Raw genomic sequence first — 72,089 nt, forward strand, 5'->3', positions numbered from 1 at the left:
GGCTCTATACAAGGGCGACGTACTTGAGGACGATATCCAGGAAATGGAAGAGAATGTAGATGAAGACGAAATGGGAGATACAATACTGCGTGAAGAGTTTGACAGAGCACTGAAAGACCTGAGTCGAAACAAGGCCCCGGGAGTAGACAACATTCCATTACAACTACTGACGGCCTTGGGAGAGACAGTCCTGACAAAACTCTACCATCTGGTGAGCAAGATGTATGAGACAGGCGAAATACCCTCAGACTTCAAGAAGAATATAATAATTCCAATCCCAAAGAAATCAGGTGTTGACAGATGTGAAAATTACGAACAATCAGTTTAATAAGCCACAGCTGCAAAATACTAACTTGAATTCTTTACAGACGAATGGAAAAACTAGTAGAAGCCAACCTTGGGGAAGATCAGTTTGGATTCCGTAGAAATATTGGAACACGTGAGGCAATAGTGACCTTACGACTTATCTTAGAAGAAAGATTAAGGAAAGGCAAACCTACGTTTCTAGCATTTGTAGACTTAGAGAAAGCTTTTGACAATGTTGACTGGAATACTCTCTTTCAAATTCTAAAGGTGGCAGGGGTAAAATACAGGGAGCGAATTACAATTTGTACAGAAACCAGATGGCAGTTATAAGAGTCGAGGGGCATGAAACGGAAGCAATGGTTGGGAAGGGAGTGAGACAGGGTTGTAACCTCTCTCCGATGTTATTCAATCTGTGTATTGAGCAAGCAGTAAAGGAAACAAAAGAAAAATTCGGAGTAGGTATTAAAAACCATGGAGAAGAAATAAAAACTTTGAGGTTCACCGATGACACTGTAATTCTGTCAGAGACAGCAAAGCACTTGCAAGAGCAGTTGAATGGAATGGACAGTGTCTTGAAAGGAGGATATAAGATGAACATCAACAAAAGCAAAACGAGGATAATGGAATGTAGTAGAATTAAGTCGGGTGATGCTGAGGGAATTAGATTAGGAAATGAGACACTTAAAGTAGCGAAGGAGTTTTGCTATTTGGGGAGCAAAATAACTGATGATGGTCGAAGTAGAGAGGATATAAAATGTAGCCTGGCAGTGGCAAGAAAAGCGTTTCTGAAGAAGAGAAATTTGTTAATATCGAGTATAGATTTAAGTGTCAGGAAGTCGTTTCTGAAAGTATTTGTGTGGAGTGTCGCCATGTATGGAAACGAAACATGGACGATAAATAGTTTGGACAAGAAGAGAATAGAAGCTTTCGAAATGTGGTGCTACAGAAGAATGCTGACGATTAGATGGGTAGCTCACATAACTAATGAGGAGGTATTGAATGGAATTGTGGAGAAGAGGAATTTGTGGCACAACTTGACAAGAAGAAGGGACCGGAGGTAGGACATGTTCTGAGGCATCAAGGGATCACAAATTTAGCATTGGAGGGCAGTTTGGAGGGTAAAAATCATAGAGGGAGACCAAGAGATGAATACACTAAGCAGATTCAGAAGGACGTATGTTGCAGTAAGTACTGGGAGATGAAGGAGCTTGCACAGGATAGAGTAGCACGGAGAGCTGCATCAAACCAGTCTCAGGACTGAAGACCACAACAACAACAACAACAACAACAACAACAAAATGAAACCGACAAACCTCGTGGACTTGTAGATAGTGACTAGGGGGAAACAATATGGAAATGGGAGCACAAGTCTCGACACTTAATCCAACTACGGCGCAGTCCATCGAAGCTACGGGACTTAGGCAGCAGACTTGAGGTTTCACGCTGACGGATCGCAAGCGGAACTTCTCGGACTGAACTTGATTGTTTTTCACTAATTGTGATGGAGTTACACGACGGAGATAGCTGCAGCAGAGGCCCCTGCAATCCAACGTGCTGCAGCGGCGTTGAGTGATGAGTTCTGTAATATACTTTGTTCTATAACCGAGTTACCAGGGTAACCCAATGACTTAATAGTCGCACAGTCATGGCTGGCAAAACTCAGCTCTGGGTAAATACGAAATCGTTGCAACAAAGCTTTCCAATTGTTGTTGGCTACTGTTTCTATCGTTGCACAACCTTGTGAACTGTTCATTATTGTATAAGCTTTGCTACTGTCACCCGTAACTCCGGATTCTCATGGATGATAAACTGGAACTCTAAATCTGAATACAGCAGATTAAGCTACAAAGCTTAAGTGTTTGTGTCTGCTGTCGATACAGAAGAGGAAGGTGTTACATATTTCAGCGACGAAGATTCTACAGACGAATGGATACCGAATAACGAAGATGCTGTTGCTTCAGATACTGAAAATGCTATCGGTGCTTCTACTGACATTGAAGTTGAAAGAGAGACAAGTGATAATAGTAGCGATGAAAATGATAGAGCTGACGAAAACAGTGAAGCGATTGTGTCTTCTGCAGGCATTCTATGCGATAAAGACGGAACTGAATGGCATACGGAAACTTTTGGGACAAGAAAGTTGCTGAAGCATAATATTTTGCGGTAAAGTTCTGGCCCAATACGTACAACAAACTTCTTTCAATAAACGACACCTTCATGAGTATATTTAGAGAAGAAATGTATGATATAATAGTACGTGAAACCAACAGGAAAGCAAGTCAGGTATTTGCAAACAATAACCTCAGTTCAGAAGGAGCAGCGAAAGTGTGGAAGCTATTGACAACTGAAGAATTTGATGCATATCTTGGTACACTGAATACAGCTAATGTAAGATTCTCTAACACTGAGCACAAAAAGGAAATGTGGGAAACAATTGGTTTCCCATTGTATTGTGCAAGCTTATAGCTCAACAGGTTTTGGCATACAAGCAGATTTATAAGATTTGACGTTGTGAACACTAGGACTGAGCGTTTGAAAAGTGACAAAGCAGCTGCAATATCTGACATATTTGAAACGCTAAAGTCAAGTCTTCGTAAAAGGTCTGTGCTTTTGATTTACTCGCTGTTGATGAGCAGCTTTTTCCTCGTCAAAGAAAGACAAGATTTACTCAATACATGCACTCGAAGACAGCCAAATATCGCTTGAAGGTTTCGTGGGTTTGTGATTCGCGAAATTCTTGTCCTATAACTGGCCAAATTTATACAGGTAAATCTGCTTCTGGAAGAGAAACTTATCAAGGGGTGAGGGTAGTAAAAGATTTACGCTATCATTTCAACGGAACTGGCCAATATATGACCACTGACAATTTTGTCTCAACTCTCCCATTAGCAAGGCTGTTGCTGATTTGGGATTTCTCCATATTTGGTACCGTGAAAAGAACCAAGTCCCATTTACCGACAGAAATGCAGTCTACCATTTCACGCCAAGAACTACTGTCTGTATTTGGACTGAGTGAAGATAACGTTTCTCTGTGTTCATATGTTCCAAACAAGAAGGATGAAATTCTAATGTTATCGACAATACATCATGACGCAGCCACTTCTGGTCCTCCTTCAAAGCAAGATGTAAGCTTATAGCTCAACAGGTTTGGCATGGTCGTTGGTAATTTCGAAAAGTTATGTTCTCATTACAGTGTAAAAATAAGGACGAAGAGATGATCACTAGCCTTTTTTACAACATTCTGGATATTGCTTGCTTATCGGCATACATTATTTACACACAAAACAATCCTCAAGTAAAAAAATGTGACTCATAAAGCAGACTGTTTCTAGTGGATCTGGGAAAACATTTCACAATGTCTTGCATTATCTCTGGATCATCGAATCCTAATTGCTTGAGAAAATTTTCCTTGAAATAGGGTACTCAGTGCATGATAGGAGGACCTCTAATGTTGGTTCCTGAACAAGTGGAGGCTCAACCGAAACGAGATTCTTCTGGACGGCTGAAAATCGTTAGTGACTGCTTTGTATGCAAATCTCAACCAAACAAAAGGAAGAATAAAACAAGAAAAAGTTGCAAAACATATTGTAGGAAACTAGTATGTGATGAGCACTGCCATATAATAACAGTGTGTGAGTAATAATAATAATTCCAAGTTTATCTTTCCTCTGAAAGTTTGTAGATGTATAGTATTATGGATTGTATTCTGTCACAAATAGGACAACATTGATATATTTTGCACACATTTATGACTATATCTCTTATATTATTATTAGGTTGTCTAATAAATAATAAATCTACTAATATATTATAAAAATGAAGTATTTCATTAGTTAATTTCTCACCTGTTCTAATGGAGATATGTGGTTACCTGGGTAGCCTGAAATAGAATAGAAAGTGTATAATGTTCCTTCGCGTTTAAATGCTCTTCTTTGAGAGTATCCACTCAAAAGTCTCAAAATGTGTCGGTACGGAAGTTATAACAAACGGTGCCAGTAGCACCGAAAACTGAGAGCCAAAGTCTGTTTACGCAGCAGATTTCGCTATCTTCTCGACTGGAGATATCAGTCGCGTTCAGTAAATTACAAGACAGGTTTGAAAAATCAGTTACCTCAAAAAGAAAGGAAATGAAACTGCAAAAACAGAAGAAGAAACATAAGAGAATTCGCAGTGACTGAGAATACAAAACAAAATTTATGAACTTAATCGTAATATTTATTCTACAAGATGTTTCCAAAAGATTCATCCGATTTCACAAGAGTATGTTTTACATGAATGAAGACAACAACTTGGGGTGGATTTAATGTTACAGACGAAGGTCCTACAAACTCTAAAATTTCGAGAATAAGACCTGAATAAAGGCATCTAATGATTATGTCATAAACAAGAGTTGCTTGCACGATAGATGTTTCTGAATTTCCACAGTTGCAGTTTTATCCACACAACGTACTTCCCACATAGCTTAAGAACTCTAATCAACTAATCATTGTAACATATTTGGTACAGAGAACGAGTGATGAGCACTTGATTTAAGTTTTCCTGCCCATGTCGTGACTAATGTACGTCTCTTAAAGTTTTGGTTTTTGCATACTGTTGTTACTTGTGGACGTTAGACAGTTGACGCCTCGATGATGGCCCAATAATCTGGATACCCGTTCGGAATAAGTATGTTATGGAAAAAAATACAGTTTCCTTGTTCTTCAAGCTGTAATATGAAACTGCTCTACCAAGGATTGATGGGAGGATCCATTAATATGAAAGACAAAACCTGCACCTAACATTCATACTGTCTACATGCAAAATTTCTCGATGTACAAGTAAGATAACAAGACGCCTATGGCATCACATTTGCAATAAATTTCATAATGTGTTGAGGCTCGCCCATCCAAGCATTGCCGTCCATCGCACCTGTGCGGTTAGAGTTGTACACGGTGATCTGCGCGTTCAACTAAAGACGCACTGTTCCACTCGAAGTCACTGTTTTATCGGACGTCATCCCTTTGAGTGATGCGCTACGGATGATAACAGGCTCCTCTTTTATGAACTGACGATCCACGTGGATTGCCTGTGACAGTTTTGCTCAGGGCCTCAACAGTAACGATTCCAGTTTCCTGTCAATTGCTACATGCTATCCCGAGCTACTGCTGTGATCCTGATTTTTCCATAATTTGTGGAAGCCAGAGTGATGCGTGTAGAGGTTCAGCTTAGTTCTATGTGTTGTAATAACACACGTGGCCATAGAGGCACGTACATAAAACATAAAAGGAAAGTCATTAATGATAAAACGTACTATAATTGCTACACGCGTGGCCATAGAGGCATATATATTAAAATACGAAAGTCAATGATATGAGCTTCGTGCAACCGACTCTGAGGAGTTGTCATTGTGTGCTGAATTTACACGCTCCTGGCCTGCTCGACTGACTTTGCCGTTGTGGCCGTAGTTTCAGTTACCAATGGCGCCATCGCGGCTTGCATTAGTGGAAGCACCCAGTGTGGACCGTGCTTTGCTGAGCGTCTCAAGTGACAGCTCCGTACAAACACGCTACATTACCACGTGAATCATCTTTTAGGTGGTGTAATTTGCACATGTGTCTACATTTCACGACTTTTTGGAACATGATGTTAGCAAGAGCTTTAATTTTCTGAGTTGAGTTCATTTTGTAAAAGATGAATCACCTAAGTTATTAATCTCACATATTTTCTGAAACACTGAAAATAATGTAACCAACACTGCGTGTAGAAAATCCTTGCTGAACATCATGTAACCCATTGTCATTCAAGTATTAATTACAGAGGTTGTTTATTAACTTCGTTTTTTCAAATAGCACCCCAATGTAGAAGAAATGGATAACGACAAACTTCGAGAAATGATGGAACGTGTCTTGAGGAACACATTACGGATCGTAAGCATCGCCGGCCGGAGTGGCCGAGCGAATCTAGGCGCTACAGTCTGGAACCGCGCGACCGCTACGGTCGTAGTTTCGAATCCTGCCTCGGGCATGGATGTGTGTGATGTCCTTAGGTTAGTTAGGTTTAAGTATTTGTAAGTTCTAGGGGACTGATGACCTCAGCAGTTAAGTCCCATAGTGCTCAGAGCCATTTGAACCATTTCGTAAGCATCATTTTACGTCCTCGGAGAGCGTCAAAGTTATAGGGAAAAACGCCTGCCGCAAGGCTACCCGTTTAGCAGCAAACCTTTACGGGCAGGAAGCGGGAAACCTCGCACTGAGCCTGACAACATTCAGGATGTTACTCGTATAATTATGGTATCGATTACGTTCAGGATTGTCACATAAACTCTGAAGAGCGTAGAAAATCACTTGTGCTGTCAAAGGGTTGACCTAGCGCCCGGCGTTTCCCACTGTAACCTTCACTCTCTGCAGTTTCTCAAGATGTTCCCGGAACTTAACGAAGAAAGTAACTCATGGATGATGTGTCACTGTCAATTAAAATAGCCTAACGAAAATTGGTCCATGCATAGAATGAACTGCTACGGTACAATACATAAGGTAAATGAAGGAAATACGCCATGATACGAACAGAAGTTACACTTTCATTCATAGGCAATAATTCCATTGAAGTCAACGCGATACATTATGGTCCTCTGTACACTGCAAACAGCTTGACACGGTCCTTAATTGGATGTGAGGTCACCATGGTCGGTAATCCTTGTACTGATACGCGCTTCCATGCTGGGCCTAAGGTTTACAGAGAACTTCTTGTGGTAGTGCGTTCTATTCCTCCAGCGCGGTTGACAACTGCTAAATGGCCGTTGGTACATGCGATGGAGAAGCAAAGCGTCTCTCCAACCCATCCCACACGTGCTGGATGGAATTTCAGTGAGGGGAATGGGCAAGCCAATCCATATGCCAAATACACTTTCGTTCCAAGAGCTTCTCCACCTGCAAAGTTGGATGTGGTCGCGCATTTTCATCCATAAAAAAGCAAGTGGGGAAGGAGTACAGAGTCACAATAACGTTGACCGGTGAGTGTACCGAGTTCTAAGACTTGGAGGTCAGTACGCCTATGCAGCATTATGCCCCCACATCATAACACGTGGTCTTCTACAGTACAATACATAAGGTAAATGAAGGAAATACGCCATGATACGTTGGGCTATGTACCTGGTTATATTATGTGTTCCCAACTCACGTCATATGATAACTCCTCCAGAATTACTACTCTAGATTGAATCTGCTCTCAGCGGATCGAGCGCGGTGGTGCAGTGCTTAGCACATTGGACTCTCATTCAGGAAGACGATGGTCCAAACCCGCGTCCGGATATCCTAATTTAGGTTTCCCGTGACATCTCTAGATCGCTTCAGGCCAATGTTGGGATGGTTTCTTTGAAAGGGCATGGCCGATATCTTTCTCTATCGTTCCCTAAAATGGTTCAAATGGCTCTGAGCACTATGGGACTTAACAGCTATGGTCATCAGTCCCCTAGAACTTAGAACTACTTAAACCTAACTAACCTAAGGACATCACACAACACCCAGTCATCATGAGGCAGAGAAAATCCCTGACCCCGCCGGGAATCGAACCCGGGAACCCGGGCGTGGGAAGCGAGAACGCTAACGCACGACCACGAGCTGCGGACTCTATCGTTCTCTAATCCGAGTTTATGCTCCATCTCTAATGACTGTCAACGCTACCTTAAACACTAATCTCATCCTCCTCTGTCCCGCTCTCATCGGAGAAGAGCACACGACCCCGCTCCTCAGAGATCCTGTCCTTTTGCTCTTGGCAACATTGCCAACAGTATTGGAGGGCAGCGTGGAGGGTAAAAATCGTAGAGGGAGACAAAGAGATGAATACACTAAGCAGATTCAGAAGGATGTAGGTTGCAGTAGGTACTGGGAGATGAAGAAGGTTGCACAGGATAGAGTAGCATGGAGAGCTGCATCAAACCAGTCTCAGGACTGAAGACCACAACAACAACATGCTGAACTCATTCAGTAATTTTAAGGTGTTGACATACGAATGTAAATGTGATCTTTTGTGGATAGCAGTTTGATAAATACTATTGTTAAGGGACACGAATGGCTTCAATAGTTGGAGCAAGGGCAGCACGGAATGGAAACATGTCCGACAAAAAATTCAAATCTCAGCGTAGCCCAAAACAAAGGTACTGTTGTATTTCCACGTGTTTCGCAGAATTATTTAGTGCTGTATGCAGTTTTTGGCTACAAACTTTTCTTTGATCCATGTAAATATTTTGCAACAGAACTGGTTTACTGTCAAGTACAGTGACAGTACTCTCTATAGGAGCATAGCTACTGTTAGCTGTCAGTCGTAACACTTGCAGAGTTGGCAGCTTCCTCTGAACTTCCAATTATTCGTCTCTTCCTCAAAGCTATATAAACAGATCTTGAAATGTCGAAGGTCCATTTTCGGTCGGAATCCTATTAATTCTTTCGTCCGGCATTCTTTTATTGCTAACGGTGATGCCGTAAATGTTTCAGTTCTGAGCATTTCCAGAATCATATATTGTGTAGCATTTATGCAGACGACGTGCATTCCATCGAATCCAAATCATCTATGAGAGAAGTATAAGTAGGGCCAAAGTGAGAAGCTTTCGAAATGTGGTGCTACAGAAGAATACTGAAGATTAGATGGGTAGATCATATAACTAATGAGGAGGTATTGAAGAGAATTGGGGAGAAGAGGAGTTTCTGGCACAACTTGACAAGAAGAAGGGACCGGTTGGTAGGACGTGTTCTGAGGCATCAAGGGACCACAAATCTAGCATTGGAGGGCAGCGTGGAGGGTAAAAATCGTAGAGGGAGACCAAGAGATGAATACACTTAGCAGATTCAGAAGGATGTCGGTTGCAGTAAGTACTGGGAGATGAAGTAGCTTGCACAGGATAGAGAAGCATGGAGAGCTGCATCAAACCAGCCTCAGGACTGACGACCACAACAACAACAAAGTGAGAACGTCCTTGCTAACGTCCGGAGGGAAAATCTGCCATTGGAAATTTCGTTTGGCCCGTAAATTTCCAACAAGCTTTGATTAATCTTGAGAACAAATGTGTGGCCATGATAAAATTTTACTGCAACTTAGCCTTCCAGCACTAGTACGAGACAGACAAAATGCAATTCGCGTAAATCAAGACCAGAAAAAAGCATACCAAATTATCGTGGATCAGGCAGCGAAACAACAAGGTGGCATTATTTTTCTTGATCCTCCCGGAGCCACGGAGGAAACATTTTTAAGAAATTAAATTCTGCCCGTATCAGGGCTCGGGGAGAAGCTGTTCTCGCCATCGCTTCCTCGGAAATGCGACGACGTTAATGAAACGAGGGACGACGGTTCTTTCTTCTCTTATTTTGCCACTTCACTCTGCGAGACACGAAAATCTAGCATGCAACGCAAGTAAGGCAAGAGGTCGAGCCCATGTGCTCAAGATATGGAAATCAATCGTATGGGATGTATACGCCATGACTTCCAAGAAGGTTTCGGACCATTTGACGTAATTTTTCGAAATCTGAGATGAAGCAACAAACTGATGGGAGGAGCCCCGATACACTTCTGTGATGACTTCCGTCAAACTCTGTCCGTTATTGCAATATCAGCACCCAGTGATGATATCCAAGCATGTTTGAAACATTGTCTTGCCGAGACATGTGTGACAATTATCTTTGAAGAAAGGCATGAGACTACATCAAAGGGGTTAGAGTGCACAAATGTTCTCCAATAAACTACTATGAATTGGAGAAGGGGGAAAAGGAGGTCGATTCATCTAGCAAGATAAAATTTCATCCGGTTTTTGTTTGGTGTTTCCTTGGATACAAGTAAATGAATTTTTTTTTATATTACACTAACAACACAGTTCCTTTTTTTCCTTTCTAGTGAAAGACTGAAATAAATAAAAACCTGGACAACACCGGGTACTCAGCTATTAGCGAAATAAATTCATCATCATCGCATCATTTTGCTCAAATAGGATTTTGGTAGTCCGTTTAATGTAAATCGCGGTGCAGTATATTGGCGGGTTTCACATTCTTGTTCCCCCTACTTCTAGCTGTCGTTCGAAATGGTCAACTGAATATATTTGGTCCGAACATACCACACTGACACTGTGAGAAATTGCTTTGTGGTAAAATCGTAGCTACGCTGTTAATTTCGAAAAGTATATATGTTAATTAAAAATGTCAATACTACTCTGTCAAAATTCCGGGTACTGCCACACTCATCCTCGCAATAACAGCTAACGAGCCACTTGCATGAGAAGTAGCGGCACCAAGGCCTGGGAAGCCAACAGATGCCAGCAGTCCAGTACGCTGATTCCAAGCTAATCCATACTGCATCCGACTGACGCCATATGGCAGAGAACGGTACTCAAAAAAGGGAGAGAGGGTTGTGGTACTTTACGAAAGATCGGAAATTTATGAACTTGTTGATTGCTGTATGTAGGTGGTTTTTAGGACAAAATCCTAGTTTTGGTTCTCTAGGACCCTGTGCTGACTTTGGGGAAACGAAAATCCGCGAAATTTTGGTACTTTTTCAGTTTTGTTCAATAAATTTTTTGGCTTTACATTCTAAGACAGAAAGCTCTTACAAGGAAACCCTTGGATGCGAGGTCGCAAGTTCAATCTTTACTAAGGCTCATTCGAAAGTGTTATGTAAAAACTATAACAAGAAAAATATTAGCTGTTAATGACTCGCAATGTGCATCAGGAGGGCGACAGAAAATAATTGTCTTGAAGCTGCAGAGAGCAACCGTCTATGGGGTGTATGCATTACATTTCACAAAATGGACATCGTAGACATTCAAGAAATGTTCAAACAAACCATTGACTTGCACCGTGAACACCGAATGAAAACTGGCGCACCACAGTGATCACGAAGGTTCGCACCATCGAGATCGAAGGCGAACTCCTTTGGAGTTACAAATCGTGCAAGACGTCCAGATAGGTATCCACTCTTAACGGAGCGATGGGAACTGATGAAATGAGATGGCATACAACCGAATGCGAAACAGCCTGTCGTGGAACTTATCGTGGAACTGGCTATCCTTTAAGGCGTAGCTGCACACAGTCCGATGATATGTTTTACAGGCATGGACAAAACTAACACCCAGATGCTGTATTTGTCTAGTGGTTCCAGGTGGTATGAATTGCAATGTAGAACACTTTTCAGGACATGTCCGAAAGAACAGACACCACGCATTCATATAACTGATTGGCCTAGCTGGCAATGGATCCACCTTCTTTCTCCAGTGCGGTTGCGCAAATACGTCCGACCTCCTGTGGCAGTCTCAGAGAGGGAACATAGAGAAAATGGACAGGGACAGCGGATAGGTGGCGCTCGATGGGAATGTGGATCGGCCGTGACGAGATAGTCCGCGCAATTGCGATAACGCTGTGTTCCAGACGACGCAGTGGTTAGAGCACCTGCCTAATAGGCAGGAGATCCCGAGTTAGAATCCCGGACAGTTACACATTTTCCCTTGTCGCCGCTGATTCCGCGTGATGTCCTAATGCAGCCGACAGCCGTGATCCTCTAACTTTCCTTTCCTTTCTTCCGCTCTCCACCTTCAATTTACACAAAAAGTAGGTTATTTTGGCTAGCTGTTGGCAAAAAGCAGTGCCCATGCCAGAGTTGTAGTTCTCTTACGCCCATTTTCACATTCTTGTTTGCCGTGAGGTAAATATTCCATACTGCCCTTGCAAGATCATGCACACCACGAGAAAGAATCATAAGGAGCACCTCCAACTTCTCGCAACCCAATAAACAATTTCCCAGTCAATTTACCATCCTACTACCAATTAAAAAAATGGCTCTGAGCACTATGGAACTTAACTTCTCAGGTCATCAGTCCCCTAGAACTTAGAACTGCTTAAACCTAACTAACCTAAGGACATCACACACATCCACGCCCGAGGCAGGATTCGAACCTGCGACCGTAGCGGTCGCGCGGTTCCTGACTGTAGCGCCTAGAGCCGCTCGGCCACTCCGGCCGGCTCTACCAATTAAAAGTCGGCATAATTGTACACGTATGTGTTAAGGTAATGATATTAGTTGATCTTGATACTACTCTCTTGGTACCTCTAATTTCCAGGGTACCTTCATATCCATTTTCTCTTCAAATCTCGAATGGTCTGAGTTGAAAACAAATTCATTACTGAGTGATGGGATAAGTTTTTTTTTTACCTTATCTCCCTTCTGAATAGGATGTTCATTTTTGCTTGGGTTTAAGGGCTGGGTGGCAGTGGGTGGGCGGGATGGGGGTTTCCTCACGAGAGTCAAAGCAGTCAGTAAGCTTCACCTTCCCGCCGCCCACCATCCATCACTGTCTGCACTGTTGTTGAAAACGAGACTTCCTCACTTGTTATTGTGATTCGACTGCTGCGCTATGGGTTCAGTACTTCCACATGTATATCCTAATGAAACATTTCATTGAAGATGGACGGGAGTAACCCGCTCATCGAATGTGTCAAACAAAATTTTCCCTTCTTCAGTGTAGCAGGTCGCTTGCACCATTCTACAAGGAAATGATAAGCCAAAAAGTTATAACAATTCATCTGGAAATTTACAGCTGAATGCTACTTCAGTATTCGTCGTACTGAATCATTCTAGTCGAGCAACTGCTCAAACATGAACATACAGCATATTCTAACGACGGGGAGGAAGAGTTATGGAGGGCTGCCTCATGGTCACTGCATTATGGAGAATGTGCTCTCGTGATGGACTTTGGGTGTACTACATCTTCAGCATTTTTGTCAGCAATAAGAGATGTTCACTGAGAAACGTTCAGGAACATCAGAACAACCTTCTCGTCCAACTAGGATTCATTCAACAGAGGAGCAGTTGGTCACGAAGAAGTGAAATGTTATTTAGTTCGAGAAATCACCATAAACCGCTAGAAGAAAATGATGCGACAAAATTTTGAACATGTGAGTATGAAATGAAAGAGTAGGCTTGTTAATCTAGCCTCAGTTTCATATGACCAGGAAACTGAAGACAGAAAAGGTACAGTCAGTCCTCTTTTTTTATTCCTACGAGTTTCCATTGCCAAGCAGTCTTATCTTCTTCATGAACTTGTGTGGAGCAAGATTATAACAGCCCAGATAAAGCTATTGTGCAAGATCTTCGTGGATTACATGAACCATAAAAAAATACTTTGAATTTAATGTCATAGAAGTTTGTGAGGAGTATTTATTATGCTTATCCATTACGGATATTTTAGAAGCGTGACTGTATATTAATGTAAATAAATTATACACAACTGCAACCAGTCACTTTTTTCATTAATAATGCTTTATTACATTAACCGGTTTTCGAACCCTTTCAGGTTCATCTTCATATGATTTCGGGAGAATCCAGGAAGCTACATCATTATTGGTAGTAGCATAATGCTGGGTGCTGGTTCTATGGCAGAAAGATGGGTCACACTTTAATGTATCGCCATGACTATAGATTATCTGTCGATATGGGTGTGAATTTAGTTTTTACTTACTGCGACAGTATAGGCGGCTTTTTTCGTATCTGTCTGCATCCATTTTGAAGTCCAGAACACTTTCACACAAACTATATTAGTTCACACTTTAACAGTGACACTTCACCAGCATCCAGCATGCGCTTTACAACTGTTGCTTATAACAAAGATCTTGACAGAGAGATATGGCATAAGCCTACTTTGTACAGAGATGAAATTTGTTGTTCTTTACATGTGTTAAAGTCGATATAAGAGCAAGTTTTTTCATCAGAATGGTGATAACATGAGAGCACTAGAAAAACTAATAATAAATTACTACAAGAATAAATTTCGGTGATCTGTTATGTTATTTCTATTTGTATGTTACAGGCAGTTTTTGTGTTTTTTTTATATATATATTAAACATGAACAAAATTCTTTAGCTGTTGACTAATTTTATTCTAATATTAGAGTGATCTGGGATATTGGTAAAGGCAGCTTATATTAATACATATTAATTCTAGCTGGAACAAACATAAGCTGCCTTTACCAATATCCCAGATCACTCTAATATTAGAATAAAATTAGTCAACAGCTAAAGAATTTTGTTCATGTTTAATATATATATAAAAAAAAACACAAAAACTGCCTGTAACATACAAATAGAAATAACATAACAGATCACCGAAATTTATTCTTGTAGTAATTTATTATTAGTTTCTCTAATGCTCTCATGTTATCACCATTCTGATGAAAAAACTTGCCCTTATATCGACTTTAACACATGTAAAGAACAACAAATTTCATCTCTGTACAAAGTAGGCTTATGCCATATCTCTCTGTCAAGATCTTTGTTATAAGCAACAGTTGTAAAGCGCATGCTGGATGCTGGTGAAGTGTCACTGTTAAAGTGTGAACTAATATAGTATGTGTGAAAGTGTTCTGGACTTCAAAATGGATGCAGACAGATACGAAAAAAGCCGCCTATACTGTCGCAGTAAGTAAAAACTAAATTCACATCCATATCGACAGATAATCTATAGTCATGGCGATACATTAAAGTGTGACCCATCTTTCTGCCATAGAACCAGCACCCAGCATTATGCTACTACCAATAATGATGTAGCTTCCTGGATTCTCCCGAAATCATCTGAAGATGAACCTGAAAGGGTTCGAAAACCGGTTAATGTAATAAAGCATTATTAATGAAAAAAGTGACTGGTTGCAGTTGTGTATAATTTATTTACATATGTGAGGAGTATCCTATTGACGTCCGTTTCCAAAGGACGAAAGGGAGGTATTATTGCACTCATCCGCACTAATTAGTTTTCTCCACAACAGCGTCACGAGAATTAGTTATTATCAAATGACACCAGCAAAAGTAGCTTCATTTAAGTGCTAATGACTGATACGTCCGTAAAGGGCAAAATGGTTAAGCAGTAAGACAGCGTCGTTCGCGAGAAAATCCAATGGTATGAAATTTTCACTCTGCAGCGTTGTGTGCGCCGATATGAAACTTCCTGGAAGATTAAAATCGTGTGCCGGACTTAGACTCGAACTCCGGACCCACTATCTTTTAGAAGGAAGTGCTCAATTGACTTAGCTTCCCAAGCACGACTCAGAACCCCTTCTGTCAGCGTTATTTCCGTCAGTACCTGGTCTCCTACGTTCCAGACTTCACAGAAACACTCCTGCGAAACTGGCAAGACTAGCACTTCTGGGAGAAACGATACTGCAGACACATGGCTTAGCCTCAGCCTAGGGGATGTTTCCAGAATGAAATTTTCACTCTGCAGCGGAGTGTGAACTGATATGAAATTTTATGGCACATTAAAACTGTATACTGGACCGAGACTCGAACTCCAGGTCCCGAGTTAATGTCATGCCTACCAGGAAGTTTCAAAACCATTGATATTTTCAAGCAGCCATGTGTAACAGCGTTCCTTATTTATGAAGTAGGAAAAATGTTTCATGTGACAGTGTACCGTGGATACATGAACAGAGCTGGAGTGGATGCCCTTTGTCACTGACAGTTCTCTACAGCTGACTCAAAACCAAAATTGCAACTTACGGGACTGCCACCTATACCATTCTTTTCGTACCCACATACAATTACAGGCACGGCTGGGTAACGAAAAGATTCCATCGGTTTGGGATTGGGATCTAGTGCTCTGCAATTGGCAAACAGTGTTGAGGCCAAGTATGCGAGAATTTACCCGTTCCAGACGTCGATGAGGAGGACGATGACAGGAACAACGACGACGGGGAAATCTTAACTGACATTATAGTGCTAAGGCCTGTTCTTTTTACGGCTTTGATTCACTGAGAAATTTGTCGATCACATTAAACAAGTGCAAACAGTGGGAAATTTAACGCTCTCCAAGAAGAGGAGAAATGCGTTTTGTAGTAGGTTTCAGTGGAAGAAAAGTACAGAAAAAAAGAAAAATGTGACATAATTTCGAGACTTATCGGTTCCTTCAAATTTAATACCGGGTATGCGGGGTCGAAAATTTGGATCCTATTCCAAAGCCACTAGTAGCTCGCGGAGACATTTTCGGTAGCTAGTGTTATCCCCCATGTTGATTAATTTGAATCGCTCTACAAGTCTGAGACCGCGCTAAGGACAGCTGCTTATTTCTGCCGCACAACTGCCATTGACAGTCAAGAATGCTACATCCTCAACCTCACAGTTGATTGTATATGCTTGAGATTGTATACGTTACGTTTTTATTGCTAATGTGGATAGTTTAATCTACACATTGATACTAAGACTGGTGAAGACGTGTTCAAGCAAGCAGCCAAAATCTTGTAACTCTCATTTGAATTGGGAAGGCTCCTTTTTTATCCAGGTGAAGGACTAATGTGTGTGTTTTCTGTGCTCTGCAAGTATAATAGCCGGGAAGAAAGGGAACGTCGAACGTCACTTCAAAACATTCATTCAGGGACTGAAAAGGATTTGCCGATGGATACTACTATGAGAAAAGAAAAGGCAGGCAAGGCTGCAAAAATCCAAATTTTATCTCGACTTTCTTTAAAATCAGTAGGCAAGAGTAAAGCAGCACATATTTAGAATGGTTTATTGTTCCATTTACGTTTGAGGTACAGGAAGAACATAACTATAGCTTTGTCCTTTTGTATAGTATAGAAAACCATTCTCGCACTATACAGACAACCTATATCAGGATATGTTTTGTTAATCAGTTTTTATTGTAGGTGACCTGTCATAAAGCCTTTCCTTATTTCTTTGTGTGATACTTTTACAGTCCGCCGCGTGTAGCGTCATAGTACCTGATGTACTTTTATTTTCATATTTTATAACGTTTTAGCAGTGCAGACTCTTCACAACTTGTTAAAATTATATTTCACCAGAGATTCTGTAAACTGCATTTGTAATGCAGTAAAGAGCTCCAGTCTTTTGACGCATGCATTCACTCGCGGCCTCTCGGCCTAGCTTACATGGGCACTGGAGATACGCCTCAGTATCAGTTTACGTTTCGACATACAGCGATGTACGTAGGGTGACGCTACGTTGTATAGTAACACGTTTACATGTTCTGTGGCCTGTAATACACGTCTGGTTGTAACGCAAGGCTTATGTACGTGGTACATTATCTACCTTCGGACAGTATTAGAATTTTATGCGACTTCACTGTTTCAATACATAACATCTACTGTATTTAGTTCTTGGGGATGTTTAAGCAATGGGAGAGCAGTCCGAAACTAGTCATCAGTGGATAAATAAGACTTCCTACGCAACTTAAGACGGTTCCTTTAACCGTTATTATAAAAAAAAATTGTTGCACAGTTATTCTAATAACCTATAATAGAGAATGATGTCATGGCACCTACCAGGATAGCCGAGAACGCTAACGCGCTGGCCGGCCGCGGTGGTCTCGCGGTTAAGGCGCTCAGTCCGGAACCGCGCGACTGCTACGGTCGCAGGTTCGAATCCTGCCTCGGGCATGGATGTGTGTGATGTCCTTAGGTTAGTTAGGTTTAAGTATTCTAAGTTCTAGGGGACTGATGACCACAGAAGTTAAGTCCCATAGTGCTCAGAGCCGTTTGAACCATTTGCTAACGTGCTGCTTCCTGGACTCGCGTAGGCACGCCGGCCCCGGATCGAATCCGCCCGGCGGATTAACGACGAGGTCCGGTGTGACGGCCAGCCTGGATGTGGTTATTAGGCGGTTTTCCACATCCCACTAGGTGAATACTTGGCTGGTCCCCACGTTCCGCCTCAGTTACACGGCTCGCACATTCACACTATTTCATGGCTTACACTAGATACAGACAGTTGGGGTACACTAATTCCTTCCCGGGGTGCATGGGGTGGCGACAGGAAGGGCATCTGGCTACCCCTTAAAATTAACATGCCATATCTAGTCAACCAGCAGACCCCATAAGTCGGGATTAATGCTTGGAAAGAGAGATGTCATGGGGTACTTGGCTTTCATGGAAACATTTCTGCAGGGGAGTTGTACCTGATTGATTATCAAAATAATTTGTCTTTCAACAACATCTTCAAGCTCTGAAAATGTTTGGTCTCTTGTTCTTAAAGAAAAATAGTCACGTTTGGTCCAGGCTAGTCTAAAAGTGAAGACGATTTACAGCTCTAAATTTTTGTGTGAAGTTTCTTTTTCCAGTATCAAATCTATGTAAAAAAAGTAAGTACAGAAACAGACTGACCAATGAACACTTGGGCAGCTGTATCGAAAGGCAGCCACTACCTACTCTGTGTCAAAAAATAAAAAAATAAAAAAACTTATTGAGTTAAAAAGTCTGAAAAAATTATCTGTTCTTACATTTGTAATTTATTACCAACTACACTTAAATTTCTTTCTTATGAACAACTGGATTTCGGCTTCTTTTTTGTGTATAGTTCAATTAAATTCATTTTAGAAATGTAAGTTTATGGGCAATAAAAAATTTAAGATTTTTGTTAAAAAAATCAGCTACCTGGGCTATTCACTGCGTACTTTCGACGTGCCTCACACGCCTTCACATCAGATAGTTCAGTGCAGTTTCAGTGGCATGTGCATTTATGTTTTGTGTCACACGGAATTAACCGCAGATTTTTAATCAGTACCTCCTTACGGCCAATACCACACAAGAACATTAAAATCATTTCGCAGATTAACCGTGATGAAGAAAAACTGTCTCTTTATTAATCGGCTTGTAATCATCCAGCATCTAATTCCCGATTCCTGCTTCTGATTCGGCAACTTATGTTCATCTCTTGTCAGTGGGATATAAGGGCACGATTTAGGACTGCGAAGGTATTTTGGAAATTTACACTCCTTGACACATTTCTTAGTTCTAGAAATTCCACTGCAGAGCGTCTAGCTACCTGATAATTAGATTATTATGTTGCTTAATTGGCTAATGCTACAGATATGCTTGCAAGATTAATTTAGTGCTCTGTGATGATGTTCATAAGTAATAGCCCCAAACCGGTAATTACGCCATTAGTAAAGACGTTACTCGACATGTAAAAATGTTATTGATGTGTTGACAACGTTATTGATGACAGTAATAAGGAGCAATGTTTTTCATAGTCAAGAAAGTGTCTTGTGATTATAAAAATCTGATTATTTGGTCTACATAATGACGGATATATGAACGCCACGTATGGTTTCTTAACTGATTTTCTGTATGATCGTTTGGAGATGGATACAAAACGCATGATGAGGAGGGTGGAAAGGTGGATTAATACGTAATTTACTCCGGTTGCCGAGTGATACATGGACCGACAGATAATTCGAAAAGTGATAAATAAGTTTACCTGCAGACTTTATGTGGAACGCCCTTCCTCCTCACTAAAACTTAAGCGTACTATCAACGTGACATCTGAAGTGATATCCGTTCGGAAAATGTTGTGAGCAGACAAGAAAACACCAACTGAATTTAAAAGGACAACTGAACACCACTGGACGAAGTAAGTCAATGATGACACTTTCCGAAAATTTTCTGTGACGATGCAAAATCTCATTTAGATTTGCAACAGGAACAATGGGCTCCGTAGCCCGTCAGTTTCTCCAGCTCTCTCTGATGAGGAGTACAAGCAGTCCTGTAGCAATCTGATGATGGCAGCCGCCTACATGACCAAAGAACAGATACAAAAAGAGGAGATCATTGAGGATTACTGCCATTTCTGTTGCTAGAATATGAGGCCAAAGCGTAATTACGAGCAGCATTCAGCTATGCCGACTGTAACCAGAATAACACAAATTAAGAGCATGGGGATTTATTTTTGAGACCCTGTCCATTAGTTTCTCTCACAGTTTTTATTTTTGGTTTTTTGTCTCACTTAAGCCTATTGCAAAACATAAATTTTATTCACAAGATACAGTCGGCAGTTCAGGTCGTACGTTCATTTTTGTGCTTGGTAGTATTATACTGGTGCCCAATATTCTACATTAGTGTGCACTAGGAACAGTGAGGCATTTTCTGCTATACTGTCTCCACTCCTCATGTATACCGTGTCAATGTATGTTTTAGTTTTTTCCTATTAAGTTCATCGTATGGTACTGTATATCTCACATCGAGAGTTTAGTTATTGGCACTATCCGTGAACATAACAGTGACCTGTCGATATAACGTGGAGTGAGTTAGCTCAATAATTTTTGTCCACTTTATCAGTAAAGCTAATGCAACATGCTCATCATGTACGTGAGAGTATCTCTCTCTGTAAAACACACGCATGTATAATATTACAAATTACAAAATTTTATTGGTCTATAGAAAACAGTACTTCATGCTGATTTAAAAAACGTATAGTTTATGGGCCTTATCGTTTTCCGTTCTTTCGAAAATTGAGGTTGAACGAAATGTTGCACAGGGGCCACACCAATCTGTCAGTTTGAAGTGCGTCAGAATACGTGATGCATTATTTTGTTCATCCTTTTTTTCCGTCATTAGTTACAGATCTAGTTACAGATCGTTAATACAGGTGTATTCTAGAAGGCACTGACTCCAGGAACCAAAGGGAACCAAAGTACAGGCACATCTAGAAGGCTATGGTTCGAATGTAAACAAAGATCTGAGAATATATGATTTCGGAATTTCATAGTCGTGTGGTTTTGTAGTTATTGTGTGTTGTTTTGTTTCTGTGTCTGTGTTTCCTGTGCTAAAAATGCCGAGACTAAAGAAATTTAGTCCCAAACGAAAGTTTCGCGGCAACCAGTTCCAAACACAACCGAATAATACACATTAGTTGCTTCAACAGTCACCCGCGGAAACTGTGTTTACAGGCTGTACTTATAGTCGTAAACTTTCGCTTTCTGAATGTAATAAGAACAAGCCTAGTAGTATTGTGAGCAGCAATAACGACGGAAATGTTATCGTGAACCTAAATATACTGTCAAGACTTTTGAGGAGTGCTGTGAAATGTACTTACTGCAGCTATGAAGATAGTATTGACGTTTCTGAGAACATTTCAGCAGGAAAGAGTGTCTCAAGTCGTTTAGTCATTGCCTGTAACTCGTGTAAGATGCTCAGTGATACTATGACATCGGCAGTAACTGATAGTCGACGTTACAATGTAAATATTCAGCTTGCTTATGCAATGCGATGTATTGGAAGGGGAAGGAGAGCTGCTCAGACTTTTTGTGCTGTGGTGGATTTGTCTCTTCCTCCACTGAGGTTTGATAGATACAATAAATTAATACATAATGCTTTATGTGGTGTAAGCGAACATTCAATGAAAAGAGCAGCAGAAGAATACAGACATTGTAGCTGCATTTGATGGATCTTAGCAGAAGAGAGGTCATACTTCTCTGAATGGGGTTGTAACTGCCATGTTTATTGAAACTGGTAAGATACTAGATTATGAATGTCTAACAAAGCACTGCCAGGGTTGTTCAAATAAATTTATTGGCACCCATGTTTGTGTAAAGAACTTTGATGGCCCAAGTGGAAACATGGAAACCAAAGGAGTCGTAAACATTTTTAGAAGATCAGAGGTCATTCGTGGTGTGAGGTATGTAGGTTACCTTGGGGATGAAGACGGTAAAGGACATACTATTGTTGTTAATGACAGACCATATGGGGTCATTACAATTATGTAATGACTTCAGTGGAAAAAAAACTGTCAGACAGAAAACGCATAGGTGGTCCAGGTCGTCTTACAAAAAGTTAAATTGATTCTTTGACTCAATATTATGGACTAGCAATAAGGAGAAATGTAGGAGATTTGGAGAACATGAGACGAGCTGTTTCGGCAACATGGTTTTACAGAGTGTCAACAGATGAAACCCCATAGCATGGTTTGTGTCCAAAAGGGGAAGATTCGTGGTGCAAGTACTAGCAGAGCAACGCTACAGGCATAAAATACACCCATACGCATTCCTTACCACTTGCTGTAATGGAGGCAATCAGGCCAATTATAGGGATCTGGCAAATAAAAATCTACTTAGGAAATGTATGCATGGTCTCTCTTAGAAAACAAATGAAAGCTTCAACAGCTGTATATGGAGAGAATACCCAAAAATGTAATTTTTGGTCTGACAGTGCTGAAGATTGCTGTAATGGATGCAGTAATAACATTCAATGATAGTGCAATTTCAAGGATCAGTGTTATGAAGAAAATGAAAATTTAGATGGGAAGTAATATAGCTTCACCTTGTGAGGTAATGGGCGAGTTGTGGCGGTCTGAAAATATTCTAAGTTCGGAGTTGGTGTGCCACACGGGCCGCTCGGCAAGCCGGGGCTCATCAGCAACTGCATGGTGCCGAACGTTAGCTGGAGCAAGAGGGGTAGCCCCAGCACGTGGTCAAGGCCGACTGCGTGGCTGGGAATTCCATGCTGATGCTGTGTCGAGGACTGTGCCTTATGTCGATGAAGGAGATTTGTGTGCCATGCGTGCCAAAGATGGCGAACATCGTGAAACAATAATAGCAGATATTTCACAGTTCATGTAGAAATTAATAATAGCCAGAGGAATCATGATACCTTAAAAAGAAACATGTACATTACCATTATTTGCACAGCAATTCTGATGGTGTTATCATATTTTTAATATCTTTATTAGTTTAAACTTTAGTATCTGACTGTAAATTATACAAGTAGCACCCAGCAACGAATTTCCAAAATCTAAACGGTTCATCCGATTTTGTCGATCGACATGTCTTTAGAAAGCTATTAGTGTAAACCTGAATTGGTATGAACTACAGGCACTTAACTTGGATAGTACATGAGTTATTGGAGGACAGAGTGGCCAATAACTATTGATCGCAACAGGCCATAAGTACTACACAGTTATACGAAAAAACTGTAGCAGCATGCTTATAAATATATATTTATTCATCTGTGTCTTTGTTTATATCTGATATAAACTATTCATGAAGAAATTGGTCAAATATTTGTTGTGTTTTAGAAAGGACAGAGACATTAGGCTATTTGTCTACTTTTGCTTCTATATCTTTGATATATGTTTATTTAATTTGTATATGTATTTAATAATATGTGTTAGAGCGTGTTTATGGTCCTGCTGTAGGAATATTTATTTGATTTCAAGTTATTTAAATGCAAAACCAGTATTTCGAATGTGTTTCAATATGTTTGTGGGCGTGCGTTGGCTTGGAGACATGGCGGGAGTGGTTTAGCCAATCGCAGCGCTCAGTTACTACGGTAGGGGACTACCGAAGCCAATGGGGAGACTGTATGGAAGTGGGAGAGGAGCATCGGGTGGCACAGGAAACGGGGGAGCGCTGGACGGGAATGCGCGATCGATGGTCGCGTTAAAGATGTGGAGAGTGTTGAGCAGTTTCCACGTGGTCGCGGGAGACAGAAATATCTCATAGTGCCGACTTGTGCACTTGTGAGATTTCCATGGTTTCTGCAGTGAAGACGTAGTACGCGTTTAGAAGTGAATATCTTGCGAGCTATGTTGTTGCTCATAACTAATTAAGTGAAGTAGGAAGCTATTGTTTCCCTGTTATTCAACTTGTATTTTATTTAATTGCTGGACCATCCACACCAATAAGTGTTTTACAGTAGTAAATGGCGTTCTTAAAGATACTTCTGCTATCGTACTCATCATTTAAAGTCGTTAAACTACTACCTGCAGATTTTATTTAATAGCAATCTTTCATTTATAAACGTCTATGTTATATTCAAATTTCGCAATTGCCGAGTGATAGGAAGCTTCGACCATTCGATTCATGTGTATATTCATATTGTATACTGTAGACTTAGCAGTATTTGGCTTGTAATGCGGCAACTACGTATCCCAGCCCCTAGACAACGAAACCAGCCAAAACTTTTAATATTTCAGCTCTGAGTCTGAGGGTACGTAGTTGAGGGCCACATTTTTTATTAGAAAGCCCGCAAGCTCTAACAGCTATTGATAAGCAGCGGGTAACTGAAGCAGACAGCTGCAGAAGCTGCTACCAAGGAGTCAAGGATAAAGAAAAGAATGTAGAGAAAGAGCATGGAGGATATGGAAACTGGAGGACATCTGGAGTATGCAGCTGGAATGCTCTAAGCGAGCACAGTGGTAAGTTAATAAATCTGTAAATCTTCTTTTGCGATTTACCGAAAATTTGAATTTTCATCATTAAGGTATACTTTTCTCCTAGATGGCTGAAGTTAAACTCACAAAAATTGGTACAGATATTTAGAATGACCTACTCTACCTCCCTTTTTTACTATTTCCTGAAAAGTTTAAAACATGATGACGATTTCGGTGATATTTAAGCTATATTTTTAAATATTTTTCTTGTAGTAAAATAAATTAATTGTCTTTTTCGCAGATCGGCACTAGGGAAGGAAATTGGAGGCATAAAACACTTATGTGAATCTTGCCTCTACTCTGACCATTTTTCCAAGCTGTGCAGTCAGTGGTTCCAAAGAAAATAGTACTGCAGTGAAATAGTGTTTCGTTTTGTATACTATTATAAATATTGTTGTCAGTACCAAAACATAATAAGTTTCTCAATGATTGTTTGGGAAATGCTTTGAGTAATGACCCTAATTATGTGTAAGAATTTTGAGCTATCTCTCATTTATAGATCAGTTGTACTATGAGTGTGAAAATAATGGTAGAAATGCAGCCAGTTCAGGTGCGTGTCCCCTTAAACATACTTGCGTTGATTTTGCTGAACTATGATCAATATCTCTCTCTATAAAACCCACTGATTTACAATATTACAAATTCATTAATATTTTCATGGAGTAAAAGGAATTATGACACATATGCGAATTCAGTTTTGTTTGAAGTTCATGTTATTTCCTATTGGGGTATTTGGGTCACTGAGTAAGTGGTCAAAGATTTTTGTGGCTGACTAACTCATTCTCTTTTGCTCATCTCTAGGACTTAGTGGAGAATAGTGTAAATCATTTCTCTTTTCAGTGCTATATTCATCAATATTATTGTTGATTTTCAAATTGTTATTGATTGTTGGCACAGCTCTTTTACAAGAATAAAAATATTGTAAGGCTAATGTCAGTATACCAAATTGTTTAAAAGCTGTCCACGAGAGATTCTAGAGTGAACACCACTTGTTTCGAGTTTCAGTGCAACAAACACTTTCTTCCTCTTCGACGAATGTCCACAAAATATGTTGCCATAAGATATTAGAGAATGGAAATAGGAAAAATAAGACAACCCTTTTACACTTTCATCTCTTAAATCTGATAATCGGTAATGCCAAAGTTGCAGATGTCAGACATTTAAGAATAAGTCTAATATATAACTTCCATTTTATGTTTTATTTTATACAAAGTTCTCACATTTCTTTATTGATTTCTCAGTTTCTGTTTTAACTACTGTCCATATACATTTCATTTTGTTATCTACATTATTAACTTGAAACATTATACGTAGTACATTATTATGGAAATCAACTGACTAACAAATGACGGAAATCAGCTTAAAATCTCTTAGAATCCTGCATTATGCATAATACTTAAGGAAACCCTAATCTTGCAAAATGGAAAAACTACGCAGTTATCAAATTCTATTAACCATAAGCAACACACATTTATAAGAGTGTAAAATGTTACGACGTAAAACTGAAACTATGAAATGCACAGAAATTCAGGAACATGCCTGGGGTGACCTCTTTTTTGACATTGCAAATGATGACAACATAACTGATAACATCAAAATAGAAATGTATAAGTGATACATGTCTGTCACGGAGATATTTACTTTACAACAACAAAAAAAATGGTTCCAGTGGCTCTGAGCACTATGGGACTTAACATCTGAGGTCATCAGTCCCCTTGAACTTAGAACTACTTAAACCTAACTAACCGAAGGACATCACACACATCCATGCCCGAAGCAGGGTTCGAACCTGCGACGGTAGCGATCGCGTGGTTCCAGACTGAAGTGCCTAGAACCGCTCGGACACTCTGGCCGGCTTTACTTTACACTAAGCTACAGCCGCGCGGTCTTGAGCGCCTTTCCACGGTTCGCGGGGCTCCTCCAGTAGGAGGATCGAGTCCTCTCTCGGGCATGGGTGTATGTGTTGTCATTAGCGTACGTTAGCATTCTACATCATACATAACGAACTGTAATTATTTTTCGATTGGTTTAAGTGTACAAAATTCCGTTGCAATGTTGTTGTTGTTGTGGTCTTCAGTCCTGAGACTGGTTTGATGCAGCTCTCCATGCTACTCTATCCTGTGCAAGCTTCTTCATCTCCCAGTACCTACTGCAACCTACATCCTTCTGAATCTGCTTAGTATATTCATCTCTTGGTCTCCCCCTACGATTTTTACCCTCCACGATGCCCTCCAATACTAAATTGGTGATCCCTTGATGCCTCAGAACATGTCCTACCAACCGATCCCTTCTTCTGGTCAAGTTGTGCCACAAACTCCTCTTCTCCCCAATCCTATTCAGTACCTCCTCATTAGTTATGTGATCTACCCATCTAATCTTCAGCATTCTTCTGTAGCACCACACTTCGAAACCTTCTATTCTCTTCTTGTCCAAACTATTTACCGTCCATGTTTCACTTCCATACATGGCTACACTCCATACAAATACTTTCAGAAATGACTTCCTGACACTTAAATCTATACTCGATGTTAACAAACTTCTCTTCTTCAGAAACGCTTTCCTTGCCATTGCCAGTCTACATTTCATATCCTCTCTACTTCGACCATCATCGGTTATTTTGCTTCCCAAATAGCAAAACTCCTTTACTACTTTAAGTGTCTCATTTCCTAATCTAATACCCTCAACATCACCCGACTTAATTCGACTACATTCCATTATCCTCGTTTTGCTTTTGTTGATGTTCATCTTATATCCTCCCTTCAAGACACCATCCATTCCGTTCAACTGCTCTTCCAAGTCCTTTGCTGTCTCTGACAGAATTACAATGTCATCGGCGAACCTCAAAGTTTTTATTTCTTCTCCATGGATTTTAATACCTACTCCGAATTTTTCTTTTGTTTCCTTTACTGCTTGCTCAATATACAGATTGAATAACATCGGGGAGAGGCTACAACCCTGTCTTACTCCCTTCCCAACTGCTGCTTCCCTTTCATGTCCCTCGACTCTTATAACTGCCATCTGGTTTCTGTACAAATTGTAAATAGCCTTTCGCTCCCTGTATTTTACCCCTGCCACCTTTAGAATTTGAAAGAGAGTATTCCAGTCAACATTGTCAAAAGCTTTCTCTAAGTCTACAAATGCTAGAAACGTAGGTTTGCCTTTCCTTCATTTAATCATACAGTAAAGCTGCATGCCCTCGGGAAAAATTACGGCCGTAGTTTCCCCTTGCTTTTAGCCGTTCGCAGTACCAGCACAGCAAGGCCGTTTTGGTTATTGTTACAAGGCCAGATCAGTCAATCATCCAGACTGTTACCCTTGCAATGTGTTATAAGTAATATAGGATGAACCGTACTCAAGGATGAGAATGGTGCATGGAACAGAACCACACCAGCCTTCTTCAGCCAAAGAAGCCCGTGGAGGAAGAATCTTACATTTCCATTGCCCATTCCATGAAAAACACCATCTCCAGATACTTACACCTGTCTCATCTTCTTGGTATTCTGTGCTCTAAACGAGGACGACGGATCCCATTTAGACAATGGGAGACATAACGGAGACTTATTATTTTGTAGCTTCGGTCTCACAGGAGTTCCTGTTCAAAGTTTTCTTCGAGGCAGTCTCCCACCGAATTTAACGACAAACCGCATGACTCACAAACCTTGTGCATTTGCAGCGTCTGCCGAGTAACCCTGCAGAATGACTCTCTCACTCTGCAATGGACTGTGCACTGTTTTTAAACTTCAGCACTCACCTTTGTTGCATAGTGAAAGACTCATTCTGGATTGGATTGGATTGGATTGATTTGGAAGCAGAGACCAAACAGCGAGTCATCGGTCTCATTGGATTAGGGAAGGAAGTCTTCCGTGCCCTGTCAAAGGTATCCCGTCATTTACCTGTAGGGAAATCACAGAAAACCTAAATCTGGATGGCCGCACGTGGGATTGTACCGTCGTCCTCCTGAATGCGAGTCCAGTGTGCTAAACACTGCGCCACCTCGCTGCGTGCATTCTGGAAACAATCCCCTGTGCTATGATTAAGCATTTTCTGCACGATATGCTTTCCTCCAGAGTGCTAGGCCCACTAGGTACTTTGGAGAGCTGCTGTGAAGTTTGGAAGTAGGAGAAGGATACTGACAAAAGCGGGATGGTGGGTCGAGGGCAGCTTGGATCGCTTAATCGGCGTGGGTATAACTTCTAAGAACAAGATTCCGGGTTCGTGTTACGATCTGTCCAGTTTAAATCTGAAAGCATCGACTCTGTATCTGTTTACACTAGTTGCATGCAACTTTTTTTTTTTTTTTTTTTTTTTTTTTTTTGCGCTTAAGTTTTACGGAGACTCTCGCAGCTGTCGTTGGTAAACCACATTTCTCAAACTCCAAAGTATGCCCCGTTAGTATAAAAAATTTCACTACCGAATACAAAAAAAGTTTTAATGCCACTGGTGTTGTACGTAGCCTCTCTCCACTAGAGTACACCACACTTAACTATCATACAACCAATTCACACTGCCAGAAAAGTCTTTCTTCGGGATTTAGTTCAACACACGAGAGACATTGGGTTGAATGTTGATTGTGGTGCCAAAGCGTTCAAGCTTTATATGATTTTCTTCACTTGATCTTGATGTGATAGATTCGTGTTGACAACACTAAGTCTCGCATCGTCATCCTTCATGATTTTTCCGGAAAAGAATTTCCCGCGTTTTTCATTTCAGTCAAGACTTGGCAGGTGTATACACGTCGTTGTTTCTGTGTGGGATTCCAGGTGTACGAGAAAAACTTCACACACGCACACACTTTTCTCTTCTCCTAAACGTTCTGGATAATGTCTCGACAACTTCATTTAGAGATGTACCATAGGGGTTTGTTACACAACGTTCACACACTACGGCCCGCACGTCCACTATTTAACACTGTCTGCTCACAACTGACAGGTCGAACAGTAGCACAGTAACCAATTTCCCGAGTACACTAACAAATTTTCGAAGCTATTGCTTGAGACCGTCGGTAAACGAACGTAGTTAGCCTCAGACAGTGTGTCACAATCATAATCTAGAGCTCGTGAAGAGAGTCATTATCGGAAAAACAGGGGACCGCTTGAAACTCATTTGCACACAGCGAGCAGAGCCATAGCAGGGAACGCAAAGGGTGCAGTATGACAGCACCCAGAACGTCATTCCGCACACTCTACAATATGGAGTAATGACATGCAACACCCGAGCTCTGCCGCTCCAAGGTGTTCTAGTACAGATGAGAAATTCAGAGGCTGGGAAGACCGTCTGTATTTGAGACACCACGGTGCGGACAGAACCGCTGACACCTCTGGTTGAACGAGTGCTGATGGCTGCCTAATTTGCTGCAGTGCTATGGCTTTAAATTCCTATGTCTTAGTCATCTCGTCCTCAGTGTCTGGTCACTGCGTCTAAATCACCAAACTGGGCGGAATGACAGTCTCGCTAGTTACAGGTTAAACCTGCTGGAGAATCGTTTTATGCTGCTTGCTGCTGTTTGAAGAATCCAACTGCCGGCCGCTGGTGGCCGAGCGGTTCTGGCGCTACATTCTGGAACCGCGCGACCGCTACGGTCGCAGGTTCGAATCCTGCCTCGGGCATGGATGTATGTATTGTCCTTAGGTTAGTTAGGTTTAAGTAGTTCTAAGTTCTAGGGGACTGATGACCTCAGATGTTAAGTCCCATAGTGCTCAGAGCCATTTGAACCAAGCCAAGAATCCAACTGAGGGACTGTAAAGTACCGGATATGGTGAGACTTCACTGCCACACGTTGTTGCTAGCGACGGGTCACACTGTGTGAGAGAGAAGGTGCAGACATACTGAGCATTCCTCTGGTGCTGCCTTCCAGGCTGTACGTGTACCATCTCCTGGGCTGTACGTGCAACTCCTTTCTGGCTTTACGCTACATGTGCTGAGGGAATCCTGAGCATCCACCATGACAAAAGCCACCATCCGGAAGTGACGTTGGGTACAGGTCTAAACGCACGTCCATCTTTCAGGGTGGTAGGCCAACAGTACCCAAAGAAGTGCACTACACGCCTCCTTGCTGTCAGGCAGTGTACCTGACCTGCTGCAAGATATATGAGCTGCTGGCATCCTTCACCAACGCACCTCAGTGAGCAGCCCAGCTCGTAACCTGCACGCCGGAGAAGACAATATTCATTGGCTCTGAGTACTATGGGACTTAACATCTGAGGTCATCAGTCCCCTAGAACTTAGAACTACTTAAACCTAACTAACCTAAGGACATCACACACATCCATGCCCGAGGCAGGATTTGAACCTGCGACCGCAGCAGTCGCGCGGTTCCGGACTGAAGCGCCTAGAACCGCTCGGCCACCGAGGCCGGCGACAATATTCATTCAACATTTATGTATGCAGACTGAAGCGACGAATGAAAATCTCTACCGAGACCGGGATTCGAACCAGGGTCTCCTGTTCACTGGGCAGATGCACTAACTGCTTTGCCACCCTGGCACAGTGGCTTTGCAGAACTACAAGGAAAACCGTAGCACCCTTCCCTCCCCAGTCCAAATTCCCACATGGTACTCCCTCAAAACTCAAACAGAGGCTCTCCAACTGTATTGGAACAGCACGTCGGCATCGAACGAAATGGGGGATCCTGCTTAAAATCGAGGCAAAGGTGTTTTTATAAAATGGAACTGTATGGTTCCAGAGACCTTTTGAAGTCTCAAACATCTGAGAGGGAAAACCACGTGGGCTGAGGCTTGAATGGGAATTTGGATTGAGTAGGCAGACGAGCTAGGATAGTTCGTGCAGTTATGCACAACCACTGTGCCAGGGTGGCGTAGTGGTTGGCGCATGTGCCTAGTGAGCAGGAAACCCGGGCTCGAATGATGACTTGGAAAAACTTTTCAATCGTCGCTTCGGTCTTCATGTATGCATCTTAGACGTGTGAGACTAGAAAATGTCTCTGGATTCATATACACTCCTGGAAATGGAAGAAAGAACACATTGACACCGGTGTGTCAGACCCACCATACTTGCTCCGGACACTGCGAGAGGGCTGTACAAGCAATGATCACACGCACGGCACAGCGGACACACCAGGAACCGCGGTGTTGGCCGTCGAATGGCGCTAGCTGCGCAGCATTTGTGCACCGCCGCCGTCAGTGTCAGCCAGTTTGCCGTGGCGTACGGAGCTCCATCGCAGTCTTTAACACTGGTAGCATGCCGCGACAGCGTGGACGTGAACCGTATGTGCAGTTGACGGACTTTGAGCGAGGGCGTATAGTGGGCATGCGGGAGGCCGGGTGGACGTACCGCCGAATTGCTCAACACGTGGGGCGTGAGATCTCCACAGTACATCGATGTTGTCGCCAGTGGTCGGCGGAAGGTGCACGTGCCCGTCGACCTGGGACCGGACCGCAGCGACGCACGGATGCACGCCAAGACCGTAGGATCCTACGCAGTGCCGTAGGGGACCGCACCGCCACTTCCCAGCAAATTAGGGACACTGTTGCTCCTGGGGTATCGGCGAGGACCATTCGCAACCGTCCCCATGAAGCTGGGCTACGGTCCCGCACACCGTTAGGCCGTCTTCCGCTCACGCCCCAACATCGTGCAGCCCGCCTCCAGTGGTGTCGCGACAGGCGTGAATGGAGGGACGAATGGAGACGTGTCGTCTTCAGCGATGAGAGTCGCTTCTGCCTTGGTGCCAATGATGGTCGTATGCGTGTTTGGCGCCGTGCAGGTGAGCGCCACAATCAGGACTGCATACGACCGAGGCACACAGGGCCAACACCCGGCATCATGGTGTGGGGAGCGATCTCCTACACTGGCCGTACACCACTGGTGATCGTCGAGGGGACACTGAATAGTGCACGGTACATCCAAACCGTCATCGAACCCATCGTTCTACCATTCCTAGACCGGCAAGGGAACTTGCTGTTCCAACAGGACAATGCACGTCCGCATGTATCCCGTGCCAATCAACGTGCTCTAGAAGGTGTAAGTCAACTACCCTGGCCAGCAAGATCTCCGGATCTGTCCCCCATTGAGCATGTTTGGGACTGGATGAAGCGTCGTCTCACGCGGTCTGCACGTCCAGCACGAACGCTGGTCCAACTGAGGCGCCAGGTGGAAATGGCATGGCAAGCCGTTCCACAGGACTACATCCAGCATCTCTACGATCGTCTCCATGGGAGAATAGCAGCCTGCATTGCTGCGAAAGGTGGATATACACTGTACTAGTGCCGACATTGTGCATGCTCTGTTGCCTGTGTCTATGTGCCTGTGGTTCTGTCAGTGTGATCATGTGATGTATCTGACCCCAGGAATGTGTCAATAAAGTTTCCCCTTCCTGGGACAATGAATTCAGGGTGTTCTTATTTCAATTTCCAGGAGTGTAGTTTCATTTGACGATATCCATTGTAGCAGTCACGTTGATAAAATGCTACACATATTGCTGTTTCACTAATGCATTCGAGCGTAAGAGTGAAACACTTGCCAGCTCTTGCAGCTTGGCCTCCTACACTTGTAACGTCACCACCCCATCCATCCAACCTCGAAACCTACTGACCTCCTGACCTGAAGGATGACCATTACAGAACACGTAACTGTTGCTTACAGCTGTTATTTAAAGCTGCCCCGGTAGTTACTGCGCTAACGTAGCTTATAATCCAGGAACTTTCAGAATGGACTGTTTTAGTCTGGCTTTCTGTGTATCAGCGATTAGAGAGTACTACTCTAACAGCCAGATGTCGTTCATAGACTGGCACTGATAACGCCTAGAATATTTTGACTACTATGTCAGGAGAGGGTGTAATGACATTATATAGGTAGACCTCACAAAGAACGGAATATGAAACAGTTATTTATAAGTAACATACTGGATATTTTTGTGGATCATCAGCCATAGTAAATATTAAATTTGAAAATGTAATCGCAGAAGCACACACAGGATAATCAACAGATGCAATGCACAGATGACGCCCCTGGCGCGACCTGTGTGTCGACCGGAATGTCTCACTAATTGATTGATTGCGCACCCTGTAAGTGCGTCACCTCGGCGGATGCCGAGTAACCCCTCTCTCCATATCATCAGAGTGGTTTGTATTTCAGTCTCCCAATCGATGGCCAAAACTATACATAATACAGTTCTAGGAGACTATCTGCAGATAATGCAGCCGTGTTCAGGGAAGGGACCTAGTTATAAACCTGTTACGCATTGCAGAGATACTTGCTGATGATCAGTGCCTGGTCCAAAGATCGGCAGCGCACTCTGAACATAAATGTATGTAATGCGGCTTGCGTTAATAGGCGAAAAGATCAGATATAGCTTCACTATGGTAACAGCAATCAGTTACTGGAATAAGTCACAACCTTCAAACATCTGGGAGTGTCCGTCCAAAGTGATTTCAGATGTAATATCCTCTTAAATCTAGCCGTGGGGAAGATGGATACCAAACCTAGATTTAGTGGAACAACGTCAAGGATCTGTAAGCCACATACAATAGAGGTCGCTTGTAAATTTCATCGTTCGTCCAATTCTTAAGTATTGATCGTCATTCTGGGTTCCTTACCAAGTTGGATTAACGTAAGAAATTCAAAAAATTCAAAAACAAACCGCTCGATTCATTACAGATTGTTCAGCCAGTTTGAAACTGTTAAGTATTATTTACGACTGAAACAGGTTACTCCTTTCTGTCTCGGCGACTTAGAACAATGTGTTCCACTCGGAAACTCCTAAAACGAATCATTTCGTCACAAACCAAATTATCACAAAATATTATCTTTATTATCAAAAACTTTTGGTTATTACAACTCTAAACAGACTGACTTCATGAGACACATTAAACCAGCTACAAATATTGCAGGTAACTAACTGACTTACAATTTCAGAGATACCGTCACACCACAGATACATATTTGAATACTGAGATCGAAGTAAATGTTCTGTGTGTTTTAAAAGCTTGTCCATCAAATTTGTACTCATACGATGATGTGTTAGATTCAATTATTTCTACTTTACACAATGTATGAATTTATTTATTTTTATTTAACTGAACGCAAATTGTGTCAGAATGACCAGCTGTCTAGAGCGCACATATTGTTGCATAAAAAGCATACCGAATGTTCCCATTGTTATCAAAATGTATGAATAGATAATAACAACTGATAAATGGAATGATAAACCAAACTTCCCTGCAAAAACCACCAAACGCGCAAATACGAGCACAAATGGTATCGAATGATTAATAAATAAAGATACTTACATCGATTGATTCAGTATGCGAAACGAATAACAGCCTATGTTCGTCACAATGTCTAGAATTTAAACGGAGCGACTAGAGTGATAAACGTCCCTGCTCTTATGCTCCTTTCAGATAAACATGTACTCTCATCATTGAAGGCTCGCATATGTGTATCTATGAAACAGAAATTCATATCGGATTGCAAATCCTGAAAAGCATTATTAATTAAGGAAACGATGCATAACAAACAAGTAACTTTCACGATGCCTCTATGTGTCACTGAGAACCTACTATTAACATGCACCATAAAGAAAGATTATTTAATATTCTATAATTACGACAAAACTTAGATTATAATGCATAATGGACACCATGTGTTCCAAAGAAGCAACTAAATTATACAAGACCCTATCTTACAACTGCAATATTTTTTGTAAAAATTAGTTACTGTCTGATTGACACGTGCCGCCTGTTGCTTTCTGTCAATGAACCATGAAACAGCAGTACATCTAGCATCATTAACTTGCTTACACATGTTCCATGACTAATACTAGTGTTAATTTAGAGCTGTGTAACACGATACAAAATTTTCACATCACTTCACTTAACATATCTGTACGTATATACATACCTGTATATCGTTCAGTGCTCTTTTACATATTTTCACCTTCTATACTCTGAGGTGCATAAACGCGCAATAAACTATTAGGATCATTCAAACAGAAAGGGGCTGGAGCTTTAAAATGAAAACCGCTGAAGTGACCGAAATTCCATTGCCTGCGGAAAGACTATGGTCCCCATAAGAGAGCTAAGGCTCCAAACCCGCCGCTGGAGAGACATTATCGCATACCCACGTGACGGTAAAGCAGAAATTTGCACGCGTCGACGGTCCAATGTATCCAGTCGTGCTGCAACAGAGAAATGGAGGCTTCATAAAAACAACAAAGGGGTGCAGTACGTTCCTTGCAGTGGAAGGAGTGAGAGGAACGAAAATTCATTGAAGAATGGCACAAGTGTACCGAGACCACTGCATGTGCTATACATGTCTTGTTTGAAGCGAGTCTTAACTTTCCTCTCCGATCGACAAACATTAAACCTTTCACAGTCCTGGCATTTGGTATTGTGCACTACAGATACCAAATATTTGTTACTGTTTTTGCCAACTTTGTGGCGTTCGCTAGAACCAGTTTACGATATTGTAATGCCTATGTTATTCTGAATTACGATGCAAAGTTCCTTTGGACACGCATGTATGCATATCCGAAGGAACATGGCATCGTAATTCAGAATAACACAGGCACTTTAAATCTTTAAATAGTATTTATCCGCCGACTCCGGGCAAGCGACTTTCAAGTGGAACGTCTCAGATGTACAGGAATGTACATAATGGATGTACGAGTACAGGTTGTAGACCCGTGGTTGACAACATACGGATGTTTGGGTCTGGCGGTGAGTCGTGCACGGATAGCCAAATGGAAAGTCTGCTTTCCGTAGGGCTGCGGCGAGGACATCCTGTTTACGTCCCGTCCACGCGGTCGTCGGTGTGCGTAGTTGTTTACTACTTCGTCGTCGCTAGTTTAGAGTCCATCACTACCGACAAATGGTTCAAATGGCTCTGAGCACTATGGGACTCAACTGCTGTGGTCATAAGTCCCCTAGAACTTAGAACTACTTAAACCTAACTAACCTAAGGACAGCACACAACACCCAGCCATCACGAGGCAGAGAAAATCCCTGACCCCGCCGGGAATCGAACCCGGGAACCCGGGCGTGGGAAGCGAGAACGCTACCGCACGACCACGAGATGCGGGCTCACTACCGACGTAATATGGCACATTCGTACAGACAAACCACGATCAAGATCAGTTTTCAACCCGATCATGCACGGCCGCGAGCTTTCGAAGTGGAACGTTTTCTGCGTGACGACGTTAAAATTGATCCGCAGCATACAATTGGTATCCACCTCTTTCTCACGAACAGTGATGTCTACGTTAAGTTAGTAAGGGACGAGGTGTGTAACAGAATCGTGCGCGCACATGCGAACGATCATAAATTCAAACATTCTGATGGTCATATTGTGGCAGTTTCTATCGACCAGACGGGGCTTGGCCTCCGTACGATAAGAATCTTCGAACTCCCGTTCGAAGTACCACCAGACGAAGTCACCACGGCTTTTCAGCCTTACGGCAGAGTGGTCAGCCACATGGCCGAAAAATGGACCATCTTTACAACGTACCCAGATCAAAATTGAACTGACAAAACATGTACCATCCAATCTAGTCAAATGGTTCAAATGGCTCTGAGCACTATGGGACTCAACAGCACCTAACCTAAGGACATCACACACATCTATGCCCGAGGCAGGATTCGAACCTGCAACCGTAGCAGTCGCGCGGTTCCCGACTGTCCTATCCAGTCATCGGCGGATGTAGGGCGATTATTATGTATGACGGACAGCCACGCACTTGCTCCGGTTTTGGCCAAGAAGGACACGTCAGGTCGGATTGTCTCCGACGACGGCTTGCTCAAATCCCGCCAGGTGAAGCTATGACTCCTTCCACAGTGACGACCCTTCCTCTCAATTATACCGTGATTGCACGGGCGGCCACCCTTTCTGATGCCGACCACATTCGTCTGATAGCCGCCCCCGATAGCGAGGGCACGATGGGTTCTGCAGTGCCGGATCCAGCCACTACAAGGGCGCCACCTACTGAGGACAATCACCGACTCCCTTGCAAGAAAGTATGGATGACACAATAGACATTGACCAACGGTTTGTGCAGACAGTGGCTTTCCTTCCAGACACTGGAGCAGCTGAAGATATTCACCCACATTCGAGTACTGAAACACATGTCCGTAAACAGCGTTCCCCGTGGAAACACAAGAGACGGCGGCGTGCTCCATCGGACAAATGCTTGCAGCAAACATCTGACATGGACTGTGTACAATCCGACGACGGTACCGGCGGTACAGAGGCCGCAGTAACATCCCTTCGAACAGGTCGCCATGGCGACGGCTTCAGACCCTCCTACCCCACAGAACAACAAGATCACATGCAGACAGCCGCTGCCGATTACCAAACAGTAGTGCCGAAGGAGTCTGTGCCGAGTACCGCAGCAACCACCAACAGCCGATGGTATTTCATGGCAACTGGGCGGACGATGTTGAGGAAAACTCTTTGCCCATCGTGTCGGACGACACGCAGGGGAACTCACCCCACCAGTGTTAATCCATTTCCACTATCAGTGACAGTGATGAGTCAGCCTGATGTCCTGCGCACACACTCATTACAAGGGTATTGATGGTCAACATGTTTGCTATGGATAGACCTGAAACTTATCGTGTTGCGACTATGAACATCAACACTATACTGACACGCGCTAAGTTATCCTTGTTTCAGGATGTGTTTTATTCTGCTTCCATCGATACAGCCCTTCTCCAGTAGGTGTACGTCGACGACTTCCCAGGCATGTGGTTATGACGCATGCATCTCTCCAGCTTCCCCCACAGGCAGGAGCGTCACTGTAGTACTTCGGGAAGGGATAGTGGCGGACGATATCCTCTTTCTGCTTGGGGCACGAGGAATGGCACTCACAGTACTGGGTGTCCGCCTTATCAATACCTACGCACCTTCTGTGATGGACATACGCCCCAAACGTTCACGATTCTTTGCGGAAGACGTCACCCCGCACTTCCAAGGCCGCCACGATCAGCTGGTGTTTGGAGGTGACTACAATTGCGTACTGGCACCCAGAGAGCAACTCCCACGACATAATCCGTGCCCAGAACTCGAGACGCTAATCCGAGACCTGCAGATGGTGGACACTTGGGAACATCTTCACACCCACGGACCGGAATTCACACACTTCATTAGTCACTCTTCCAGTCGCATCGACCAGATATATGTCTCGTGCTCTCTTAGAACTGCGACACAGGATACGGAATTGTGGCCTGCAGTTTTCTCGGACCACTCAGCTTACATCTGTGCCATCACCCTACAGCGACAATAAGTGTGGTGAAGCCGCAGCCCATGGAAACTAAACGTCCCTCACCTGCCGTACCTTACTTCGTAAACGTTAATGACGCCAAACAGCGCTGATACACTTCATCGACACGGAGGACGATCGTTGCTTCACGCAACGAGATATAAGCACAGCGTTCTACGATCATTACTCCCAGCTCTATTCACCTCAGATCCATGATCCAACTGCACTGGAGGACGTCTCTTAGACGATTTACGGCACCGCCACCCCGGCAATGGAAGCGGCCTTGATGGAAGAAATTACAGAAGAAGAAGTGATCGACGCCATTAGAAAAGGAGCTGTAAACAAGTCTCCTGGTCTTGATAGCCTGCCCTTGGAATTTTACCGGACTTCTCAATATTCATTGGCCACCCGATAGATGGGAATCTATAGCGAACTACTATCCCCAGATGTGCCACTCCCTGCGGCTCCTGTAGATGGGCTGATTTTTCCTATTCACAAACCGTTCGGTGGTTCACGGATGCAGGACTACCGCCCACTGACGCTATTAAATTGCGACTTTAAAATCTTTTCTCGACTGTTGGCGGCGCGGATACAACAGACCTTACGACACGTCATCTCACTCTAGCAAACGTCATTATGAGGCGACAATAACATTCAATCAGCACTCAGTGAATATCGTGACTTGATCTCACTGGCGAGGGCATGTCGTCTGAAGGGTGCGCTGGCGGCAATCTATTTCAGTCAAGCTTTCGATCGCGTGGACCACGACTATTTGGAGGCGGTTCTCCAATATATGCGATACCGACAGCCAATTGCCGCTGTCGTCATGCGACTACTCCGTTGTGCGACATCCAAGGTGATCGTCAATGGCCGACCTACGCAGCACCTCATCATTTCTCGATCGACACGCCAAGGCTGCCCTCTGTCCACTTCACTTTACGCTGTTGCCATGGAACCACTCCTATGCGGCCTACGCCAACGACTAACGGGTATGACGTTACGAGGCCACACTTTCCGAAGTAAAGCATACGCATCAGTACCACCATTAACCGCTACTAAATCTTGCACCGGATGGGAAACAAACAAACTGCGAAGAACCTTTCACAGTGGGGACAAAAAGAGGAAAGGGGGAAAAGGCTGCTACGCAGTGCGAGGGGTCACGACGAATCTCTCCATCTGCTTTATCATCTAGGTACGACTTCTCGCAAAGACAAAGGTGTAGTGTTCTGTCATCATTGTTGTAATTTTAGCATCTCTTACATGTGATGTCGCAACGGCGACGACACTGCCATTGCACTGAATTGGATAGCTACATATAGCATGGCCACTGGCCGTCGTATCAACGTCGCAAAATCAGTGGCGATGAACATCGGAGTCACACCGCCCGAGGACAGCGTCAACGCGTTACAGCTCAGAAAGACTTTGAAATGCCTCGGCATTCATTTCACAGACGATATACGACGAACTGTTGCTCACAACTTCCGGCGACTTTTGCGAAATGTTCGGACTAGGGTAGCCAATAACCGCCTACGAACACTGGACATCGTCCAACGGACCCAGCATGTCAACACACATTTAGCGTCACGCATTCCGCACATCGCCCAGGTATTACCTATACTGGTGATGTCAGCTCGCCGTGTACTGGCGGCTTTTGGGTCCTTTGTGAGTTCAGGAATGCTTTTAATGATCAAATATGAGACTCGCACCCTTCCCCCGGATCGGGGAGGACTTGGCCTTTATCACGTTCATTACAGAGCGGTCGCCCTTTTGTGAGCACGTTAATCAAACTATGGCACCGCCGTCCGGACAGTCTGGCGAGTTTGTTATTAGAAGAACTAGCACCGCCCTCCCTCTCGCCACCTGTGCCAATACATCACGCCCCCTCGTCCCTCTTCTACATCGGTGTCGTTTACCTCAAACTCAGTTACGTTCGACTTGCCTTACCAGCGACTCTACTGGCGATGGCACGGGCGGTTTATCGTGTCATGCAGCGCTGGAGCGTGGACGAACCGATAACATCGTGGAGAGGAAGCACCCGAACGTCAATTGGCGAGTGGTGTTGAGCACGATTCACCACATAACACTAGACACTGCCATCACGGCGATGTGGTATATCACTGTCAACGGTAAGAAGCTGACCAGATCAATGCTACATGCATCCATATGGTGGACTCACCCACGTGCACGAGCTGTGGCGTTCAAGACAACGATGAACACTATCTTAGCTGTGGGGAGTCTACGGCAGTGTGGCACTTAGTGAAGCAAATGTCAGCGTTCTTGCTTCGAGTGATGCCGAATCATATCGATCCCAAGACTATATTATTCCCGGATGAGACGTATTACCCACGAACGAAAACTAATGCCGTGACGTGGCTTCGTGGACATGCGGTACATTATCTGTTTGAAGACGGCACTAAGGAGACTTTAGACTTTCGGAACTATTTGCAGGAACGACATTGCAAGATCCTCCGTAACCCAAAGGATCGACAGTATTTTTCTAATTATTTGTGGAGTGCGTTCTACGGCCCTCCACGCAGCTGCATCATCACGGGTAAGAAAGGCTAAAATTTCGAGGTGATGACAAAGCACTACACGGTACAACGTGGGATCTACCTTGGCCATTGCAAGAAGTCGTACCTGGATGATTAAAGCAGATGGAGAGATTCGTCGTGACTCCTCGCACTTGTAGCAGCCCTTGCCCCCTTTCCTCTTTTTGTCCCCACTGTGAAAGGTTCTTCACAGCTTTTTTGTTTCCCATCTGGTGCAAGATGTAGTACCGGTTAATAGTGGTACTGGTTCCACCATTAGGTTTTATTAACGGCTTCCTTAGCCTCACACTTTGCTCTCTTTCTTTCTAAAAAAAATGGTTCAAATGGCTCTGAGCACTATGGGACTCAACTGCTGAGGTTATTAGTCCCCTAGAACTTAGAACTAGTTAAACGTAACTAACCTAAGGACATCACAAACATCCATGCCCGAGGCAGGATTCGAACCTGCGACCGTAGCGGTCTTGCGGTTCCAGACTGCAGCGCCTTTAACCGCACGGCCACTTCGGCCGGCACTCTTTCTTTCTGCCCTGTGCAGCAACTATCAGTATATTTTCAGTTATGTGCGTCGACACGAGTGTGCTTATCAGTTTCAGTTACTTACTGCTTAAAAATAATAAAATACATAAAATAATAAAAAAAACAAGTAACCAAATAAGAAAAATTGTAAGGCGACCGCTCACGACAAACGGAAAATCCGGGTTCTAGTTCCGGTCCGGCACAAGTTTTCATTGCCGTCATTCCATTCAGCAGCTGAGGCTTTTCCATGTTCGCAATTGAGAATACATTTAATGGATTTCATAATGGTGGTAGTCGACGCAGTGCCTCTCCCTTTGTACATGCATGGATGTCCAGAGGAACTTTGCAACGTAATTCAGAACAACACAGGCACTGCAATATCGTATTTATCTGCCGACACCGGGCAAGCGACTTTCGAGTAAAATGTCTCACCTCTACAGCAATGTGCATAACTGACGTTTTGGAATTTTGTGGTAAAGCCTTATGGGACCAAACTGTGAGTTCATCGGTCCCTAAGCGTACACAGTACTTACTCTAACTTAAACTAACTTACGCTATGGAGAACACACACACCCATGCCCGAGGGAGGAGTCGAACCTGCGACGGGGGGAGCCGCGCGGACTGTAACAAGGCGCCTCAGACCACGCGGCTCGTAATTGATGTACAAGTACAGGTTGGAGACTGATGGTTGTCGGAATATGGATGTTTGGATCTGGCCGGGAGTCGTGCAAGGATAGCCGTAAAGCCGGCACGGTAGCTCGGCGTGTTCGGTCAGAGTGTTAAACGCCCTTCTGTAAACAAGTAAAAAAAAAAAAAAAAACTGAGTTAATGGAAAGACGATGAACTTGAACAAGCATCATAGGACGTCCACCACGAACAAATCGAACGAACAATCACGAACAAAATGAGATAAAAAAACAGTAAGGCGACCAATCGCGATAAGTGGGAAATCCGCGTTCTAATCCCGAGCCAGGACAAATTTTCATTGTTGCCATTTCATTCTACAGCTGATGGTCGTCCTTATTCACAATTGCGAATACATTTGATGTAGAACCAATTGTACCTTTGGTCTGAAATGAACCTTTAACTTTAGTTTTTATGGACGATGGCGCAACTGTTTTGGAAAGCGCACCACCATATGACATAATTACAAACCTCTATTCATTAATAAATGAAATACCTCTACAACTGAAACTTCCTGGCAGATTAAAACTGTGTGCCCGACCGAGACTCGAACTCGGGACCTTTGCCTTTCGCGGGCAAGTGCTCTACCACTGAGCTACCGAAGCACGACTCACGACCGGTACTCACAGCTTTACTTCTGCCAGTACCTCGTCTCCTACCTTCCAAACTTTACAGAAGCTCTCCTGCGAACCTTGCAGAACTAGCACTCCTGAAAGAAAGGATATTGCGGAGACATGGCTTAGCCACAGCCTGGGGGATGTTTCCAGAATAAGATTTTCACTCTGCAGCGGAGTGTGAGCTAATATGAAACTTCCTGGCAGATTAAAACTGTGTGCCCGACCGAGACTCGAACTCGGGACCTTTGCCTTTCGCGGGCAAGTGCTCTACCACTGAGCTCCCGAAGCACGACTCAGGACCGGTACTCACAGCTTTACTTCTGCCAGTACCTCGTCTCCTACCTTCCAAACTTTACAGAAGCTCTCCTGCGAACCTTGCGGAACTAGCACTCCTGAAAGAAAGGATATTGCGGAGACATGGCTTAGCCACAGCCTGGGGGATGTTTCCAGAATGAGATTTTCACTCTGCAGCGGAGTGTGCGCTGATATGAAACTTCCTGGCAGATTAAAACTGTGTGCCCGACCGAGACTCGAACTCGGGACCTTTGCCTTTCGCGGGCAAGTGCTCTACCACTGAGCTCCCGAAGCACGACTCAGGACCGGTACTCACAGCTTTACTTCTGCCAGTACCTCGTCTCCTACCTTCCAAACTTTCTACCTCTACAACTGCTGTTGAGGACTATTTGAGGTCACTGTCGGATTTGACCATTATATTAGGCCCTGTTCAAATGGTTCTGAAACATTATGCTGTAGAATTGCCTAATATGAAGGCCGAAACAGGCAGTGGACTCCTTAAAGTTCTCAACGGGAACTGGAGCGGTTTTACATCAATTAAACCAACAGTTTCGCAGTCAGCACATGGAGAAACTGACCTACTGAACCTGCTGCTTTCTTTCTGTCATACATCTCAGACCTTACTTCGTTACACAAGATCGTTATATCATGGTTCTTAGAACCTTTCGCTTTTGCTCCTCGTTTAATAATGTTCAATTCTTCTGCTTTGTTGATATCCTCAAGCGGCAGTTTTAACATCGTACCGATTATCGTTGGAAAATAGTGCTTTCATTCTCACTTTCACGCAATGTTCTTTTTTATTTACTTTGTCGTGCTACAAGGTTTTCTTTCAACAGACTATTTATTGCAGTTTACATTTTTCATTCAGACTTTAATTATGGATTTCATTTCTATACAGCGTGTATCATAATCAATGCCGTAACGTATACAGTGGAAATAACACGATGTTAGAAGCAAAAAATTACAGTGAACGTGGGCTCTAAAAGCCTATTTGAAGAGCTAAGAACATCTCTTAATCTTAGACACTGTGCAACAAATATCTTCCATTCCAAATTCTTTGCTTTCCATATTTTAGGAGGTGGTAGTATAGACAAAACACAAAGAAATTTTCGGGTAAACATGGGCTCTAAAGTACATACTGTGGGGCGGTGGGTAAAAATTGTTAATTACTGCCGTCTTATTCACGAGAGCCTGGCAACTAATCTTGTGGTCACCCATAAAGCGAAGGGAAACATACTGACCATAGTTTACAGTCTGCACGGCCACATTCTGGTCCAGCCCACTGAAAGAGAAGTTTCTATTCTCCTATGTCTTTGCGGGATCAGGACTATGATTTTACATAAAAGTATTATGTTCCATTCAATAATTATATTACGTAAAGTTTCTCAGATACAAAACTTGGAAGTTCACGATTTTCAATTGAAAGCAAGTCTTTCTATTCTAATGGCCCATTTAGCAGTTCAGAGGCGACCTCTACGTTACGTTCCTACCAGATTGTCTTTCGCCCTGACTAAAATTACTTAAATGAAAGTTTGCAATAAATGTTCAAAATTAATGCTCGCCAATAAAGTGGAAATAAAATTGCCACTTGCCACGGGGAATTCTAATTCACACGGACGGCACACTAACAGTTACTTTGGCGAATTCAAAGCTATCCAGAACGGTGTACAGTCCTCGCGAGTTCACTATCCGTTTTTATCACAAAATACGAGCTTTGACGCAGTTCGGCTCCGACGTCATCCGAGGCAGAGCGTGACCGTTTGACAGACGTGGATCTTACAGTGGCTGAGTGCGAAGTGAACCTCCTCACTGTCTCTCGGGCTGTATTTATATAGATGCCGGAGCGGACAGCCGAGGGAACATAATGTTGTCTATGGCTATCTGCATACTGCAGCAGCCTCCGAACCATCGCTTTCTCAGGCACCTAATCTTTAATAATATAGTTACAAATTACTTAAGATGCGTCTTAACTTTGAATTTGTATACTGTTCAGTTGTTTGAAATCACAGAAAAAGTTTCAGATGGCTAGAATGAAAACTTAGCCTTCTAGAATTTTTATAGTGGAACTAACGGTAGATCGTTACCTATGAACCATCGGCTATTATTAATACTAAAACTCTCAAATTTGGTACAGCCCTATTATTTGGCATGTTTTATTATCCACTTTAACCAAAATTCTCTATTATCAAAATCAAAGGTACTTAACCTACAACGATCAACGATTGAGTACGTTTTACTTAAAAATTGGTTTTTACTTAGTTACTCAAAAACTATAAGAGGTAGCTTAACGTGGTCTTACAGTTATTATTTTGCGGTGAACTGAAGCATAAAACAAAGTTTCAAGTTTCTAAGTCCATTATTTAGCGCCTCAGATTTTTCCTAAAATCTTGGATTCCGGTGTTAATTTTTGTTATATGGTTTCGGAAACCTGCACCACTTATTTATGAGCTCTAACTGCACCTTCTGACCAAATTCTGGCTTCCTAGCTTCAATATTTAGCGCCACTTATTTTTCTCTTAGAACGGCATTTTTACGCAAACTATTAAGTCTAGAATATAAAGAGTTTGTTTTTGGGGCTGTCCAGATACTTTTGATCACATAATGTATGTAGAAGGCTGCGTCCTGTTTGACTGACTTATCATCGCTCAGCCCAAACCGCTAAGGATATAGGATTTTTCAAATTTCCACCCCTAATGGGGTGAAGTGGGGCATGAAAGCTTTTTTGAAAATTTGTTGCTATTAAGGCAATTTTGATGCTGGACCTATGAAAATTGGTATTTGGTTTCTCGATCAGAAATAAAGGATTACAATATGTAATCAAAAGTATCGGGACACCCCCAGAAACATACGTTTTTCATATTAGATGCAATGTGCTGCCACCTACTGCCATGTACTCCGTATAGACATCGTGAGAGAGCAGAATTGAGCGCTCCACGGAACTCACGAACTTCGAATTTGGTCAAGTGACTGGGTGTCACTTGTGTCATAATTCTGTACGCAAGATTTCCACGCACCTAAACATTCCTAGGTCCACTGTTTCCCATGTAACAGTGAAGTGGAAACGTGAAGGGACACGTACAGCACAAAAGCGCACAGGCCGACCTCGTCTGTTGACTGATAGAGACCGCCAACAGTTCAAGAGAGTCGTAATGTGTAATAGGCAGACATCTATCCAGACCATCACTCACGAATTCCAAACTGCATCAGGATCCACTGCAAGTACTATGACAGTTAGGTGGGAGGTGAGAAAACTGGGATTTCATGATCGAGCGGTTGCTCATAAGCCACAGATCACGCCGGAAACTGCCAAACGACGTCTGGCTTGGTGTAAGTTGCGTAAACATTGGACGATTCAGCAGTGGAAAAACGTTGCTTGGAGTGATGAATCACGGTACACAATGTGGCGATCCGATAGCAGGGTGTGGGTATGGCGAATGCCCGGTGAACGTCATCTGACAGCGTGTGTAGTGCCAGCAGTAAAACTCGGAGGCGGTGGAGTTATGGTGCGGTCGTGTTTTTCATGGAGGGGGCTTGCACCCCTTGTTGTTTTGCGTGGCACTAAACAGCACAGGCCTACATTGATGTTTTAAGCACCTTCTTACTTCCCACTGTTGAAGAGCAATTCGGGGATGGCGACTGCACCTTTCAACTCGATAGAGCACCTGTTCATAGCGCACTGCCTGTGGCGGAGTGGTTTCATGACAATAACATCCCTTTAATGGACTGGCCTGCACAGAGTCCTGACCTGAATCCTATAGAACACCTCTGGGATGTTTTGGAACGCCGAATTCGTGCCAGGCCTCACCGACAGACATCGATACCTCTCCTCAGTAGAGGACTCCGTGAAGAATGGTCTTCCATTCTCCAAGTAACCTTTCAGCATCTAACTGAACGTATGCTTTCGAGAGTGGAAGCTGTTGTTAAGGTTAAGGGTGGGCCAACACCGTACTGAATACCAGCATTACTGACTGAGGACGCCACGAGCTTGTAAGTCATTTTCAACCAGGTGTCCGGAGACTTCTTATCACTAAGTGTACGGTACGTGTTTCAGAATTTTTGGAAATTTAGCCCCTATCGGGTGAAATAGTGGGTGAAAACTTCTTTAAAAATAAATCTTTGTTAAAGGACTACTAAAGTAATTTTAAATCTACATTTATGGAAACTGGTATTTGGCTTTTGGTTACAATAAAAAAATCATATTTCATTGCTTTCGAAAATTCAATACTTAAGGGAGTGAAATATGGGATGAAATTTTTTTATGAAAATATTCCATTGTGAAAGCATTTTAATGCTAAATCTATGAAAAATTTAATTACGCTTCTCACTTAAAATTTAAAAAATACACTTTCACTGTTTTAGTTAATTACACCCCTAAGGAGTTGAAATAGGGACAGACAGATTCACTTACTCATCATCGCACAGTCCAAATCGCTAAGGACAAAAACTGAAGTTTGGAAAGGGTGTGGGTCTTACACTGTAGGCACTGTTTAAGAACGGACTGTTAGAAACTACACTACCACTGGGTGAAATAGGGGATCAACGCCTTTTTGATAGTATATCGCTGTTAAGGAAATTTTGAAGCTAGAACTACGAAATCTGGTTTTTGTTTTCTCAGTCTGAAATAAAAAATTCGTGTTTCACTGTTTCTGAAAATTCAACCCCTAAGGAGAGAAATAGGGAATGAAAATGTTTAAGAAAATACTTTGTTACATAGGAATTTTTTTAAAGCTAAATCTATGGACATTGGTATTTGACTTCTCGGTTAGATATGGAGAAATACGTTTTAGGGGATGAAAGTTTCCATTCAAATTTCACCACAAGAACGCCAAAGACAAGATTAACACAAACCTTAGACTCCAACTGCAAGAATCACTTTTTGGTCAGGAGAAAAAAATTTCTATGTAGATCATACGGTCTACGCGAGCAAAGCAGCGGACCTTGGATTATGTATGAAGTGCCATACGTGGTCGCTGACTCGTTTACAGACGGTATGTCATCAACTGACTTCCTTCTTTTTTTGTAGAGTGTTCTTTTCCTTCACTGTCGTATACACAGAGGATCAGTGAGCGTCTCTTGTGCTGAACTACGCAAGAAGAGATTTGTATGTGGAATGTCACCTGGCTTTTATACGAAATTTTCCCTGTGATTTGACGATACATAGAATAATAAAAAATTTCGGATGACTAGATTCGCATCAGATAGAAAAAGTCTTGGAAACCAGGTGTTATGGCCGACAGTAAGCTATACTAGTTAGGGTGTGACTTGGGAAGAAGTCTAATGTACGACTAGCGGCTTCCACAGAACTGTGCAAACGCTGACCTTACAATCTAATGACAGTATATGGACTGACACTGTCACTCACTGTTGCTCAATGTCTGTGCAGTTACTGGCTATTGCAGTCTGGGGATTGAGTGTGAACACCAGTGTTTTTGGTTTGACCCAAGCTATAAGTACAGTGGGGTAAATGAGGTGCTGAGTAATGTTTACAGACGTTCCAAACCATGAATATGGTCACTAGGAAACTCCTGAGTGAGGGATTTCATGTGTTACAGAATTTTGACAAGGTAAACTGAATACAGAACAGTTAAGATAACGATGTTCAAACCGTTAGCTCACATCCCAGATAAGAAAACTTATGTGGCAGAATGTCTGTGTGTAAATGGGAGCACGGTATACCAAGTTCAGAAAGCTGAAAGAAGTTCTATTGTACCTAACGCGCCATGGTATGCCATTCAGAGTGGTAAATAAATTAAACGGTAGGTGCAGGTAGGTGGGCAGTAAGCTGGACCAGCACACGGGGCTTAGCCGGCAGGTACCGACGCATCTTTACGTGGAACTCTTGCCATGGGCGACTAGGACCAAGTTACACAAAATCATACTTACAGACATTTAATGTACACAGCATGGAAAACTAGATCATATTATTTTTTAAACTTTCATATCCTTATTTAATATCAAAATTTGCATATTATCTGTGTCTCAGGTAGGCAACAGAATATTCGTGTTAACAAAATATTTTATGAGAAACTGTTAATTTCAAATGTATAGTGATTGATGTATTTTTATTCCGTGTTTCACCATGATATACTATGAAAATATTTTTGTTAATGTTGACCGAATTATCTAAAACTTTTTTTTAATTTATTGGCTCTAGGAATGTGCTCATACAGTTCAGAATATACATTAGTTTAAATCGTATCCTGGTACGAAATTATCAAAGGACAGATTGCGACACAAAGGAAATTTTGCATCCACAGTAGATTGAAACTATTAATCAGGACGAAAATATAACACCCAAAACTTGTATTGAGCTGTAATGTAGTGCACGTCACTAGGATCATGTGTAATGATAGGGAGAAAATTATACATCAGCGAATATGAACCAATCTAAGAGAAGTAGTGAGGGTAATGCAGAGTAAGCGATTCTGGGTGTCAAAACCGGAGGAGAGCTTGTGTTTAGAATCAAAGGTTGTGGTAATTTGTCTCAAGGATTCTAGGTTGTAACATTCGTTTGATTATATTTCTAGGGAGCTACTGACCGCATAGTACAATTTTGGAACTGTTATTATTTGGCGAGTTCACTTCACTTTGTTACTTAGAGTTTTTCTGTAAGTGGGACCATAGAGGAACACTTAAGTTTTCGTAGAGAAGTATGTTGATACAAATTGTGGTATTGACTGTGTGTCCCTGAATTTCGAGGGACAGTTTTAGACTGCTTTTTGTGAACTTTGCTGCGTGCTAGAGTTGCTGAGCTAGCTATTGACACTACTACTCCGTTATGTCTTAACGAATAATCTGTTGAATTTCAAAGTTAATCTATGTGTCGTCTAGCTCATTTGATATAACAAACTCCAGGAACATTCATTCATTTATATTGCAGTTGACGAGCTTGCAAAGGATTCACGAACTTGTAATTTTTTTAAAAACTAACAACTGTTTTGCAACAGTGTGTGAAAAGTACCTAGCCAGGAATTGACGAGCCACAATCATTTCATTTAAATCAGGTCGTGCATTTATGTTCCCCTTCAAAGAGAAGTTTATCAAAACAGGACGGTTCCTAGCAAGGTTACAAATAGATTTATCCTTGTTGTAGCAATGTAGAAGTACTAGTGGTAGTACCTGTAGTTGTATACATCTGTGAACCATTTTTACATTGGACACTTGGTATTACGGCTAATGAACAAGAACCCTAATCGATATATACATACAAGCGTTTACATACTTACAGGTCTAATTTGACAAGAATGTGAAAACGCAAGGGCACATATTACCTATGCTTCTGTGACAGTACTGTGCACTGTTTTAGATGAAAAGGATAGTTGACTGGCCTACTTGTTGTTCCTATATAATCCATGTGACTTTTGTGTTTTAGGAGTACTGATAGGTAATACCTGTACACTAAAAGAGTTCTAACACGTCCCCGCTAGTATATTATGTGTACTTGGTACAAGCGTGATTTTTGAGAGTACTTTTCTACCTCTCAAATGTGGAGTTTCGAGGTAAGAGGACAGGGAGAGCTATCAGTATTCATGTACGCAACGGAAACTTTAAATTAACGCGATTTTGAAATCTGACCCTATCACTCATAATTACCCCATGTGATTACTGTAAGAGCACAAATTAAAACAATTATCATACCAGGAAAAGAAAGATCAAAGATAAACTATAATGCTACTCGAAGGACAAATGCTAGTGTTCACAATACAATTTATTTTTAATGAAAGCTCAGAAATTTACCAAATGAAATAAAGAAATCACATTTCTTGTGGACTCAAACAGTTGTGAAATAAATGGACTTTACTAATATTGGGAAACTTCTGCCTGCTTCTGCCCAAAGTGAATAATACGATCTGAGAAATGCTACACGATATGACTGTCTTCGTCTGTCGAACCAAAGACTAGGAGAAACTACTGGAATCGATTGATTGACGTGTAACCTCAGTGGAGTAACCTTTATATGTAATCCCAACAATTTAATCTCTCCCTGCCCTAAGAAGCTTGCTGGTGGAATGCAATGTTGATACTCGATGTAACTGCCGCTGGCGACAAAGCAGCAAACCCGCTACCTTAGACAGCAGAGTGCTATCTATAGCTGCTAAAACAAAGCTGAATCTTGTCACATCACTGGCAGCTACATATGTAAGACACGAACTCCCAGCAGAAGGAAAGTTCAGCAACGTCTTAAGCGCAAGTGAATAACAGCAAACCGCTTCCAAGAACTGTATGCCAGACGCAAGACGACGACTCCCAACCCAAGGCGGAGTACAGTATCGTCTTTTTTCGTACAGCAAACTAGTGTCCTAAGACAGAAGTTCTGCATCGCACTGATGCCAAAAAAGAATGCTTTTGTGCCCTTGGTGGTAAGGACAAGAAAATGATCCTGCACTTTTGAAAGCTGAGACAGGGTCTCCCGCTCCTTCCAGAGTCCAAACACGAATCCTGTAGCCGAAACTGCCAGCTCTCCAGCTCGATTCTCTGTACCTCCCCCCTACGTATGGGCGAGCAAATCATAGCTAAGAAATCACAGTGCATACTGCCTCTCTCCTCATACTAAATGTCTCCGGCCAGTCAGATTTCCAGAAGGCACCGCTCCTGCCAACGCTTTAAGCAAATCTGCCAATCCGGAACTTTCGACTTAAAATTTCACAGGAAAAAGTCTGGTGTACGTGCCCAAACAGCTATCTGGTCGAGGCGCCTGCCTGTCACCTGGCCGCTTCCAGTTCGCCAAGGTATTCAGAATTTGAAAGAGAGTATTCCAGTCAACATTGTCGAACGCTTTCTCTAAGTCTACAAATGCTACAAACATAAGTTTACCTTACCTTAATCTCTCTTATAATATAACTGGCAGGGTCAGTATTGCCTCGCGTGTTCCTACATTTCGAAGAAATCGAAACTGATCTTCACCGAGGTCGGCTTCTACCAGTTTTCCATTCGTCTGTAAGGAATTCATGTTAGTATTTCGCAACTGTGACTTATTAAACTAAGTCCAGTAATTTTCACATCTGCCAACACCTGCTTTCTATAGCTGCTAAAACAAAGCTGAATCTTGTCACATCACTGGCAGCTACATACGTAAGACACGAACTCCCAGCAGATTGGAATTATTATATTCTTCTTGAAGTCTGAGGGCATTTCGCCTGTATCATATATCTTGCTCACCCGATGGAAGAGTTTCGTCACGGCTGGCTCTCCCAAGGCTATCACTAGACCTAACGGAATGTTGTCTGCTTCCGAGGCCTTCTTTCGACTTAGGTCTTTCAGTGGTCTGTCAAATTATTCACGCAGTATCATATCTCCCATCTCATCTTCATCTACGTCCTCTTCCATTTCCATGATATTGCCCTCAAGTACATCACCCTTGTATAGACCCTTTAAATATTCCTTTCAACTTTTTTCTTTGCCATCTTTGCTTAGGACTGGTTTTCCCTCTGAGCTGTTGATATTCATACAGGTGGTTCTCTTTTCTCCAAGGCTATCTTTAATTTTCCTGTAGGCGACATCAGTCTTACACCTATTGATATATGCTTCTACATCCCTACATTTATCCTCTAGCCATTCCTGCTTAACCATTTTTTTCTTCCTGTCTATCTCATTTTTGAGATGAGTGTATTCTTTTTCGTTTGCTTCATTTACTGCATTTTTATATTTTCTCCTTTCATCAATAGATTTCAATATCTCTTGCGTTACGCAAGGTTTTCTGCTAGCCTTCGTCATTTTACCTACTTGATCCTTTGCTGCCTTCACTATTTCATCTCTCAGAGCTACCCACTCTTCTTCTACTGTATTCGTTTGCCCTGTTCTTTCAATCGTTCCCTAGCGCTCCATATGAAACTCTCTACAACTTCTGGTTCTTTCAGTTTATCCAGGTCCCATCTCTTTAAATCCTGACCTTTTTGCAGTTTCTTCAGTTTTAATCTACAGTTAATAACGAATGAAATGTAGTCAGAGACCACATCTGCACCTGGAAACATCTTACAATTTAAATCCTGGTTCCCAGTTCTCTGCCTTACTATTACATAATCAATCTGAAAAATTCCGATTTCTCCAGGTCCCTTCCACGTGTACAGCTTTCTTTCATTATTCTTAAACCAAGTGTTAGCTATGATTAAGTTATGCTCTGTCAAAATTGTACCAGGTGGCTTCCTTTTTCATTCCTTAATCGCAGTCCATATTCACCTACTTCTTTTCCTTCTCTTCCTTTTCCTACTATGGAATTCCAGCACCCATGGCAATTAAATTTTCACCTCCCTTAACCATCTGAATAATTTGTTTTATCTCATCACACTGTTCTTCAATCTCTTCTTCATCTGCGGAGCTAGTTGGCATATCAACTTGTGCTACTGTGATAGGCGTGGGCTTCCTGTCTGTTTTGGCTACAATAATGCGTTCGTAGTAGCTTGTCCGAGTTCATATTTTTCTTATTTTTTATTAAACCTACTCCTGCGTTACCCCTTTTTGATATTGCATTTATAGCCCTATATTCACGAGACCAGAAGTCCTGTTCCTCCTGCCACCGAACTTCACTAATACCCACAATATCTAACTTTAACCCACCCATTTCCATTTTTAAGTGTTCTAAATTACCTTCACGATTAAGAGCTAGTCCACGCTCCGATTCTCAGAACGCCAGTTTGGTTTCTCTTAATAACGACGTCCTCCTGAATAGTCCCCACCCGGAGATGCGAATGGGGGACTATTCTAGCTCCGGAATACTTTACTCAAGAGGACGCCATCATCATTTAACCATACAGTAAAGCTGTATGCCATCGAGAAAAATTCCGGTTGTAGTTTCCCCTATTTATGAGCTCCAAAATGTTTGTGGGTCAGGTGGATATACCAATCTGATTCTTAAATATTTCCTTCAGTATACATACAACTCACAATGATTCGTTCATACTCGCCCTGTAGAAAAAAATTCCATTTCTCACGAGTTAGTGTGCCCTTATCCTGGTTTCTCTTCAGTCCTTCCACCTTTCTTTCAATTTGAGCAAGGTGGGATCCTTATCCTGTATATTTCAAATGTTCTGCAATGTCAGTAGTATGAAATTACCAAATGCGACCTTTGCCACATAAAACAATGAAAGATGTTCCTCTTCTAACCCGTCTGTTGAATCCACATTTAATCCAGTTGGTAACTGAGAAAGCACGTCAGCTATGATGTTAGTCAGTCCAGGGACAAGTATAATGGTGAAGTTTTACTCCTGGAACAGTATGACCCACCGATAAAATCTCCCATGTTTCAGTTTTGCGGTTAGGGGGAACTACAGGACCTTGTGGTCTGTATACACCCTAATTTTGCGACCGAACAGGAACTATCAAAATTTTTTGAATCCCCATACTATTGACAGTGCTTCTGACTGAGTTACAGATTAATTCTTTGCCCTTTTCGACAATATACTGCTCCCAGATACTGTCGTTTTGTGTAGCCTTTGTCTGTACTTTTCATATTCTTGGAAGATCATAACTCCCAAACCAGATTTTGCACTATCAGTGGCCATACAGAAATCTTGTGATAGGTCCACGTGTGACAGAATGAGTGCAGATTTTATACCTTCAGTCTCGCGGTTCTTTCGAGGGTGGAACTGATACCTTCTGCTGATATGACATGCCCCATGAAGTTTACTCAGCTCGTCCAAAAACAAGATTTTGCGATGTTGGCAGTCACCTCGTATTCTTCCAACCTGCTCGAAACCTCTCCCAGTACAACATATTGTTTCTCACATGATCTTTGAGCAATCAGTATATCATCGACATAACACGTTACTTTCTATTTTAATTCGTCGTTCAGAATCCTTCCCAAACCTCTAAGAAACGCTGCTGACGATATTGTTAAAGCAAAAGGAAGTCTTCAGAACTGAAAGCACCTTTCGAATGCTATGAATGCAATGTATTTTCTACATTCCATATCGAGTTCAATCTGCCAAAAGCTCTGTCTCAAGTGTAGTGATGAGAATACTGAAACACCGTGGGACCTCTGTAACAGTTCCTCCAGTCTTTCTGGACGACCTGTCTCTGGCACGATGGTGGTATTTATCTGTCACGAGTCTAACACCAAGCGAATACTTCCATCCTTTTTGTGCGCCGTCATCAAGAGGCTGTTGTATATTTATGTAGCAGGCTCAATAACTCTGTCATCTAACATTTTACGAAGCTCTGGGAGGACCTTTTTCAAGTAAGACCAAGGGATGGTGTAGGACGTTACACAGAAGGGTCAGTGTTGCTTCGCTTCAAATTTGCACTGGTAATCTTTAATGGACCCATATTTTGGCAAGAAAACCTACACATTTTTCCTAAGTGCTAATTGTAGCCCTTCCCTATCTTCCATGTTTTCAATCTCCTCCATTGTCTTCCACATGATATTCATATTTTCCTTGTTTTGATAATCGTTACGTTTCGTGAACTGCAGCTTCAAGCAGCTAGCCCGAATCTGGGCCTTTAGTGCTTGTTCATAGGATCGAATTTGGATCTTATTTGTTTTCCCCAGAGTCAACTCCCTACGTCCAGAATGTGCTGCGGCTCTCTGCTCAGATAGAAAGTCCATTCCAATTATGGTGTCAGCAGTTAGTTTACAGACGATGAAGAGATTCGCAGACAGGTTCTCTCTCTGCCTCTTATCGGCCGTGATACTAGGTTTTCTCTTTCTTCAATCTCGACATGGTGTATGCTAACATGTCCATATTCTGTCGTCTGCTCACTGCTACTGCTGCCACTGGTAATGTGTCCAGCAGTTCGTAGCAAGTGGCTGCAATTATTTACTGCAGAGGCACTGTTGCAACACTACCCGCTCCTTCTTTGCACCGCATCCAGTTTGTGTGCAGACTCCCGGTCCATGCTACTCCCAAATATCCTGTGTTCTACTCGAACATTTTGTGGATGAAGCTGTTCTGATACTCTACTATCGGAGATCAGGATTCTGACAGTGGGAACAAGGCTCGGTTGCCGTGAATTGGCACTTGCTTCCTCAGTGTCCGCCGTCTGTACGTTACTTTCTATCTCTCTTTCGGTAGGAGTACTCTGCTTAGTCCTCCATTTGCCTCCTGACGATAGTTTCTTGATTTCAGTCTCTATTCACTCTTTAGAACTGGACAGTTCAGCCCTCAAAGCGTCATTATTTGCAGTTTTACTCTTTGGCAACTCAGTTTCCTCCATCCTCTTTAATCGCGTTTGTAATATTGGCAGTACACTCTTTCCTACCTCCGTGGTCTTGAGTATCTCTTCCCGCATATCGCGATCAATGCATTTAGCACCTCTTGCTATCAGTTTCGCCTCGTTCGCTGGTCTCTTTGTATCTGCAATATCTCCCTCGAGCTTCGTGCAGAGTGCCTTTACTACATCCTTCAATTTGTGTGTCTCACTTTGGGGGGTTGTACCTCCCCCTTTAGTTCGGTATTTGCCTTCTTGATCTCGTTTCGTGTTCAGTACTGACCTATTTGATTTCATTCCGTGTTTCTGTATTGACCTTTTCGATTTTGTTGTGTGTTTCGGTACTGACCTTAATCATCTTTGCATGTAGACCATCAAGATATTGGAGAATGCTCGACACCCCAGCGCCTAATCCCTGCCCTTAATTTTCTCGTCCTCCATGTGTATTTCCTGAGGATATCCTTCCCTCTCCCATTCGGAAATCTGTGCGCATAAAATTCATGTCTGCGTGTGTCTATCGGTGGTCCGCTGTGACTTCGAATAGTAGCTTTCTGTCCGATTTGGTTCCTGATATCATCATTTCGTTTGCTCTTCATCTTGGCTGGGAAATGACCGCCCAACGCTTGTCCAGACTGCTCGCCTTCACAAAGTTCTATCAGATTAATGTCCTCCTCACCGGTTCTAAGATCTGTTTGGAATTCTACCTCGCGGTCATTCCATAGAATTTCCTTACTGTCACGTGTGTCTTACATTTCGCTACCATTGCTACAACTTTTCTGCGGAGTCATTGTGAAACAACTCTCACCATTCATACAACGCCTGCACCCCTCGTAAATCTCGACGCCTCGACTCTCAGCCAAGTCGGTGACCTCATTCATACACTGCTCCACGTTTCGGCGACCGCCCAAGGCTAGCGTGTCTCCACGAACCACCTACTGCCACAGTCTTAGGAGACGAAATTCGGCTTGTTGTTTGAAGATTTTCGGGAATCGTTATTAGAAGAATGACTGACAATTTGTTAGAAGGTTTGTAAGATGACCTGTACCATACGTACAACTCGTCCGTTAGTGATATGCGGAAGCTCGATTCAGTTAACTTCAGACTCATATCAAAATATTCTGGAAAGTAATCAATCAGAAACACATTGAATTTATCCTTTATTAGTGTGTATCAATTGCATAATGACTACTGCAGACTACAGATAGAGAAATCTTGATTTAACCCACACGAAATATTACAAATCTTTTATGATTATTTTTACTAAAAATCATGAAGCTATGAATGTCACAAACAAGTGCCTAAACTTAGGTCCTTAATCCGCCTAATACGTAATGTTATAATGGGTCCCTTTTTCCGAATCAGATGATATAGTTGCTGACTGGTTCTAGAAAAATTTGAGTCTCATTTCATGTAGGTATCTGATTCATACGATTACTGTAGGTGGTGACTTCAACTTACTCTCGATAAATTGACGGAAACATGTGTTTAAAGTCGATGGTAGGAATAAAATATCGGCTGAAATCTTAAGAAAATCCTTTATCCGAAACTCATTTTTAACGATTAATTCAGCAGTCCACACGAATTGTAATAGTTTGTCATAACACACTATACTCCTTATGAATAAACAATTCAGAGAAAATAGACAGTGTCATGACGAGTACAGAGCTTAGTGACCACAAGATCGTTGTAGTAAGACTGTATACTGTAAGAGCAAAATCTACAAAAAATAAACGCCGAATACATGTATTTAAAGCATCAGATAAATTTTCGCTTGACGCCTCCCTAATAGAAATTCTCCTTCCCTTCCGTACTGACTACGTAATCCTCGCCCAAATGTTGCACGAAGTAAAAAAAAAATTGCGCTGGTGGCAGTTGAGAGTTTTACACTAAGTAAATTAATAAGAGATGGGACAAATTTCCCCAGTACACCAGACACATTAACCCACTGTTGATGAAGCAACGAGAAATCCTTGCCAGGTTTAAAAGAACGTGAAATCTCCAGGACTGGCAACGGTTTACAGATGATAAAAAATGAGTGTGAACTTTAAAGATTCTGCCAGTAAGTTAAGTATGCTAGTGATAAAACACAATCATTACCTTCATGTGTGATACCAAAGGTAATATTACCGACGTCAGCACCACTAAAGCGGAGCTACTAATAACAGCATTCCGATGTACACTCCTGGAAATTGAAATAAGAACACTGTGAATTCATTGTCCCAGGAAGGGGAAACTTTATTGACACATTCCTGGGGTCAGATACATCACATGATCACACTGACAGAACCACAGGCACATAGACACAGGCAACAGAACATGCACAATGCCGGCACTAGTACAGTGTATATCCACCTTTCGCAGCAATGCAGGCTGCTATTCTCCCATGGAGACGATCGTAGAGATGCTGGATGTAGTCCTGTGGAACGGCTTGCCATGCCATTTCCACCTGGCGCCTCAGTTGGACCAGCGTTCGTGCTGGACGTGCAGACCGCGTGAGACGACGCTTCATCCAGTCCCAAACATGCTCAATGGGGGACAGATCCGGAGATCTTGCTGGCCAGGGTAGTTGACTTACACCTTCTAGAGCACGTTGGGTGGCACGGGATACGTGCATTGTCCTGTTGGAACAGCAAGTTCCCTTGCCGGTCTAGGAATGGTAGAACGATGGGTTCGATGACGGTTTGGATGTACCGTGCACTATTCAGTGTCCCCTCGACGATCACCAGTGGTGTACGGCCAGTGTAGGAGATCGCTCCCCACACCATGATGCCGGGTGTTGGCCCTGTGTGCCTCGGTCGTATGCAGTCCTGATTGTGGCGCTCACCTGCACGGCGCCAAACACGCATACGACCATCATTGGCACCAAGGCAGAAGCGACTCTCATCGCTGAAGACGACACGTCTCCATTCGTCCCTCCATTCACGCCTGTCGCGGCACCACTGGAGGCGGGCTGCACGATGTTGGGGCGTGAGCGGAAGACGGCCTAACGGTGTGCGGGACCGTAACCCAGCTTCATGGAGACGGTTGCGAATGGTCCTCGCCGATACCCCAGGAGCAACAGTGTCACTAATTTGCTCGGAAGTGGCGGTGCGGTCCCCTACGGCACTGCGTAGGATCCTACGGTCTTGGCGTGCATCCGTGCGTCGCTGCGGTCCGGTCCCAGGTCGACGGGCACGTGCACCTTCCGCCGACCACTGGCGACAACATCGATGTACTGTGGAGACCTCACGCCCCACGTGTTGAGCAATTCGGCGGTACGTCCACCCGGCCTCCCGCATGCCCACTATACGCCCTCGCTCAAAGTTCGTCAACTGCACATACGGTTCACGTCCACGCTGTCGCGGCATGCTACCAGTGTAAAGACTGCGATGGAGCTCCGTATGCCACGGCAAACTGGCTGACACTGACGGCGGCGGTGCACAAATGCTGCGCAGCTAGCGCCATTCGACGGCCAACACCGCGGGTCCTGGTGTGTCCGCTGTGCCGTGCGTGTGATCATTGCTTGTACAGCCCTCTCGCAGTGTCCGGAGCAAGTATGGTGGGTCTGACACACCGGTGTCAATGTGTTCTTTTTACCATTTCCAGGAGTGTATTTACGCATAAGGAGTATACATTCAGAAAATACCAATCTTGTGATACACAACTGACTCTTTATTCGCGCGACGTAATGACGGGTATTTCAAGATGATTCTGTATTTCTAGATGTCCAGAAGCCTTTCGGCACCGTCCCTCATAAACTGGTCCCAATAGAATTTTGTTTCTGTGGAGAATCGTCTCGGCCACGAGACTGCGATCGTCATTTCCTATCACAGTTCATAGTTCATAGTAATTGACGAGTAGTCTTCAAATGAAACGGAAGTGGTGTCTGGTGTTCTAAAAGGAAGGAATTGTTGTGGGACCTCTGCTGTTCCTAATTTAGGAGACAATCTGAGCAGCCCTCTTAGACCATTTGCAGATGGTTCTCGCATTTATCGTATAGTAAAGTCATCAGAATATCAAAAAGAATTTCAGAATAATTTATACAACGTATCTGCATAGCGCAAAAGTGGCACTTTATCCTGAAGAAGGAAACGAAGTGTGAAGTTCACAATATGAGTAGTACAAAATTGTGTCAAATTTCGGCTACACAATAAATAACAAAAAAATTTAGAGGTTTTTGGTTCAACTAAATACCTAGGGATTACAATTACGAACAATTTAAATGTCATCTGTCACATATAAACTACTGTAGATAAGGCAAACCAAGGACTGAGTGTTACTGGTAGAACACTCAGAAGATGCAACAAACCTACTGTAATAATTTAGAGAGCTCCCCTTCAGTTGTACTAATTATTTATTCGAACTCGATCCCCTTAGGGATTTTTAAAAATCCGACGTTCGGGTGTATGAAAATATTAACACAATAATTTCATACATCTGAAAATGGGATTTAAAAATTCCGAAACCGGTCGTGGTTTGAATAAATAATTAGTACAACTTCGGCCCATATGTTGCCGACTTCTTGTTTCTTAAGTTAGTATTTTATTCTTAAAAAGATTTCTATCCTTTACTTCAGATTCACTGGTTTTCTTTCTTTCTAGTTGACTATATTTCTTTTTTCCTCCAGAAACACAGAAATATTTCTTGCGTTTAGCCAGTTGTCGTTCATTCGGTAAAGGTGTCCAAAAAAGATTAATCTTCGCTTAGCCATTACTTCTGATGTTTTATCTATATTTTTGTATGTCACCTCATTACTTCTCATTTGACAACTATCTTTAGTTTGTATTACACCTATTATTTTTTTAATAATCCGTCTTTGATGTACGTACGTTATCCCTAGCGTATATTTCATCGTTGGGCATTCTCATAAATACAAAACATGGCAGTGCAACTGTGGCATAGTGTTTTAGTTTTGTCTTCGGCGTATGTATCGCCTCTTGTAAAATTTTTTTGTCAAACTATATGATCTTTCCGTTTTGTTAAGTGTCACAGCTATTCCAAATTTTTCTAGTCAATTATTCTGTATAATTTCTCCTAGTTTTTTAAATTTCCTTACACCTATTTTTAGCTATTTGTGTTTCTATGAATTTTGACGTAATTTATAATATTTGTTTTTACAGGTAAAATTTTGGACCCTGTCTCTTCTGTTATTTTCTTCAGAAGATTTATTTGAATAACGTCTTCTGTCAGATTTTCTGAAAGCACTCCAAAATCGTGTGCTAAAGCCAAGTTGTTTACCTTGGTTCTACTTGTTTTCCTCCCAGAATTATTTATTCAAATTGGTGACATTTATCTCCAATTTTTTCTTGAACACAGTCGAACGCTAAAGATGACAAACCATCCCCTTGTCTAATACCAGTTTTATGTTTTTATATAAACTCTTATACTGTTATGTTAATTACTAAATAAGATCATAATGTTAGTTTTAGGTAAAGAAGTAAATACTATACTTTTATATTATTCTCAACTATGCAGAAAGCCACTGGGAGCGTTTCTTTGCGGGGACAGCGAGTGACGGAAGTGAAGTGAGAGAAGCAGGCAGAAGTTTTCCAGAGGTTGAGGCTCGCTACTATGTGTGTTTAAGATAGGGGCAGGTTTAGCAGCCAGCAGAGATTCTTCGGTGCGGTCCGGAGGAGGAGGACGTGGCATTGCGTTCCACTTGCCACTACCGTCGTAGACGACGCTGCTGCTGCCGGTTTGAAGACTTCACCCATGATTATTAGCTAACTCAGCTCGAAAAGACTAGACTGTGTGGATTATATGGCTACCAGCATCGAAAGGAAGATGGCAGCCATTTGCTGTGCCACAGAACATAATGGACGGCCACCATCTTGTGAAAGGCTCCTATAGTTTCAAAAACTTACTGGAAGAACATGTTATTCACTGAACTTAACACTGTAGCGATGGCTGGGAATTACATTTACATAAGCTACTAATTTTCCTGGGAATTCTTCATTTACAAAATATATGTGAGATCGTGATACTTCATTTCCCTAAATCGTTGCAAATTACTGACACTGCCTATCAGAAACTTCCTTGTAGAGGATTTAGAGGGGAACGATATCGGAGAAAGTAGGGGGCTGCTTGGCATCATCTCGCCAAAATCAGGGCTGTGAAAACATCGCAAGTGAGACTATATACAGCTGTGATGAGCATAATTGCAAACAGTACGCCCATCTTCCTTAAGTACCTTTGACTTGGTTAATTACACCACTGTTGTGGTTTGATGCTACAATATTGATTACTAATTTCATTCAGTAATATTTCAGTTGTAAAATTAATAAGGAAATTATTTCTCATTTCATCCGTGTATATGTGGCCTTGCCTTCTTCCATGAAATCGAGAGTAGCCTTTCAGCATTGTTGGCCAATTCATTGTGTTCAGAACTCAAGTTAACGTTGGGTAGTTAGACAAATGTAGTAAGTTTTTCTTTGTGACCACACATGAGCAAGAGTGGAGGAGGATAGAAAGAGTGCCATTGGAGGAGGTCGCGTTTACAATCTCACGCAGCGAGAAGAGAGGGTGCCAGCTGACCACATAGAATACACTTCTCTGTCATCAGTAACTTTTGCTTTGAACATGCAGATATTACTGTACTATATCTGACGATATATCACAACTAAAACTAAATCCAATAGCTAAACCATTGTTGCAAACTAAAGGAAAACACAGTTTACGCGACAACTAGTGATTGGTGCATTATAGGGCACGATTTAAATATCCAGAAACTTGTTGGACGTAATAATGTTGCTCTGACATTAAGAGACAACAGATTCAAAATCCTTAGAAAGAAGATTTTTCGAGGTTGTCTCAGATTATGTCGACTCCAGTGAGATGTCAAAATTAAACTCCATTACATTTCGCACGTGAAGCACATATAAAATAGTGCCTATAAATCAATCATAAATTCACTGTTGCATGATTTCTATGTCGTGTCAGTTATTCAGAAACTTTGCGAAGATGGCGGAAAGCACATGTGTCAAATTACAAAGAGTGAAGACCTGCTTAGGTAACTTAATGCAATAAATTCCTTGAACATGTTCCCGCCTAAAAATTATAGCACCTATCTACTACTGCTGCGAAAGAGAAACGATTTCATTAATATGTTACAGTATAGTAGAACTAAAATGGTTCAAATGGCTCTGAGCACTATGGGACTTAACATCTATGGTCATCAGTCCCCTAGAACTTAGAACTACTTAAACCTAACTAACCTAAGGACAGCACACAACACCCAGTCATCACGAGGCAGAGAAAATCCCTGACCCCGCCGGGAATCGAACCCGGGAACCCGGGCGTGGAAAGCGAGAACGCTACCGCACGACCACGAGCTGCGGACTAGTAGAACTATCTAGCATCGATCATACCTTGTCATTTGGAATAATATAAATTGTTAGTAGTCTTGTACACATCGAAATGTAGTGTTGATCGATTAACTGCCATCATATCTGTTTTCACTACATTAGAATGACGCCTGCAATGGCAACCATTAAGTGGCACAGGACATAACATCAAAATTTAAGTATGATTGTGCCATGACCTGTGACTACTAATCATTGTTGCATAAAAATGAACAACACAACACCATTATTGATAGTTCCAAGAGTAATATTGTTATTTATTTGAAGAAATGCCTTTCATTTGATTAGTTCTGTCATTGACATATATCTAAGGGCTCATCAGAGTATAGCACAGACTACACTGCCTTTATTACCCTGATTCAAACAATACAGGTCTTGTGAAATTTAGATTTCTTCCAGCGTATCAAATATTCAAACAGCTTGCAGGAATGCAGCTGTGCGATGTCTTCGACAACCACAAGTATTTTAGGTGGTGAACATTGCGTCATTTTCAAGGCACAAATGCAACGAGAGAGCGTTGCGCAAGAAAATATAAACCTTCGGTAGGCGAGGCTACGCCAACAAAGAATTACAATACCGCATATGCAGAAAGGCAACACACACACGCAACTAGCGCCACCACACAAGAAAAGGTGACCAACGTCAGAAGTTGTAGGTAGTGAATATTTATTAAAATGATCATACCATCGCGACCGTGGAGGAGCATAAACGTCACTCATCCTTACAACACCCGAGCAAATCTATTATTAACGAACATTGCCTTAATCATCATATACCATAGAATATAAAAACACAGAGATTCTGGCGTGCAGCTCTTGGTATTAGGGTAGTGCTGTTAAGGTTGCAGATGAGATTGAATTGGGAAGTGACCTTGTAAATAGAGGTAGAGGTTTTTGCTTGAATTATGCTTGGAATGCTGCGCTCTCCCAGGTCAAACAACAGAGTGAAAGAGTTATTGCTACTTGCTCATCTGTTCATAATTAATATTCACTATCGAGAATTTCGACATTGGTCATCTTTGGTTTTGTGATGGAGATAGTTGTTTATGGTGTGTGTGACATTTTCCTGCAAACGTCGCGTTCTGATAGTTGGCAAGAAATATCCAAAGCAATTAATAATGCTGCATACAAAACATTTGGTTCGATCAAAAAATAAAAGGAAAATGTGGTGGAATGAAGTATGCGAAGAAGCCATAGCATAGAGGGATAAACAATGGGAAGAATGGTATGCTCAAGGAAAATTGAAGACTATGTTCAATTTAAACAACAAAGAAAGGAAACAGCGAGGTTAAACAGAAATACCAAACTAGCCCTTGAAAAGGAAAAACTTTCGGAAATAGACAAAAACTTTGTGAAAAGTAATATCCGTGACTTTCATCAAAGTTTTAAGAACGAAGTGGTAACACCGGTTCCTGTCAGATCACCGAAGTTAAGCGCTGTCGGGCTCGGATAGCACTTTGATGGTTGACCATCCGGTGTGCCGAGCGCTGTTGGCAAGCGATGTGCACTCAACCCTTGTGAGGAAAACTGAGGAGCTACTTGATTGAGAAGTAGCAGCTCTGGTCCCGGAAACTGACATACCGCCCAGAGAGCGGTGTGCTGACCACATGCCCCTCCATATCCACTATCCGGTGACGCCTGTGGGCTGAAGATGACATTGCGGCCGGTCGGTACCATTGGGCCTTAGATTAAGAATGAATTAAAGGGGTACCAAACACCAAATGTCTGTTTCAAAAATGAAAACGGCGGAATTGATTTAAAAAAAGCCCAAAATTGTGAAACAGAAGGAAGATATTTTCATCAGCTTCTAAACTGTGCTGAACCAAGTCATAAATTGGAATTTTCAAATGTTAATGAAAATTTGCAGGAAGATTTACCAACAACTATAGAAGAAATTGAAGAAGTAATTAAAACCCTCAAAAACAGCAAAGCTAGTTAAGAAAATACTATTCCAACTGAAATCTGGAAAACAGAAAAAATTCCTGATCAATGGAAAGTTGCCTTGATACATCCACTTCATAAGAAAGGTAATAAACAGGATGTAATCAACGACAGAGGAATCTCTTTTCTGCCAGTAGCGTATAAAGTATTTCCCAATATTTTATTAAGCAGAATAAAAACAACACGAGACAGTCATTTAGGTGGATATCAAGGTGGTTATAGGAATAAAGGCCATGTTCAGAACAAATATTTAATTTCAAGTCAGTAATTCGCCACAGATTACTTAATTTAAAAGACGTTGTACTTAGGCTTGTTAATTACAAAAGGCTTTTGATTCTGTTGGTAGAGAAACTAAAGATAAAAAAATTGGAGAATTTGGCGTAAGGTCTAAACTGGTAAACCTAGTCAGCAAACACAGATACTGTCTGTAAATGAAATTTATGGGACATATTTCACAAACTTTCCAAACGAAAACAGGTGTTCGACATGGTGATGGCCTATCGCAATTCTTTTTAATAGTGTCTTCACGGCTCCGCCCGTCGGAGGTTCGAGTCCTCGCTCGAGCATGGGTGTGTGTGTTGTCCTTAGCGTAAGTCAGTTTAAGTTAGATTAGTAGTGTGTAAGCTAAAGAAATTGCAAAAAGGTGGGAAATTAAGGAGATGGGACCTGAATAAACTGACTAAACCAGAGGTTGTACAGAGTTTCGGGAAGAGCATAAGGTAACAATTGACAGGAATGGGGGAAAGAAATACAGTAGAAGACGAATGGGTAGCTGTGGGGGATGAAGTAGTGAAGGCACCAGAGGATCAAGTAGGTAGAAAGAAGAGGGCTAGTAGAAATCCTTGGGTAACAGAAGAAATATTGAATTTAATTGATGAAAGGAGAAAATATAAAAATGCAGTAAATGAAGCTGGCAAAAAGGAATACAAACGTCTCAAAAATGAGATCGACAGGAAGTGCAAAATGGCTAAGCAGGCAAGGCTAGAGGACAAATTTAAGGATGTGGAAGCTTATCTCACTAGGGGTAAGATAGATACAGCCGACAGGGAAATTAAAGAGACCTTTGGAGAAAAGAGAGCCACTTGTATGAATATGAAGAGGTCAGATGGAAACCCGGTTCTAAGCAAACAGGGGAAAGCAGAAAGGTGGAAGGAGTATATAGAGGGTCTATACAAGGGAGATGTACTTGAGGACAATATTATGGAGATGAAAGAGGATGTAGATGAAGATGAAATGGGAGATACGATACTGCGTGAAGTGTTTGACAGAGCACTGAAAGACCTGAGTCGAAACAAGGCCCCGGGAGTAGACAACATTCCATTAGAACTACTAACGGCCTTGGGAGAGTCAGTCCTGACGAAACTCTTCCATCTGGTGAGCAAGATGTACGAGACAGGCGAAATACCCTCAGACTTCAAGAAGAATATAATAATTCCAATCCCAAAGAAAGCAGGTGTTGACAGATGTGAAAATTACCGAACTATCAGTCTAATAAGTCACAGCTGCAAAATACTAACACGAATTATTTACAGACGAATGGAAAAACTGGTAGAAGCCGACCTCGGGGAAGATCAGTTTGGATTCCGTAGAAATGTTGGAACACGTGAGGCAATACTGACCTTACGACTTATCTTAGATTAAGGAAAGGCAAACCTACGTTTCTAGCATTTGTAGACTTAGAGAAAGCTTTTGACAATGTTGACTGGAATACTCTCTTTCAAATTCTAAAGGTGGCAGGGGTAAAATACAGGGAGCGAATTACAATTTGTACAGAAACCAGATGGCAGTTATAAGAGTCGAGGGGCATGAAAGGGAAGCAATGGTTGGGAAGGGAGTGAGACAGGGTTGTAGCCTCTCTCCGATGTTATTCAATCTGTGTATTGAGCAAGCAGTAAAGGAAACAAAAGAAAAAAATTTGGAGTAGGTATTAAAATCAGGGAGAAGAAATAAAAATTTTGAGGTTTGCCGATGACATTGTAATTCTGTCAGAGACAGCGAAGGACTTGGAAGAGCAGTTGAATGGAATGGACAGTGTCTTGAAAGGAGGATATAAGATGAACATCAACAAAAGCAAAACAAGGATAATGGAATGTAGTCGAATTAAGTCGGGTGATGCTGAGAGAATCAGATTAGGAAATGAGGCACTTAAAGTAGTAAAGGAGTTTTGCTATTTGGGGAGCAAAATAACTGATGATGGTCGAAGTAGAGAAGATATAAAATGTAGACTGGGAATGGCAAGAAGAGAAATTTGTTAACATCGAGTGAAGATTTAAGTGCCAGGAAGTCGTTTCTGAAAGTATTTGTATGGAGTGTAGCCATGTATGAAAGTGAAACATGGACAATAAATAGTTTGGACAAGAAGAGAATAGAAGCTTTCGAAATGTGGTGCTACAGAAGAATGTTGAAGATTAGATGGGTAGATCACGTAACTAATGAGGAGGTATTGAATAGGATTAGGGAGAAGAGAAGTTTGTGGCACAACTTGACTAGAAGAAGGGATCGGCTGGTAGGAAATGTCCTGAGGCATCAAGGGATCACAAATTTAGCATTGGAGGGCAGCGTGGAGGGTAAAAATCGTAGAGGGAGACCAAGAGATTAATATACTAAGCAGATTCAGAAGGATGTAAGTTGCAGTGGGTACTGGGAGATGAAGGAGCTTGCACAGGATAGATTAGCATGGAGAGCTGCATCAAACCAGTCTCAGGACTGAAGACCACAACAACAACAACAACAACAACAACAAGCTTAGAGACCGATGACCTCAGCAGTTTGGTCCGAAAAAAGGTAGTGTGTTGGAGAAAACAGTGAGAATTTGTAACGAAAACCTTATTGAACTGAACATTTCGCCACTAAGGTTAGGAAAAAGGAGGCAAAAAGATGAAAATAATCTGACTTGAATTTCCAGATGATTTTGCTATACTTTAGGAAAATGTGGCATCTGCTATAACAGAAAGAAATCTCCTGAAAGAAATAGCCGGCAGAACTGGCTTAAGAACTTCTGCAGAAAAAAAGAATTTCTTAGCAAACGTTAATGATGCTTCAAAATTCCTGGAAGCAGATATTGGCCAAATAGACAAAAAGAGTCAAATATCTAGGGGAGATAATCCAGGAGAATGCTATGGAAAAATCTGCAATAGAGGAAAGGTTGTATAAAATAGGGAGAGCATATAGTATCGCCAAAGACCATTACAATAAAAAGTGTATATCCAAAAATGCAAAAATAAGACATGACAACACAGTAGTGGAGTCAGAAGGCCTATATGCAAGCGAATGCCTAGCATTAAACTACAGTTTAGATAAATTAGAAGTGCTAGAGAGACGAATTACAAGGAAAATATTAGGGCGACAAAACACAGCAGAAGTTTGGAAATTACGAAGTAATGCTGAAATATATCAAAATGTAGAACATATTTTGAATGGACATTTATTTCGAGTACAAGACTGTAGATTAGCTAACAAGATTTTCAAATTTTTGTGGGGTAAGAAGTTCACAGCAAGCTGGGTCAACGAAGTAAAAAGGATTTAGAAAGAAACAATATAACAGAAGAGAAACAACAGGGAAGCCTTTTGGGAAAGGTACGGAAAATGGAAGCACTCCAAGGCAGGGTAGCTTAAAACACTGGTTTAAAATGATCTGAAGACAGAAAGAAAAAACAGATGAAAGCATACTTGAAGAAAAGAAGATAATAAAGTATGATGAACTGAAATTGGAAAGCGGTCCTAAGATGAGAAAAAAAAAATTGCAGCCTTGTCGAGGTATCGCAGTTGTTTAAAATTTTATCTGAGTGTATTCCTTCAAATGAAAGTGTTCTGATCCTTTACACAATGCGCTACATTACTACTTTAGGCACGAGCACTCAATGCATATTAATTTTTTTGTAACATTTACAAACGAGGTAAACAATTAATATTTAATCTGATGACAAAGATTTATCGTAACATTACAGTCGTTAAATATTATCTATATAATAGTGTCTAGCACTTATTACAGGAATCTAATTAGTGGTACGTTTGCTCCCACTTCTTGAAAGATAGCCTGGACATAACTATTTCGACTTACTCGGCACACAGTTTTGGGACTGATGATCTTACGTGTCGTCTGCACAAATGGATTTCATTCCGGCATAATTATCCGCAACGATGATGGGCGTAATTATTTGAAAATGCCAGCCACTCATTGTGTCGAAATGTTGGATTATCAATCAAAGAGCCACCGGCTGAAGAACCTGTAACAAACGTCTCTAGACAATGGCACCTAAATGTCCAGTAATCTTCCTAACTACCATGAATGACAATGTAGGATATCAGAATGGTCCCAACCCCATATACAACAATTACTTTTGTAGTGATCATCATCCACTGTGATTGTACTTCTTGAACTACTCGTTCACCACAAACGAGCTATTACACTGTTATTATTATTATCATATTATCTTTATCATTTTTATTCTTTATCATTTTACCATCCTGCTGTCATGTTTCTACATAACGTAATAGCGTACATGTAAATTATTACCGCTATTTTTAGAATGTCCCATTCCACTTCAAATTTACGAGGACAACTGGCTCTGCCATTGTAAAAGATTTAAGTAATTGACAATTTACTGCAGCGCACTCCTAAAACTGCAGCAGGCTATGAGTAGCCGCTCGTTATTTAAGTCTCAAAACGAGTAATGCGCTATGAGTATGCAGTGGCAGTGCGCTACGGGGACACTCTCCACGTAATTTGGTACAAGTCGCAATGGAAATTCTTTTCTTTCTCTTAGCTCCGTTTATATATTGTTCCATTACGTAAGCCGGTTTCCGGTATATTTTGCATAGAAACGAGCTGCAGACGCTGCAAGTGAAATTCGAGGAAGTTGTGTTTAAGGGGCAAGCAACTGGCCTGGTCGCATTTCGTCTCTTAAATACCCTGGCTACTTCCACCAAGCTTGTTTCCTTTACAACATCAAATTCATTTTGCATACGTAACATAGTTCTCTAATTCACTTGCGTTATTGGAGGATCTCTTCTAAGTTATACGCTAAAAAGTCAGTGCGAATGGGGAGAATGATACTTCTTTCTCTGTGAAAGAAAGAAATTCAGAATCACTACGAAGTAATTTGTGAATCACATTTTTATCTACATTCAGATATCTGTTATCTCATAACTAGAGCTGAGATGTTCCCTGTATCTTAATACTAAAAAGGCCTTCTAGTTGTGAGTTAACGAGCATTAACCTCACATTTAAATATATGGCCGAAAGAGTCAACCTACAGGAATTGTGAAACGAACCCTGTGGTCCAGGACCGCGTGCCACAAAGGGCGCAGATTCACCACGAGATGGGGAAACTCACAGGCGTCTATTGTCTGTTTAGGCCTAAGCGCTGTAGTGTGCGTGTGAGACATACAAGAACCTACGTCACAGGAAAACGCAGTAGAAGCCTTTTGTGGTCAAGGAGACTTAGCAGTGTTAAATATGGCGGACCTAAGATCGGCCATAAAGGAAAACATTTATGAAAACTATTTAATTCTGCAGTAATGCACGAAATTCAGCCACACTAATTTTAATCTGCTAACCTCCACAAATTTTCATGGTGATCCTAATAAAACTGGAATATTGATCATATCTATAATAGTTTAGGATTTACTCTTAAAGTGAAATTAACAAGTTTAGTAACAAAGACCTGAATGCTAAAGTCTGAACGCTCTGGTCGATCTTAATGATCGATATTTCATATAGAAGAGCATTATTCAAATGACAAACGTCGTAAATATCAACTCTGTGACTTTATTTGTTTAAAAGATATAGTAAATTTAAATTATCAGTACTTTCAGTTAAGCATCAGATCATCATTTCCTCCACACAAAACACAATGAACGATGACAGCATGACACCTTACTGAATCATTAGGTAATAGAATATTTGTTGTAAAGTTTAGTGCGTAACAGTTACTTTTGTTCTTCATTTATCTATCAGAAAGCACATTCGAGCAAGGCTACTGGCCGTGGCATTCAAAGCTAAGAAGGAAATTGTATTGGTTTTATGTAAAAGAATTTAACGTTTATTATGTAATGGACATTATTGTTACTTTATTTAGAACGTGAAAGTAGTCAAGTTTTGATTATTTAAATATGTTAAAATGTAAAATAACGTAGAATAAGCTGTAGGCAATCAGATGGACGGCTTCAGGTAAGGGAACTGCCCTAGTTAGTTGAGCGAGGATATTCGATGCACGGGAAACGCGGCCGGGGACGGGCAGAGGGAGTGCTGATGAGTGGACGCGAAAGCGTACATTTCGGCTGGAGACACCAAAAGCTACACTTCGGATTGAGACGCGAAAGCGGACAGTCGGTCTTCAGGCAGAAAATTTCGCGTTGTGTGCTATCGTGGGACTTAATCTCTGAGCGGTGAGCAGCCGCACGCGTGGTGTGACCTCTAACTTTTCGTGTGGAGTATCGGAATTGTGTTTCGCGATGAGATTGTGAATAATCGAACTGTGTCAAATGGATATGCGCTCAAGTGTAAAAGTAACTCTAAATACGACCACTTTCGCCGTTAGTTTGCTTTCTGAA

This window comes from Schistocerca nitens, chromosome 3 (genome assembly GCF_023898315.1).
Source record: "Schistocerca nitens isolate TAMUIC-IGC-003100 chromosome 3, iqSchNite1.1, whole genome shotgun sequence".
In the NCBI taxonomy this organism is placed as follows: domain Eukaryota; kingdom Metazoa; phylum Arthropoda; class Insecta; order Orthoptera; family Acrididae; genus Schistocerca; species Schistocerca nitens.